This window comes from Benincasa hispida, chromosome 6 (genome assembly GCF_009727055.1).
Source record: "Benincasa hispida cultivar B227 chromosome 6, ASM972705v1, whole genome shotgun sequence".
In the NCBI taxonomy this organism is placed as follows: Eukaryota; Viridiplantae; Streptophyta; class Magnoliopsida; order Cucurbitales; family Cucurbitaceae; genus Benincasa; species Benincasa hispida.
Window position 1 is genome coordinate 2,313,023 of NC_052354.1, and position 64,929 is coordinate 2,377,951.

Consider the following 64,929-nt stretch of genomic DNA (forward strand, 5'->3'; position numbering starts at 1 on the left):
AACTTTCTTTACAATGCATTCTATGACCATCGCATGACTTATTTTAATCTTGTGGCATTGAGGACATTGCCGCATTTTAAATTTGGGGGTGAAGTATTTATTTTTGACCTTGCTATCTTCTTAAAAAAACATTTTTGAGAATAACAACTCCACTGTCAATGCAATGGGAAACCCATGTTGATAAGAGTTTAGTTGTGAAAGGCACTTATCCGTAGTTGGATGTCCGCATGACATACGTGGGGGCAAGCCAAAACGAAAGTAAGTCGCGAGGATCAACGCATAAATCAATGACCACAACTCCACTACCAAATTGGTATGAGTTTAGTCTGAGAAAGAGTGCATTGCTTGTAGTTGGATGTCCACATGACACATGTAGGGGCAAGCCAAAACGAAGGCAAGACACTCAGATCAGCGCAAGGTCAGAAAAAAAATAGCAATGAAGAAAATTTTTGTGCAAGGATAAAATCATTTGACACCCCGGAAGAAAATTTTCTTTTAAAATAAATCATGCGATGTTCCGGAATTTAGTAAAGTCCTTTTGAAAGTTAAGCTTGTAATCCCTAAGTCTTAGAAATATTTTAGGAAGAGACTTGAATAAGACTTAAGGAAATTCTGGCATATAGGATTTGAACGGAGTATCCTTAAGAAATCTAGGGAAAGAACTTTGTGGTTAACTTGCTAAAGAAATCTTTAGCTTATGTTTGAGGACAAGCATTGTTTAAATTTGGGGGTGTGATAACGGGCAGAAATGCACGTTATCATAGCACTAAGTTCTTAAACAATGTTGGATTATATTGATGAAATATGTTAAACTGCATCCATTAAGCATAAATTCTATAATATTGCGGTCGCATGCGTCCAACGCATTAGAGCAATTGATCTTTATATTTTTGTGCAGAATATGTGTTAATGCAATGCAGAGAGTGCGATCATAGGAATACATTGGTCGAGCGCAACTTCACCGCAAGACTTTGCGTTGATCGTGCTCGCAAACAATTGCCCAAGAAGAATCACCGCAACTTGGTCAGCGCAACATGGTGGGCGCATCCGGATGAAAGGATAATTAAGAGCAATGGGACAGAAAGCTGGTGACAGTCGGATCCAAATTAAGTTGACAGTCGATAATGGTCACGAAGTACATTCAGCTTTATCGGTGATAATTATTCGACGCCCAGTGAGTGACTAATCTTTGAAACATAACCCATACTTTATACATAACCCATACTTAGACTTTCTAACAATTTGGTCTTGAGTGGCAGAGCAACAGCAGAGTCATCTTCTGGGGAGTGACCGTTACCTGTGGAGAAAACATTTAAACAAGGTGAGCTAGAAGCCCAGTGAGTGACTAATCTTTGAAACATAAAAGACATACATATCAATCATGCTTAACAAAGAAATCATTAACTGAAAATCGTAGTTGAAAACTGAGAATTTAGTCAAGCAAGTATTTACATAAACTTCTCTACACGTAACTAAACATAACACAGGCATCATAGACATCAGCTCTGGGGGCCCTTAAGTCTCAGCATCTACATTAAACATCTTTACAAGAGAGCGACTCCTCTGGTCCGCTTTTGAGCATAACCTTACTGAACTAAAACTTGGTTGGGAGAGGGACCCTCCGACCCAACTTTCACTATAACTTTAGTCAAGGTGTGTCATTTCTAACCATTACTTATGTCTTTACCTGTAACTCGTCGAACAACTTCCATAAAACTTGAAGCATAAAATATAATGACATTCTGTGAATACTTCCTAAAACTTAGTTGAGAACGAGCATTCATGACTCAAGCTTCCAACATCTGTATCAGGCCGAGAGACCCATACTTTGGCCTCAGGATACTGAAATATGGCCTAGGAGACCTATACTTCGGCCTCTCATTTAGAACTTTCTACGTGCACGTGGAGTTACTAAGAACCATCAACACCTTAGGTACTTCCTGGATACCTTCCATTCTTTCAGTATCCAGCTTACTAAAACATATCATGCTTTAAAATCATAAATATTATGAAACTTTCAGAACATAGCTTTTAGCTTAGCATTTGTAGAAACTTAGCTATAGTCTTTAGAACGCATGCTTCAACGTACAATACTTAATTTGAAATAATACTAGCATATCACCTTGGCATGCGATAAAAACAAGTACATACTGTTGGGGTTAATGCCCTAAAGTCTCGTGTCCTGTAGTTTGTAAACAGTTTGTACGAACGCTTGTGTTGTTAATATATGAAATTTACTTCATCTTGTATTTTTGCTCGGTTACTTGTTTTATTTGCTTTACCACAAACCAATAAACATAAAATCTCTGGTTATCTGGTTATCTCTGGTAACGCTATGGATGTGACCCGTTTTGTGGAATGGTCACAAATGTTGTGACTTATCACAGATGGTTTGATCCTAATCATTTATGTTGGGGACATTCGAGCGGGAGCGTTCTATATAAAGAGTTTGTATAAGACCTGACCACGAAGTGTAAGCGTCTCATTATATGACCTCAATCCTGAGTGAGTTGGGAACTCTTGCCATTGAGGGTGGTCCTTTGATTTGTATAGGTGCGAATGGCCAAGTCGCCGATTCAAACCTACCATTTTGGGGATTCGTCTGATTTTGGAGCTAGGAACTCAGCTACACAAGATGGAATTTACTTCTTCCCCGAGGTAGAGGTAAGTAGGTAGATTAGCTCCCTTAAGGGCTGATTCCAGGGCTTGAACGATGTGGCGCCACACACCTTCTCTTGGCTCGAGAGGTATTCACACATAGCTGGACTATGTTGTATTGTTCATTAGAGGAATCGGTGGTACTTAAGGAGTGAGATGTAACTATAAGGGCAAAACGATAATTTGGCCCAGCTGTACTTACGTGTGAAAGGTCATCGTACTCATGATTGGTTATATCCGATGGATACAAAAATATATCTGTGGTAAGAAAAGTTCAGCTGTTGGTCTTTAGTGGAATGTCTGATAGTTAACGGATGGTGGATCTCGTGCTAAAGAGTTTAGTCAGCTTATTCACGCAACCGTTGGAGGCTTCGAGCCACAGGTCCATTAGGTCCCGCTGGGTAACTTTGGAAAAGTTGAAAAACCAGTATTTGGGGTTAATTTGAAATGTTCAATTGACAAGAGGAAGTTCATTATATTATGATAAATGGACTGTGTTAATTATATATGATATTTTGGCTGAATGTATGAGATTACATTATATTTAAGAGGAAATTAGTATAAATATGATTTATATCAAGTTAGAGGAAGACAAATACTATAGTTAGATATTGCTGATATCAAATATAGGATAAAAATTATTAATATGATATATAATTAATTAATTAATTGTAATTATATTGAAATTAAGCCAAAATTCACGTTCGGACGTTTGGTTAGTGGCGCGGCGATCGGTTATTGTAAACCGATAGTTAAACATGAAAATTTGTTTTCATTTGCACTAATCATCCGTCAAATGCCCAAGAAGAATATTCGGAAGCGCGCATTGGTAGAAAGCCCAAAGACAACCATCTAAGTGTTTTCGAGAGACCATACGATATCTCTTCTCCGCCTAAACCGCATCGTCCACCCGCGATTAGTTAAAACGATCGTAACACTATCCCTAACTCAATCAGATAGCTTCTAAACGATCGTATAGGTGCCATTTTACTAAACGATCGTGTACCTTTTCCTAAATGGACTCTTCAGTAAATCCTACGACGTACTCCTCCAAACGAAAGCTTCTACTATGCGGATAGCGTTTTCTTTCCTCCCACTTGCTTATTGCCTACACGATTCGTGTGTTCCATCCTTCCTCTACCCAAATTCACCAAAGGCACCACCACTTTTGGTGTTTTCACTCTGAGAATACCCGGGGCTTCTTTAGTTGGTGGTGTCCTCCCCGTTGCGGTTGTTCATGTTGCTGCAAGTTGACGTTTCCATTGGCTGTTGTAGATCGCCTTGGAGCGGTTCCATGCTTGGATCGATATATCATTGCTAAGAAACATTCTTCAACTGGTATGGCACTTCTTTTCCCTTGTTTGTTTTTGTTGTTCAATTGCATTGCCGTAATTAGAGCTTTGATTGGCATAAGTACCTGTTGAATGTATAATGTTGTATTTCGCGTCACCGGTGAGAGTTGGAGCGATCCAAACACACTCATGGAACTCTTTAGAATTATGAATCTTCACATACTCGAGGAAAATGCTAAGGCATGTTGGCTTTTATGGCCCTTTAATCTCAAATTTAACTAAATCTCTTTAATTAATTAACTTAATCAATGTTTTATTGATAACAAACTCAATTTTAATTACATAAAAATCTTAGTAATGTTTTAATATACTATAACGTAGAGCTCGGGAACAACGCATTCCAAAACCTCTTGAATCACTCAAATCGGAGCTAAAACGAAGACCGATATGACGAAACAAAGTCTATAAGATAAAATACCTGTGTTGGATAACGTTGGGCATAACCAGCGACCATTAGCATGTAGGACAATTGTGGCAGCAATATTGTTGAATGGTGGATTCCATTAAAGATTAACCATTTGAGGGACTTTGATTTTTGGATTGATTTAAATAAAAAAATTGAAATTTTAAAAGAAATTTAAAAGAAAAATAAATTTAATATTATTTTATGTTTGTGTCTACGGCTAGTTTTTACTATATTAGGTATTGTTTTTTATTTTTGGAATTGACTTTAAAGAGAATGAATTTATAAAAAAAAATGATTTAAAAGGAAAATGAATTTTAATATTAGTTTATGTTTGGTGTCTAACGACTAGGTTTTTGGACACATGGTATGTTTTTTTTATTTTTTGGATTAATTTTAAAAAAAAAAAAATATATATATATTTTGTTTTATCTAACAGACTCAGTTTAGTTTAAATTCTCTACCATTGATTTTTCTTTTTCCAAAATTCCAATGGTTCCAAATAATTGTGGTTTCTAAAATTTTCATCCCTAATATAAACCCATCTTCCTCTTCCAAAATTTTAAACTAAACAAATTTTGCATTTCATAATCCTCCAAAAACTCAAAAAGTTCCATTGTTTTCTTTCCAAATTACTTAGGTTTTGATTCTAAAACATAAGGATGATGCCTTTGAAAAAGCTTTTCTAGTTGTTCAAAAAAGAGTTCAAAATGAAAAAGGTTTTTTTATTTTTCTAAAATTAGGCAGTGATCATGGAGGAGAATTTGATAGCAATACTTTTTGAAACTTTTTGTGAAGAAAATTGGTTTTCTCAAATTTTCTCCGCTTCCAAGAACTCCTCAACAAAATGTGTAGTTTGGAAGAAAAAATCATACTTTGCAAGAATTGTTGTAGATCAATGTTGCATATGCAGTATGGTTAACCTACCATACTTTGGGCGGAGAAGCCGTTAAACACCGCTGTTATGTTTAAATAGAGTTTTAATTAGGACCTTTCTTTGGATAAAAACTCCTTATGAACTTTGGCATAACAAATTCCAAATATTGGGTATTTTCCAAGTTTTTTTGTTTGCAAATGTTTTATTTGAATAACAAAGAAAAACTTGGGAAAATTTGACTAAGATGGATGTTGGTATTTCCTTGGCTATTCATCTACTAGTAAAGCTTATAGGAGTTTTCAATAAAATAACTCTAGTAATTGAGGAATCTATGCATGTAGTATATTGATGAATCTTGCAATGTTATTTCTAACGAGCTATTTATAGTGATGTCTTAGAAGGAAAATTTTGGAGATTTACTTGTTAGTGACAAAGGCAAAAAAGAAATTGTTTCAAGTAAGCAAGAGGTGAGCTTTAATCGAAAAGAACAATTGGTTCTTCATCCATGTCTAAAGAGTGGAGGTATGCTCCTTCCCATCCCAAAGAATTAATTCTTGGTGATCCCGAACAAGGTTTGAAAACTCGTTCCTCTCTTAATATGTTTAATAATCTTGCTTTTGTTTCTCAATTTGAACCAAAAAAGTTTTTAAAGATGTCGGAAAATGATGACTTTTGGATTTTAGTTATGCAAGAATTAATTAAATCAATTTGAAAGGAAATAAGTTTGGGAGTTAGTTCCCTAGGCCCCTCTCATGCTTCTATAATTGGAACTAAATGGGTCTTTAGAAATAAAATGGATGATGAAAATGAAAATATTCATTAGAAATAAAGTTAGACTTGTAGCTCAAGGTTATTGTCAAGAGGAAGGAATAGATTATGAAGAAAATTTTGCACCCTGTTGCTAGATTAGAAAGCTATTAGAATGTTGCTTGTTTTTGCTTCTTATAAGAATTTCATTTTGTATCAAATGGATGGAAAAGTGCATTTTTAAATGGTTATATCATGGAGGAAGTTTATGTAGAACAACCTCCGGGGTTTTGGAAAGTTTTTGATTTTCCTAATCATGTCTATAAGTTAAAAAAGGCTTTTTATGGCTTAAACAAGCTCTAAGAGCTTGGTATGATAGACTAGTAATTTTTCTTGCTTGAGAAGGATTTAAAATGGGTAAAATTGATACTACTCTTTTTATTAAGACTAAAATAAAATGATATGCTTTTTAGTACAAATATATGTGGATGATATTATTTTGGTTCTACTAATCCATCTTTGTGTGAAGAATTTTCTAAGTGTATGCATAGTGAATTGAGATGAGTATGATTGGAAAACTTAGCTTCTTTCTTGGACTCCAAATCACAAAAACTCAAAGATGGTATTTTCATAAGTCAGAAAAATACACAAGGGATTTGCTCAAAAGAAGTTCAAATTCAATGAAGGTAAAATTGCAAAAACTCCTATGAACACAATCTACTAAGCTTGACAAGGATGAAAAAGGTAAGTGTGTGGATATAAAAACCTATTAGAGGTATGATTGGATCTTTACTTTATTTAACGCTAGTAGAACCGAATATTATGTTAGTGTATGTCTTTGTGCTAGATTTCAATTTTGTCCTAAGGAATCAAATTTACATGCTGTTAAAGAATTTTTAAATAATTTGCTTGTACTATTGATTTAGGCTTATGATATCCTTAGAAATGTTGAATTTAATTTGGTAGGTATATTCCGATGCGAATTTTGCAGATAGTTTACTTGACCGTAAGATACTAGTGAGACTTGTCAATTTCTTGGTAGTTCCTTAGTTTCTTGGTTTAGTAAAAAGCAAAAATTTGGTTGCCTTATCCATTACCGAAGTGGATATATTGCAGTTGCTAGTTGTTGTGCTCAAATTCTTTGGATGAAACAAACTCTTTTGTGACTTTGGATTAAAGTTTGATAATGTGCATATATTTTGTTATAATACTAGTGCTATTAATTTGACTAAAAATCCTATACATCATTCTAGGACTAAGCATATGATATTTAGGCATCACTTTATTAGAGAGCATGTGCAAAATGATAATATTACTCTTGAATTTGTAGGCTCTAATAATCAATTAGCGGATATTTTTACCAAGCCTTTGAATGAAGAAAACTGTTGTAAAAATAAGCTTGAGCTCGTATTATTCGTTGTGATGCCTCTTGATTTTATAATTTTACTTGTTAAATCTTTTAGAAGGCATTTTGATAGGGGGAGATATGAAAACATGTGTTAATATTCTTAGGGGGAGTTGTGCTAAATTTATGTTCATGTTTTAAGGGAAACATTTAAGTAGTTCTAAATTTATCTTAATTATTCTTTTTTGATTATTCCAAAGGGGAGAGGTTTAAGAAAAATATGCTATAAATCTGTTTTGATTGTATTAATTAGGGGGAGAATTTTTTTTTTTTTTTTGAGTGAATTTCAAGAATGATCTTTATGGTGATATGTTGAATTTTATTATGTGCTACATATGGTTTACGTGTATTTCAAGCTATTTTTCTTGAATGGTTTGTCATCATCAAAAAGGGGGAGATGTGTTGGTGGCACTTAATTTCAAATTAATTAATTTAATTAATTAATTAATCAATATTTTGATGATAACAAACTCAATTTTTAATTACTGAAAATCTTAATGTTTTAATATGTCCATAGTGTAGAGCTCGGAACAACGATTCCAACACCTCTTGAATCACTCAAATCGGAGCTAAAACGAAGACGATGGACTTTTGATTTTTGGATTGATTTAAAATTAAAAAAAAATGAAATTTAAAAGAAATTTAAAAGGAAATAAATTTAATATTATTTATGTTTGTGTCTAATGGTTAGTTTTTTAACATATGACATGTTTTTTATTTTTGGATTGACTTTAAGAGAATGAATTTAAAAAGAAAATGAATTAAAATGAAAATGAATTTAATATTAGTTTATGTTTGTGTCTAACCGCTAGTTTTTTAACATGGTATGTTTTTTTTTATTTTTTGGATTAATTTTAAAAAGAAAATGAATTTCAAAGAAAAAGAAATTTAAATATTATATTTTGTTTGTATCTAACAACTAGTTTAGTTTAAAAATCTCCACCATTGATTTTTCTTTCCAAAATCCAATGGTCCAAATTAATTGTGGTTTCTAAAAATTTTTCATCCTTATATAAACCATCTTCCTCTCCAAATTTTAAACTAACAAATTTTACATTTTCATAATCCTCCAAAACTCAAAAGTTCCATTGTTTGCTCTCTCTAAGTTCCCAATTTTTTTTTTCTTTTCATCTTATTCTTGAGAGAGTGTTATTGTATTGTGAGGATAAAACTTGTTGAGTGCTTAAACTTGTAAATCCACTCTAGTGAGAGTTGTATTGTGTTCTTCAATCAACATTTGTAACGGTTTGATCCTAAATCGTGAAAAGGATCAAGTTTGCTCTTGAACCTGTAAAAGGAGTGTGTGTGTAACGGTTGGGCTCTAATCCGTGGAAAGAGTCGCGAAAGATTTTATTCAAATTCCCAAGAGGCGCTTGGGAGTGGAGTAGGTCGAGTTTGACCGAACCATTATAAAAAATTACGGTGTCTTCTTCTCTAACTCTTTCCTTTTTATTTTTGCAATTAATTTAAGCAATTTATTGTATGTTTTAGTTTATTCTTATTTATATTCTAAAATTTGATAGAAGTAAATTATCTACATTTTTGTCATCTTATTTGTTGCATTAATTGAATTTTTCTTATTATTTTATAAAAAGTGTATTAATTAGTTTAATTGGGTTAATTTAGAAAAAAAGTTTAATTAAACCCTATTCCTCCCCCCCCCCCCCCCCCCCCCCAGGGTTGCCATATCGATCCAACAAAGCAATCTCATGAAACTTAGTTTTCTTAAAAACATATAAGCCTATCATCAATTAGCATTGGAATTGCATGGTTTATCATTCTTCAAAGTTCTTGCTAATGCGAAACCAACTCAAATGTATAGCATTCTTCATTAACAAGTTTTTACTGAAACTTGAGTTCTTCTCCTGGGTTGTGGCTCTTTCTGTCCATCACCTTTTTAGTCCCACTGGCCCTACGTGTACGTAGCTAGGATCCTATCATCAACCGTCTCTAAGCTCGGTTACCACTTCGAGGTATTCAGCTAAGCATACTTTACTAGGAGTCCTTCACATAAACACACACTTAGCTTTGTCTTATAGACTTAGCTTTCCCTATTAGCATACACTAACCATTCAGGCTTTGTCTAGGGCAACATACTGAAGGAAATCAAACACAAGGATTTCCATGAGTAGCGGAAGGATCTTTCCAAATTTCAATCGTATATGAACTTTACAATTACAATCACAAAGCGGAAACATGCGATTATGCATAAAATAGAAATTACAACATGCTTTATTACAGATCAAGGGAAGAATCAACAAACCTTTGTAGACTCATCTTTAAGTTCCTTGATCACGAACGCTCGATCACAGCAACACAGAACCACACGAACGCTAGTCCAACACGACCGCTACACTGCACGATCACCGCGCACTCGAACAAAGCGATCGCCAAGGTCACGAACACCCTAAAATCCACGAACGGCCTCCAACAAACCTCGATAGTGTCGAGTTGAATATGATACCACCAAAAAGGTTACCTTGGTATTCTCGGTGTGAGAATCCAGAGGATGGGCTTATTGGGGTTGATACCCTAAAGTCTCGTGTCCTGTAGTTTGTAAACAGTTTGTACGAATGCTTGTGTTGTATAATATATGATATTTACTTCACATCTTGATTTTGCTCAGTTGTATGTTTTATTTGCTTTACCACAAACCAATAAACATAAAATCCCTATATTTTCTGTATGTAACTTAAGCATGTATGTGGTGACATATAAGTGGATCATGTCTTAAAGTGATAACCAAAATGGTATGTAGAATATGGATATAGGAGAAAACCTTAATCCTGGTAATGCTACAATGCGACCCTCTTTGTGGAATGGTCACAAGTGTTGTGACTTGTCACAAATGGTCTGATCCTGATCATTCATATAGGGGACATGCGAACGGGGCGTCCTATACAAAGAGTTTGTATAAGACCTGACCACGAAGTGTTAACGTCTCGTTATATAACACCGTTCATGACAGAGACTTCACTTTATTAGGATGACCAAAGGTAACATGACCTAATCCTGAGTGAGTTAGGAACTCCTGCCATTAAGGGTGGTCCTTTGATTTGTATGGGTGCAAGTGGCCAGATCGCCGATTCAAAAACTACCATTTTGGGGGTTCTTCTGATTTGGGAGCTGGGAACTCGCTACACAAGATGAAATTCACTCCTTCCCCGAAGTAGGGGCATGTAGATAGATAGCTCCTTAAGGCCTAATTCCAGGGCTTGAACGATGTGGCGCCACACACCTTCTCTTGACCCAGAGGTGTTCACACATAGTTGGACTATGTTGTATTGTTCATTAGAGAATCAGTGGTACTTAAGGAGTGAGATGCAACTACACGGGCAAAATGGTAAATTGGCCCAATTTATACTTACGAGCATCTGTGAAGGGTCATTGTACTCATGATTGGTTATATCTGTTGGACACAGAAATATATTTGTGGTAAGAAGAGTTCAACTGTTGGTCTTTAGTGGAATGCCTGACAGTTAACGGATGGTGGATCTCGTGGCTAAAGAGTTTAGTCAGCTATTCATGTACTGTTGGAGCTTTAAGCCACAGGTCCATAAGGTCCCCTAGGTAGCTTGGATAAATTCGAGAATCAGTTTTTTGGTTAGTTTGAAATGTTCAAATTGATAAGAGGGAGTTCGATTATATATGGTATAATTGAACTGGTTAATTATATATGATATAATTGACTAAATGTCTGAGATACATTATTTTGGAGGAAATTAGATACAAATATGATTTATATCAAGTGGAGGAGAACTTACTATAGTAGATATATGATATCAAACTATAGGGTAAGAACATAATATGATTATATTTATTTATTAATTAAATTGGTTAATTATGTGATAATTGGCCGAAATCTTCTCCTCGATCGTGCGTTAGTGGAAAATTCAGTATTCGGTTATTGTAACTAAAGAATAAAATGAAAATTTGTTTCATTTTGCAAGAGTTCGAAAAAATCGCAATCGATGTGAAAACGTCTTAATCGCTTAGTGATGACATGCAGAAATGCATGTCATCTTAGGCCTTTTACTTAGAATTATGAAGGTTGTTAAGTAGAATATGCAGAAAAATACTAGGAATTCATAAGAAAGTAAGCTTGCATCGTTCAGCATGATGAATCTCGGCTAAACCGTTATTATGCGTTTAATGTTCTATTTTTGTAGCTAATGCAGGAAGTGGACGCAAACGTGGAAATCGGACCACCGCATGCGGAGAAACTCTCCATCACAAAGACGAATGCATTCGATCAACGCATGGATGTTGTGGTAATCAGCCGCATGCGTCCATCGCAATGGGAGTTTCGCTCGTCATGCGATTGTGGTCATCGTGTAGAGTTGCGGTATTAAGTAAATGCGGTCACTGCATGATTGTGGCTACACGATAACACATACTAATGGGATCAACGCAAGGTTGCTGGAACGAACGCATCAACGCATCTACCTCGAGAAAATCAAAAGATGTTGTTGACATTTTACCTACCACGCCGTTAGCAGCAGAAGTTCAGAAAGAACTAAACGCACCGAATGTCAAAATCAGAGCAGTCCACTAATGTTGTTGGCGATCCAGGCTCTATATAAAGAAGCCGATGAGCAAAAATTCCAACTTGTTTGGGGATTACCCCTGCAACCCAAGGTTTTCCCTGCGAATCAGACAAATGCGTAAGAAGACGCTTGAGAGTTCTTCACCTTCTTCATCCATTCCGAATGATAATCGGAGCCTTTAACCGGAGCTAGATCTCGAGAGAGTCAGCTCCACCGCCCATTAATGGCACCACTAACAGCCTTGACGTACATTCATTGGAAGCAAGTCTTTGCTTTCAGCCGGTCATTCCATTTTCCCTTCTTTTCCTTATCTTGTATTGTACTACATTTTGGAATTAAGGAATTAATACATTTTATGTTCAATACATTTCTATATTTCCTTCGATTCCATCTTCATCTTCTTTACTTAGCATCTTTACCTTTATTGCATCACTTAGTGAGATTGCTTGAGTATCGCATACTTAGTCATGTGGATTAGGGATATGAAGCATGTAGCAAACCACCGAGAGGTGTGCGTTGTGCGAGTATGTGAGAAAACCTTATTTGCTTAGTGTGATGTTGTGGCAATGCCTGTCTATAGGCTAACGCATTACTTTTCTACGAGTAAAGTCAGCAACAACCAACTGCCTGGGAAGGTACGTGGTTGATCGCATTAAGCAATGTAAGTCATTGTTCACTAGAGATAGGAACAATCTTAGGTCAACAAAGTTCATGCGGTTACCTTGTCCTATGAGCGCTTCATTCATCATTTAGGCATACTTGGGAGAGTAGTCTAAAACCTAAATCTAAGACTCGAGAGAGCAGATTGGAACACATAGGCAAGAATGGAGAACTTAGAGATAAGCTTCGTTTACTGTCACATAGCATATGCACCCTACGGATAGGATATTGCATGCATCCAAGAAGTAGGATATGGTGGTTGTATGCGGTCATCTCGACACTTATACATACCCACCGCATACGTCCTAGATTTAAGCTTTTAATGTGTATAGCATGATTGCATGGCTTGCATTGACTAAGGTTGCCCTTGCGATCACTCTTAAGGGTTGCAATGAAATCATCTCCACGTTTTATCTATTTTTCCCATTCATTTATTTCATGTCAAGAGTTGTCGTGTCTCTACCTCTCATTCATATTCATATTGCGTTGTCTATTAGTTAGGAATAGGAGTAGCATTAGCTTAGCAACCCCTCCATCATTCTTTTATTTAACCGCCGCATGCACATTACCGCATACGTCTAGCTACAAGTCCCTGAGTTCAACCTCGGATCACCTGAGAAACTTGTGTTCATGTTATACTTGGCGTGAGCGTAAGAAAACTTATGACAGGACGCATGATCATCGCATACATTTGTAAGGCATAGCCACTCCAATGCATGACCACGACGTAAGATAATCAACGCATATTTTAAGAATATGCATCGCATATTGTGTCCAAGGGATTTTAGTTGTCGAGTAATTGACACCTAATTTCCAGTCATCACTTAGCTGAGAGCCTATACGATAGAGCTTCATCTCTTAAACAATCGCACACCCGCGTCTAAACAATCGCACATTTTTCTTTAAACGATCGCTTAGCTTCACTAAACGATCGCCTAGCGTGCCGTGTTTTCTAAATGATCGTTTATCTATTGTTAGATGATTGCTTAGTAAAACCTACACGATCGTGTAGCTTTATCTAAACGATAAGAAACCCCGTTATATGATAGCTTTCTCTCCCAATTTCTTGTCGTTTACACAATCAGCCTGTTCCTTCGACCTCTACCAAATTCAACAAAGATCACTCTTTGGATTCTCACTCCGAGAATACTAAGGGCTTTAAGTGGTAGTGTTGTCCTCGCTCTTGCTTGCTCGTGCTTGTTCGTGTTGTTGCCGTTCGTGTAGACGATCGTGCTTCCATAGGCTACTGTTTTGCTGGGCGATAGAGAACATAGAGGTTCTTCCGCTATGTTGAGTTCGAAAGTGAAGAGAGTCTTCAACTGGTATGAGAACTCAATCCCTTGTTTTTTTATTTATCAAAGCATGTCGTTAATTAATGTAAATTGCATAATTATTTGTTAGAATGTGTATGTGGTATTTGGGTCACAATGAAATCGGAAAGATCCAAACGCGCTCATGGATGCTCTTCATTAAAAATTCCTTCAATTGGTATCAGAGTCAGGTTTTGATATTCCAATTTCATTGTTGCAACGAATTGCATACATATTAATGGTGGGTGCATATTTGCTCTATTTAATTGTTAAATTGCTGTGGATGTGCGGATTAATGGAGTTTTCTGGGATGTTAACCTTGATTTGATTTAATTCTTTTACATTTTCGATTGATTGTAAAGGCCCCAATGGTTTTGGGCATTATTAATCGTTATCGAGTCTGTAATTCAAAGTCAGTTTGAGTCTTGAGTCATTCATGAAGAACATCAGAGTAAGAGTTGTTATTCTTCGAGGAAGAAGACGATCAAGGGTTGATCGGGTCGTGTAGATGATGGGGTAAGCGATCACTGAGTATCGTATCATGTAGACGAGAAAATGCTCACATATCATTTAACGCGCGCGTGCAGTAGAGGATCGTTTAGCTCAGCAAGCTTCATCACTTAGTTACTGACTAAACGATCGCTTAGCAATGCACGGTAAATCGTTTACCTTTTGCCTCATTAAGCGCTCGCCTAGACAATCATGTTGGGATTGGTGTCCTAATTCTCCCGAAGTCTCGTTGTTTTGTAAAGATATACATTGTTTAATGAATAAAATAAGTGTTATTTAATTCTGGCATTTACTCATATCCAATAAACAAAGCTTCTTGGTTATCTTATGTGAACTTAAGTATGTATATGTGATATACAAGTGGATCATGCCTTAAGTGATAACCTAAATAGGTCTGTAATATAAGGATTAAGGTGGGATACCTGATCCTGGTGACACTTCTTGGTTACTACAGATGGTTGATCTTGACCATTCATGTAGAGACGTGTGAGCGGAGGTGTCCTATACAAAGAGTTTATATAAGACTTGGACCACGAGGTGACTAGACTCTATATATAAAGTCGTTGATACTAGAGACTTACATCTCACCTAAACGATCATAGGTGACACGACCTCAATCCTGAGTGTTTTGGGAACTCCTGCCTTTGAGGGCGATCAAAATTAGTATGGGTGAGAGTGGCCAGATTGCCAACTCAACATGCCTACCTTTTTGGGGACTTGTCTGATTTGGGAGCTGGAAACTCAATTACACAAGATAAAATTCACTCCTTCCTCAAAGCAGGGGTAAGTAGATAGATTTCTCCCTTAAGGGCTAATTATGGGGCTTGAAAATAGTGGCCACAACTTCTCTTTGGAAGTGAGGACTCAGTCATAGTAGGTACTTACGTTCCCAAAGCAGTGATTTGGGACTTGTCTTATGTTCATTAGAAGAATCAGTGGTACTTAAGAAGACAGATATAACTATAAGGGTATAATGATTATTGGCCCAACTGTACTTACGAGCGATCTGTGAAGGGTTGTCGCACTACTGAGTGGTTAAGATGGACACATAATATATCTGTTGTAAGGAGAGTTCAACTGTCGATCTTTAGTGGAGTGCATGGCAGTTAATGAATAGTGGATCTTGTAGCTAAAGAGTTTAGTCAATTATTCACGTACCGTTGGAGCTTCGAGCTACAGGTCCATAAAATCCTCTTGGTAGCTCAATGGATTCAGTTGAGGATCAGTTCTTTGTGTTGATTTGAAGTGTTCAAATTGACAAGAGGTATTTTGATTATATATGATATAATCGGTATGAAGTATGAGATACACCTAGTGGAGGATTGATGTACATGAGATTTACATTAAGTAACATGAAATATTAAAACTATAGGTTATAAATATAGTATGATAAGTTGGTTATCATTTATATTTATAATAATATTAATTATTGGATAATTAATTCTTTTTCTTTAATAACCAATTGAGTGGGTGGTTATTGGATTTTCATGGTAACCGTGAGATAAAAGGAAAATGATTTTCCTAATTTTAGTAAGTTTTACAAAAGGTTGAAAATTGGTTTTTTCTCTCGACAAAAGGATCTCACGGAGTTGTCAAGTAAATATAGATTTACTAAACGACAGCTAGGGCGAGCTAAACGATCGTGCAGTGGTGAGTTAAGCGATCGTACAGTATTTACTAAACGATCGCTTGCCCAAAGTAAATGATTGTGTAGTGTCTGTAGGCGACAGGCCGAGCTAAACAATCGCATAGCTTTTTCTAGACGATTGCATAGTTTTAGCTAAACAATTGGGCATTGACCTATACAATAAGTCTCTGCCATCTCCCACTTGCCCAGTTGTGTACACGATCGGTGTTTCCTCCTTCGTCTGCCTCATTCCAAGTCCAAATAGAGCCCACCCTCTGGATTCTCACACCGAGAATACTAAGGTAGCCTTGTTGGTGGCGTCATACTCAACTCGACACCGTCGAGGTTCTGTGGAGGCTATTTGTGTTGTTGAGGAATTTGTGACCGAGGCAATCGCTGAAGATGAGTGTGAAGAGTTCGTGTTGTGTTGCGGTAGTGTAGATCAAGCGTTCGAGGTTGCTATTGTTCGAGCGGTCATGCGCAAACGAGCATAGAGACGCATCTTTAAATGTTCGTAGAGTTTTCTCTTTGTTCATTTGAGTTTTCATGCTATAATTTATGTATTAATTGTATAACCGCTTGTTTCTATACAACTATAATTTATATTGGTCATTCATGATTGTAATTTGGAATGTTCTTATTTCCTCTGCTTATGGAAATCTCGAGTTCGATTTCCTTCCGATCAGGCTTTGCAGCCTCGTTGTCGTCTAAGCGATCGTTTAGCTATTGCGCCTATCGTCTAGTGTGCGTTGGGTGATCGTTTACCTTCGGCGTTTACTAAACGTTGGAGTTCTCTTGGCGGTTCAAGACCCGGTTCTCCTGTGAACCAGTTTTCTCGATGGAAAATGTAATAGATAGAGTTATTTCATTTCGGTTTTTTGTAAAGGCTCATCCCGATCCATTAATCCTTGGTTTATTACATGCGATGTATGGTTTTTATATGTCATATGGTAGGCACATATAGTAAATCCCACCTTAGGTTATGCATTGGTCATGCATCATCTCTTTATTGTAAATATTATAATTTAGAGAAGCAAGATTTAATTATGTAAGAGCATGCTCATGCATCATATAATATAAAAGTAATATTTATGCATGCGTAAAAAGCATTGACATACATCATCTTTATATTATAATTATTATAGTATAAGGGTGAATGGAAAGCATGTTTGCTTGGTTATTACGCATATATAAAAGTTATGTATAGTAATGACCGGACATTGCATAAAGCATGACACATAGGTTTCTTTATAAGCGTTATAAACACCTGGTTGTGCGTAATGTATTTTAGTTGTTTCTTTTTAAAAGTTAAAGAGAAATTAGAACTAAAAGCAATAAGAAAGACATGCATTCTCACTTAGGTTTAATTCATGGTTTTAAAATGTTTAAAACTTGAATCACATAGACCTAAGATCATGGTTCTAATATGATTAGCAACCCTAAGGCTTTAATCTTTTAATCAGTTTAATAGGATTAAATTGACTAATAAAAGGTTAAAGTGTAGCAAATCTATCTATAAGGGACCTTTTGTCTAAGGCGGGTTCTGTTTAGGCTGAGGTTTTTAAGTTGATGGAAACGTAACACCCCTACCTGGAAACTTACCTGGTAAGGTGAATTAGATAGATTTAATGCATGCATGCAAGTTAAGGACAGTCCATTAAAGTGTTTAAATGTGACTACTTGAACTTGTTCATATTTCATAGACAAAAGTTGTTTATGAACGGGACTTAAAAAGACGACTTAGACTAAAATCAGTAGCCAGATTGTCTAGGTTAATGAATCCCTAGGTAGAACATTTAGCGGGAGGTACTTGGGATATAAGATGCTTCACTTAAACCTTTCACATTTCTTCTAAATAGTCCACACCGTGAGATCTACCCTCAGCCTCGAGGCACCTTTGGCGTGTCCCCCCAACGGATGGTGTTTGGGTAGGTCAATATCAAGGTAAATGGAGAGAGTGTTCATAGTAAGTAGGAGTGGGAAGTGCGACAGCATATCCCTCGGTCTCCCTCGTTTAATTGAATAAAGTTACTGCACATCGTCTCGAGGTACCCTGGAAGTGTCCCCCTAAAGGATGGCAGTTTTGCACGTTTCTTTGTTTCATCTTCTGTAAGAGGATAAGGTTAATTCCCTATGGTGAGCTCATTAGGGCGGGACTTTGGCACCGAAAGTGAGGGGTCACACTTACGCGGAATTGTTAAAGGTTAACAGTTTTTGACCGAATAAATGGTGGTTGTTAGGATCAGTTCCAAGAGTTGGTTCTGCCTAATGGTTGAGAATGTCTCATCCCAGCAAAGGGGCATCTGATCACCGGAGAAACCACAATCATGTAAACAGTTGAGCAAGTGGGAGATAGAAAAATCTATCATATAGGTCGATGCCCAATAGTTTAGAAAAGCTATGCGATCGTTTTGCTCATCGTCTAGCTGAGTGTCTATCGTGTAAGAACATTCCACGATCGTTTAGCTAACTCCAAGTTGTCGCTTAGTAAATCTAATTTACTTGACAACTTCTCCATGAGAAATTTCCAAGAGTGGAAAACTTAAAATCACAATTTTCCAAATCTTATTTCTTTTCTTACTAAAATTAGGAAACATTTTTCCTTTTATTTCACAGTTAAGATGAAACCACCAATAACCTCCCACTCAATTGGTTATTAGAGAAAAATAGATTAATTATTTATTCTAAATATAAATGATAACTAACTTACCATAATATATTTATAACCTATAGTTTTAATATTTCATCTCATGAAACATATAAACCATAACTCTTTTTCTATTCCATGGTACTTAATGTAAATCTCATTTACATTAACCCCCTATTAGATGTATCTCATACATCATAACGATCATATCATATATGATCGAATTACCTCTTGTCAATTTGAACATTTCAAATCAACACCAAGAACTAATCCTCAACTTGAATCCATTGAGCTACCAAGGGGACCTTATGGACTGTAGCTCGAAGCTCCAACGGTACATGAATAACTGACTAAACTCTTTAGTCATGGGATCCATCATCCGTTAACTACCAGGCACTCCACTAAAAACCGACAGTTGAACTTTCCTTACCATAGATATATTATGTGTCCATCTTAACCAATCAACAGTGCGACAACCCTTCATAGATCCCTCATAAGTACAGCTCGGCCAATAACCGTTACGCCCCTGTAGTTACATCTAACTCCTTAAGTACCATTGAATCCTCTAATGAACATAAGTCATAGTCCTACTATGACTGAGTCCTCACTTCCAAAGAGAAGCTGTGGCCACTATTTTCAAGCCCCAAAATTAGCCCTTAAAGAAGCAATCTATCTACTTACCCCTGCTTCGAGGAAGGAGTGAATTCCATCTTGTGTAAATGAGTTTCCAACTCCCAAATCAGATAAGTTCTCAAAAAGGTAGGCATGTTGAGTTGTCAATCTGGCCACTCTCACCCATATTAATCAAAAGACCACCTTCAAAGGCAAAATTTTCCAAAACACTCAGGATTGAAGTCATGTCACCTATGGTAATTTAGGTAAGATGTAAGTCTCTAGTATCAACGGCGTTATATATAGTCTAATCATCTCGTGGTCCGGTCTTATACAAACTCTTTGTATAGGACACCCCCGTTCGCATTTCTCTACATGAATGGTCAGGATCTACCATCTGTAATAGTTTACAACACTTGCAAACCTCTACAAAGCGGGTCGTATCCATAGTATCACCAGGATCAAGTATCCCACCTTAATCCTTATACTACAAACATATTTAGGTTATCACTTAAGGCATGATCCACTTGTATATCTCATATACATGCTTAAGTTTACATAAGATAACCATGGAGCTTTGTTTATTGGATATGAGTAAATACCAGAATGAAATAACAATTATTTTATTCATCAAACGATGTGTATCATTATAAACAATGAGACTCGGGGAGAATTAGGATACCAATCCCAACAATCTCCCACTTGTCCTAATGACTCGAGAGACAAATGTACAATACAATATAAAATATATACAATATATAATAAATTAGGGCATACCCCAGTATCATCTCCCCCTTGCCCTAGACAAGATGCAACATGTCCTACAGACCCAGACTCTCCAAGTGACCCTCGAACACTTTAGCCGTGAGGGCCTTTGTAAAGGGATCAGCAACGTTGTGCTCCGATGCAATCTTCATGACTATCACATCACAGCGATGCATAATCTCCCTGATCAAATGGTATTTTTGCTCTATATGCTTACCCTGACGATGACTCTGAGGCTTCTTTAAACTTACCATAGCCCTGTTGCTATCACAATACAGAGTGATTGGCAAATCCATATGTGGAACAACTTCCAAATCTGAAAGAAATTTCCCCAGCTAAACAGTCTTCTTAGCTGCTTCACAAGCGGCTACGTATTCGGCTTCCATAGCAGACTCCGCAATGCATCCTTGCTTGATGCTTCGCCACACTACAGCCCCTCCATTTAGAGTGAACACTGACCCCGATGTCGATTTGCAAGAATCTCTATCAATCTGAAAGTCAGAGTCTGTGTATCCTGTAAGGATCAAATCCTTATCTCCAAACATGAGCATGTAGTCCCTCATTCTCCAAAGATACTTGAGGATCGTCTTGACCACCGTCCAGTGATCAAATCCTGGATTGGACTACTACCGATTGACAATCCCTACTGCATAGCAAATGTCAGGCCTAGTACACAACATTGCATACATTAAGCTTCCTACAGCTGAAGCACAGGGAATCCGTATCATGTCCTCAACCTCTTGAGATGTCTTAGGACATTGATCCTTAAACAAAACGATTCCATGCCTGAAGGGTAACAAACCCCTCTTGGAATCCTGCATTTTGTACCTGATCAACATTTAATCGACGTACGATGCTAAGACGGGGCTAACCTTTTGTTTTTACGATCCCGAAAGATCTGGATCCCTAGAACGTACTGTGCCTCACCAAAATATTTCATTTGGAACTGGGCAGCTAGCCATTTCTTGATGTCAATCAGATACCCTACATCATTCCCAATAAGTAGGATATCATCCACATACAGTACCAGGAAAGCTACTGAATTGTTGGTGATCTTCTTGTAGACACAAGGCTCATCAATGTTCTGATCAAAACCAAACGACTTGACCGCAGTGTCAAATCTAATGTTTCATGATCGAGATGCTTGTTTCAACCCATAAATGGACCTATTAAGCTTGCAAACTTTTTACTCTTGATCTGGAATTGTAAACCCCTCTGGTTGAGTCATATAGATGGTCTCCTCAAGATTACATTAAGAAAGGCAGTCTTGACGTCCATTTGCCATATTTCTTAATCATAAAATGTGGCTATAGACAGGAGTATCCGGATAGACTTGAGCATGACAACAGGTGAGAAAGTTTCCTCATAGTCAACTCCCTCAACTTGGGTATAACCCTTTGCCACGAGTCGAGCTTTAAAGGTTTGCACCTTTCCATCTACACCTCTCTTTTGCTTATAGATCCACTTACACCCAATAGGTCTTACCCTATCATGTGGATCAACAAGCTCCCAAACATTATTGAAGTACATAGACTCCATTTCCTGGTTCATGGTTTTAACTCATTCATCCTTGTCAACATCCTCCATTGTTTTCTTAAAGGACAACAGATCCTCGACCCCATCATTAGAAATGACGTTTTGGGCTTCAATCAAACCCATGTAGCGATCCGGTGGGTTCATATCCCTCCCACTACGTCGATGCAGTCTCAACTCTTGAGCTGGTTGACTAGATGTTCCGACCTCAACAACCTTGTTGATCTGTCAGTCTGTTTTATTGAACCCTCAACAGTCTCAGTCTCACTAGAAATCTCACGCAAAACGAGCTTACTGAAGGAAATCGATCACAAGGATTTCCATGAGCAGTAGAAAGATCATTCTAAATTACAATCATATATGAACTTTACAATTACAGTCATAAACAGAAACATACGGTTATGCATTCATTACAAAAACTACAGCATGATAATACAAAAATTCAAGGAGAAATGCTACACACATTTGAAGACTCATCTCCACATTCCTTAATCATGAACGCTCGAACACAGCAACCTCAAACGCTCGTCTAACACGACCGCTATACTGCACGAACACCGCGCACCTGCACTCAGTAATCGCCGCAGTCACGAACACCCCAACAGCACGAACGGCCTCCACAGAACCTCGACGGCGTCAAGGTGTATGAAACCACCAAGAAGGCTACCTTGTTATTCTCAGGGTGAGAATCCAAACGGTGGGCTCTGTGTCGACTTAGATTGAGGTAGAAGACGAAGGAAACAACAATCGTGTAAACGATAGAGCAAGTGGGAGAAGACTAAACCTATCGTATAGGTCGATGCCCGATCGTTTAGCAAAAGCTAAGCGATCGTCTAACAAAAGCTAAGGGACCGTTTAGCTCATTGCTTAGCTAAGTGTCTGTCACCTACAAAACACTACACGATCGTTTAGTTAATCCAAATTGTCACTTAGTAAATCCTATTTACTTGACAACTTCCGTGAGATTCCGAGAGAGAAAAATCTCAAGCTTACAAACTTAACATTACTAAAATTAGGAAAACAATTTTTTTTTATCTCACGGTTACCATAAAACCACCAATAACCTCCCACTCAATTGGTTATTAAAGAAAAAGAATTAATTATTCAATAATTAATATTATTATAAATATAAATGATAACCAACTTATCATACTATATTTATAACCTATAGTTTTAATATTTTATCTTATGAAACATATAAACCATAGCTTTTTTTCCTATTCCATGGCACTTAATGTAAATCTCATTTACATCAATCCTCCATTAGATGTATCTCATACATCATACCGATCATATCATATATAATTGAATTATCTCTTGTCAATTTGAACACTTCAAATCAACACCAATAACTGATCCTCAATTGAATCCATTGAGCTACCAAGAGAACCTTATAGACCTGTAGCTCGAAGCTTCAATGGTATGTGAATAACTGACTAAACTCTTTACTCACGGGATCCACCATCAATTAACTGTTAGGCACTCCACTAAAGATCGACAGTTAAACTCTCCTTACCATATATATATTATGTGTCCATCTTAACCAATCAGAAGTGCGACAACCCTTCACAGATCGCTCGTAAGTACAGCTCGGCCAATAACCATTATGCCCCTGTAGTTACATCTAACTCCTTAAGTACCATTGATCCCTCTAATGAACATAAGTCATAGTCCTACTATGACTGAGTTCTCTCTTCCAAAAAGAAGCTGTGGCCACTATGTTCAAGTCCCGGAATCAGCCCTTAAAGGAGCAATCTCTCTACTTATCCCTGCTTCGAGAAAAGAGTGAATTCCATCTTGTGGATTGAGTTTCCAGATCCCAAATCAGACAAGTCTCCAAAAAGGTAGGCATGTTGAGTTGGCAATCTGGCCACTCTCACCCATACTAATCAAAGGACCGCCCTCAAAGGCAGGAGTTCTCAAAACACTCAGGATTTAGGTCGTGTCACATATGGTCGTTTAGGTGAGATGTAAGTCTCTAGTATCAACGGCGTTATATACAGAGTCTAGTCATCTCGTGGTCCGGTCTTATATAAACTCTTTGTATAGGACACCTCCACTCGCACGTCTCCACATGAATGGTCGAACATAGAACCAATCTTGTAGCCACTCATGGATATGCTCCAATAGCTTCGTGATTGATAGTTCTCTTGAATCTTTTAACACTCCATTAGGGCATTCTAGTGTATTTTTCGTCACCTTATCAAACCTATAATGGACTTGATAAACCCTTGCCCACCGTTGTAATCCAACCTCCTTAAGATAGTCCGTCACCCCGGGATATTGATGAAGCTTAACCCAAGACATATGAAACTCAAACATTCTATAAGCTTTCGCCACTAGATAGAAATGTTGGAATATGTTATATACATAGGGCATGAAATGCATCAGGGAATATACTTAAGATAAACTTTGCAATTGAGATGTGACAATCCAATATAATCATTAAATTCGGTACGTTTCCTACCGAAGCCTTCAAATGAGTCATGAACCAAGTCCATGATGCATCGTCTCACCATCTACAATACTAACGGAACATAAGTAATTTGTAATACGTAATGGTATTACATACCATCAAATGTATATATAGTTAATAACCACTTGTATTATCCGTGGAAAATTAAACTTTGTTCTATGTTATCACACACATTCCCTTTCAATTCTATTTGAAGATTTTTTCTGTCTAAAATAAAAAGTCTTTTATTCGATCGATTACCAATATATTCCTTTGTTCTATACTTTTTTTTTTTTTTTTTGCCAATTGAATTGAATCTATTACATTTTTGTTCATATTGAAATGAATCGGAATTGATAAGGAGTTGGTCAATCATGCTCGAACTATTATAAGTGCCTATTTATTTTCTATTGGTATCTATGGATTGATCACAAGCCGAAATATGGTTCTAATGAATCGATAGTCAAAGTCATTCCATTCTGGAGACCTTCCTCAATCAAAAGATTGTATTTCTAAATTTTCATAAGGTCCCCCTGGAATTCCTTCCAAAGCTTGTTAAATAATTTTCACGGATTTTGTCATCTCAGCAAGTTTGACTAAATAACGAGCTAATGAATCTCCTTCTTTTTGCTATTGAACTTTCCAATCAAATTCATCATAACACTTATAACGATCAACTTTACGAAGATCCCATGGTATTCCAAAAGCTCGTAGCATTGGTTCTGAGAACCCTCAATTTATGACCTCTTCTCCAGAAATAATGCCTACTCCATCAACTCGTTCTAAAAAAAGAGGATTTTGTGTAAGTTTTTGATATACAGCAACCGCTGTAAAAAAATAATCGTAGAAATTTAAACATTTATCTATCCATCCATGAGGTAGATCAACCGCAGGTACCATTCCGCCCCTATGAAATAACACATTTTTTCGCACGTGGATCTACCTCTCGTCTGAGATCTATGATATTTATTGCTTTAACACGTCTCGTCCTCTTGCTAAAGAAATACGACCGATGATACAGATGGATATGTGAGATGATTGATAGAGGTTCCCTATATTGGAGAGTGGAAGGGGAAATCTCTATTTACATAACATAAAGGATGAGAATGAAGAACGGGCACCCAACCCATGCATTCTAAGCAGAGAGCTAACCTGGAATGGGATGCATTTGAGTAAAAGAAAGAACTCAACCGAAGAACTACAATTGAAACAAAACCAAGGAATTCAAACTAGTATCCACCTAGATACACAGATGAAAGAGTGACGCTTGAAGTTCAATCTCCCCACATTCTATCTCCATCTGAGCTATTGACGGCTACCAACCCCCGCTCTATCTCTTCTAAGTCATTGATAAGATATATGCTGTTATTCCCATCAATACACATTGTTATTAAAAACATACCTTTGTATTTCTCGTGAAAATCGGTCTATTAACAACGATTACTGGGTGGATGCAGTTAAAAAAATCCCTAATACACAGACCAAATGCCATGAAGACATACTTGTCCGACCTCTACTTCAATCTCAAATATCGTACTCGGACTTGCAAGCTTAAGTGCCTCGCCATATACTTTAACAATAGCTATGATCCTTCCGTCAATCCTTGTGCGAATATCAATCCATACTCTCTAGCGCGATAAGCCCATTTGTAACTTATATTCACTCCGTAATCTCATCGAACATTCTTAATTATATCCCTTGGGTGATTTGTTTGACCAACTTGTTCATATTTGGACTTGATTAAATGTCCAAACCCAACTTTTTGCTTGTCGATGATTAACCATTCTCATTTCAAGAGAACATATATGTTCGCTTGGATATTTCGTCACTTTGAAGGAATCACTTTCTTTCATTTTTTTTTCACAGATCTTCCACTTGCATTCCTCCACTAAACACCATACAGTTAGCAAGCTCTTTGTTGACTTCTTTACACGGTAGCCGAAGTTCTTTGTTATTGTAAGTATTGACAATTTAACTGACAAGTCATATTTTGAAAAGAAAATCTGACCAACTTTTATATCCTCGTCATTCAGACATTTATGAGGTATTGTGATGATATCATCATACGATGAGCCTTCTGATGGTCTGGGTATATCTATAACTGGTTGGGTTGGAACAGTGGAATGCATTTTATCCGAAGGCATCACCACTGGTGGGACAGGAGCATGTGGGGTTGGAACATAAATGTAAGGTGTTGGACTTGTTTGTAGTCCTGAAGTTTGTCCATATTCATGGTTAGTATCGAACTATGGAGTACATCTGGATTCATTTTTGTGATCAAACCAAGATTCACTTCGGTTATCCCTCAAGTTACATGGCTTAATGTGATCATCTAGTGAAAACTAGTGGGAATATTACGTGTTGGAATAGCAGCAAACCTAAAGTTTTGACTGGTTGGAATGGATTGGTTTGTTGGATTGCACTACTGGTACATATTGTCTGTGTGTACTCCATGACTTTCGTGAGGTGTAACTAATACAAATAACGACATACCGGATGCATCACTGCCTTCTAAAAAAAGCTAAGGTGTTCATCATTGATTATGTCAATCAGGGGAGTTGGGACCAATAGATTATAACAACATTTGATGTGTATATCAAACATATCCAAATCGATATTCAGTCATTGGTGCATAATGCTCACTAATTCACTGACCGTTATATCATTTCTAACCTTCAGACCTTTCATATGACCTCCAATATAATTTCTTTAGGATTGGTCCCATTTGTTGCATTTAGTGTCATAAATCTCGTATATCTTGTAGTTTGTATTTTGAAAGAACAAATTATTTACTTAATGAAATAAGAAGTATTTTATTTGACATACAGACTGCATTAATTCAATCCAACAAACTAAGATCCAAGGTTATGTGATGTCATTTGAACAGTATGTAGTAGACATACAAGTGGTTCATGTTCAAATTATAACCTAAAAGGTCTGCAGTAAATGGATAAGGTTGGTTGCATTATCTTGGTAACACTGCGGATACAACCCACTTTGTAATTGTTACATGAGTTCTAAATGTTACAGACAATATGAGACATATTGTTCATGTGGAGACATGTGAGAAAGGATATCTTATATAAAGAGTTTATACAAGATCGGACCATGAAATAATCGGTTTCTTTTTATAACACCATTACTTGAAGAAACCAATACTTCACTAGGATGACCATAGGTGACTTGGCCTTAATCCTGAGTGAGTTGTGAACTCTTGTCTATGAAGGCAATCCTTTTATCTGTATAGGTGAGAGTGGCCATGTTAGCCGACTCAACAAGCCTACCTTGGGGATTTGTCCGAGAAGGGAGCTAGAAACACATCTACATAAGAAGGAATTCACTTCTTCCCGATCATAAGAAAAGTAGAAAATGGCTCCCTCAGTTGATTCCAGGTCTTAAAGAATGAGGTCTCAACTTTTTCCTGGCCCGAGAGATGTTGGTTTATAGTTGGACTATAAACTACTTGTTCATTAGAGGAATCAGTGGTACTAAAGGAGTTAGATGTAACTATAGGAGTAAAACGATATTTTGACCTAGCTATAGTTATGAGCAATTTGTGAAGGGTTGATTTGATGTTGATTGGTTATATCCATGGACACAAAAAGACATTTATAGTGCGAAGAGTGAAGCCATCGACCTTTAGTGGAGTGTCGAGTAGTTAATGAATATTGATTGATTTAATTAAAAGATTTTAATTAAATAAACCTCATATCATTGGAGTTTTTAATCTGTAGGTCCATAAGATTTCCTTGTTAGCTCGCTATGGATAGTAAAAAGGAATGATTTGAACTGTTCAAATTAATTAAAGAAATTTTATATTAATATGATTAATATAAAGTATAATGAATTCTGATAGATATGATCTATAATTCAAACTATATTATAATAGAGATGTATTTGAATCAGATTCAAATATTAGATTTATAAATTGAATTCATAAAGAGATATATGCATATAAATATGTGATATTTGTATGTTAATTAAATCATTAACTTTATATTAAATTTGATTTAATATATAGTTATTTAATTTGTATGCTTATTAATTAAATAATAGTTAATTAATTAATTAACTAACTAAAAGGAGAAAAGTGGAAAAGCTTGGAGAAGGGGTTACCCTCTTTCCCTATAAATATACCATTATAACCCTTCTGGGGTAAGGGTTTGTTTTTGTGAAAAATAACCTAGCATCCACCCTTCCTCTCTAATCTCTCTTTTCCAAAGAGAATTTCTCTCAAAAATTCCTCCATCAAAAGATCTTGTAGCCCACACTTCCAATCCTTTTTTATTCCAAGAGAATAACAAGATAGTCTTAGAGGTGGTGTTCTTGTTCATTGAGAAGCTCGAGATTGTTCGTGACCTTTGAAGGGAAAAACGTGAATAAGAAAAAGATCTACGAGGGTGATTTCATTTATTCCCTTCTTCTTATTTAGGAGCATGCTTAGATCCTTTTTGTATGTTTATCCTATTGAATATTTTCATGAGTTCACTGATTTTTGTTTCTCACAAAATCGTTTTTCAAAATTGTAAGGCGATCTCACGCTTCTGCGAGAATTCATTTTCCTTCACCATTCCCCACAAAATCGTACAAAGATGTGAAGTAGTATCATTAATCTGCAATCAAATTAGCAAATTTTAAGCAATATCCCATAAAATTTTAAGAAATCGCTAGTAATTGATAAGCGATCACCCAGCTATTTATAAGTGTTCGCTTAATATTGTATACGGGATCGTGTATATATTACTAAATAATCGTTTATATAAAACTAAATGATCATTTATATATTATATCAACGATCGTTTATATAATACTAAATGGTCGTTTATGTAATACTAAACGAGTGTTTATATTGTAATAAACGATCATGTTTACAATATGATTGATGATTTAATACTAAACGACACTTATTATGAAAGCGATATGGGACAAGAAATACTGTAAAATATCACTTACATTCTCTCCGTTTCTAGATCTGACGAACAAATCTTGCTCTATATCCAAAGACACGATGAAATGAACAAAGATGAAAGTGATCGACAATGAGGATGTTAGGCTGAAACTCTAAAAGAACAATGGGAGAACTTCGTGGGGAGTTCGAGAGAAAGTGAATAACTGAGAGTGACCTTCCATTCTTAATATCAATGTTATTCAATGCTACTGGTAGAATATTAGTTGGGAATAAACACTTTGGTGGAATGCTAGTGTTGCATTGAATACATATTGAATGAATCCTTGAAGAAATCATTGAAGGAAGAGGACGAATGGCGCGGTCCGAAGAGTTTTTAAAATTAAGGGTAAAATTGGTATTTCACATGGGTAAAAGGTCAGTCATAAATAAGTTTTTAGGAAGAGGTCACTCATAACTCATAGAAAAATTTTTGGTTTTTGAGTCATTTTGTGAAATTTCCCTAGTTTGTTGTTAAATAGCATGCTCGAGGCTCTTTATAGCTTCTTATGGTTTTGGGTTTGACTCTCGTGTAAGACAAATATATTTTGTTTTGTTTTTCTTTTCAATTTTTACCTTTCTTTCTTTTATTTTTATATAATTTATATGTTAATTTAATTTTAAATTTTAAACTTTCCAATATTTAGTTTTTTTATTAAAAAATATTATTTTGATTTTTAAATTTCTAATTTTCAATAGGTATATTTAAGTATTTTTTTTTAACTAAATTTTAAATTTTAGAATATGCATGTTTATATATTATTCTAAATGTATTTTTTTCCAACATTGTTTAGAATTTTATTAATATATAAAATTTATTTACTAAGACATTTATTTAGGTTCAATTTAATATTTTGCAACCACAACATTGACATTTACATAATAATATAATTGAGTTGGATTTGAGTCGATATCATTCAAGACAAATGACTTGAGTGAGAAATAATACTGCAAATCAAATTGTAGCAACATATAAATAATAGAAGCAATCGTTTTATCATTATTAATTTTGCAGCGAGATTTATATATATTTGATAATGTAAATGTTAAATAATTATTTTTTTATATTTTAATGCATGCCAAATATTTTTAATTTTACATAATGAAATTATATTTAAACTATGAAATAGAAGAAATATAAATTATGAAATAGGATAAAATGTAAGGGGAAAATAATTTTAAAAAAAAAACGAGGAACATGAATTGATTATCAAACAATTTTCTTTTTTGTTTCTTTTTTCAAGAAACAAGAAATAGAAATAGTTACCAAACATATTTCTGTTTTTAGTTCTTAAAAAGTAGGAAATATGAAGCAAGAAACGAAAAATGAAAAACGGGAATGTTATTAAACGGGCCCTAAAGGTTGAAATAGTGTGTTACCATCTTCTGATCGATGTTAAGTCCAAAATGGAACCTTTGGTTTGAGATTACTACGGAGACATGTACTACAACTATTTATTTATTAATAATGCGATTGTTTAAGTTCAATGAGCAAGGCAGAAGAATTCAAACCTCTAATTTCTTGGTTGAAAGCATATGCTTTAACCATTTTTTTTTAGAAGAGCATATATTTTAACCAATTAAATTATACTTAGTTTGATATATTTATTATTATTGGTCAGAAAAAGTTGATAGAATCCCTTTTTTATATTCTCTGTCTCTCTAGACTGGGGGCATAGGGGTGAGATAAAAGGAATGAGAGAAATGAATGGTCTATTTAATAGAGAATCTGAAAAAGGAAATTTGAAAACAATGGATTAAATGAAAATATAATTGTATTTCATGTTTTCAGATATGTGTTTGGTAGCAGAATTCAGAAATTGGATTCTAATTTAAATTATTGTAAACTAGTCGTAGTTACCCACTAAATATTTGTTGATAATAAATTATTATTAATTTATTTATGAACATATTTTTATGTTAAAAAAATGTATAATTATTATTTTTAATATTATATAATTTATAGGAAAAAAATGAAATTTTTGTCCATATGGTTTATAGGGAGTTAAAAGTTAGATCTTAGGTTTATAATTAGAATTTATTCATATAGTTTGATAAAAGCTTCATAATAAATAGTCACTATGGACTATTTAAGAGAATTTAACAAAATATAAGGACTATATGTGAAGTTATATAAATAATAGGAACTAAATTCTAAATTTTAAAATGATTAACTTTATCCAAACCATAGGGACCAAATGTTGAACTTAGCCTAATTTAATTTATAATACATTACATAATACATATTTTAATTTAAAAAAATTAATTAGGTTTATAACATGACATACTATATTTTTAAATTTTTTATCTTTATTTAATATAATTCTATATTTGAAATTTTGGATTAAAAAAAAATTAAAATATTGTTTTCAGATTTCGCATTAGAGAATTCAATAACAGTTTTCAGAAATAGAATTCGGATTATCGGTCAAAAATATATTTTTAATTAATCTAAAAATATAAAATAAAATTTAGATTGTGAACCAAACATACCTCGCTTTTGGCATTGCGACCTTCAGCACGTGGACTCATAAAGCAAGCTATTTATTTCCTTGCAAAACGCACTCCTAAAAATTGCATTATTGTGTTTGAGATGTAGTTCAATATGAAGAACACTAATTTAAAGCCTTGAGTTGTGCTCAATAAACCCTACAAATATGTAAAAAATCGACAAATAAAGATGAGCATAAAAAACATGAATCGACATAACAATTTACGTGGTTCACTAATAGCGTATTAACTACGTCACAACTAGAGGGAATGAGTTATTTATTTTTAAAGGAAATAATTTAAATTACATAAGACACTTTAGGGTTAGAGAGTTTATATAGCATAAATCTCTAAACTTTAAGGTTAAAACCATAAATAATATAAATATGACCCCATACTTCATCATTCGAAGCTTCAGATATCAGATTCAAGGCATTCTAACAAAAGATGTGAAGGCAATCCACATTACAACATAAGCAAGTATAATCGGATGTTTTGAAATATTCTAAAATCTATCCAGTAAATGAATCACACATAATTGAGCAAACAACCAACAATAGCTGGAAAGATTATAGTGGTTCAACACTACCGCCTACCTCGGCCAAAAGGAACAACTTTTATTCAAGTATTTATAAAAGAATATAAGCAAACACTCTTAGAAAGTCTCTCTTTTCTTTCTGGCTATCTGTTCTCTCACACAAACCCTTTTCATAGGACCTTCGAAATACATAGGATAGGTAATAAACTGAGTTAAACTTTCTCAACAAAATGGTTCAACCATTTCACCACAATAGTAAGAATAGGACCATCATCCAAATCAAGAAGCAAATTCTGACAAATTAAATGCTCAAAACTCCCAAGTTTTAAGCAAATCTAACAACATGGAGGCCTTGGAAACGGTTTAAATCACTGTTCCTGCGAATCGACGAAAGCTCTGTACAAGAACTTCTGAACAATTGATACAAACTCATCTACCTTTTCTTCATGAGGTAGGTGACCACATTGCTTGATCACCTCCAAGTGAGATCCTGGTATGGCTTGAGAAAGTTTCACAGCATTCCAAGATGGCACGAGTCTGTCACTATCACCGGTTATAATAAGAACTGAAACCGGTTACCAAAACAACTTCATTAGTTTTTTATTTTTTTAGAAACAACTACTATCATTGAAAAAAAATGAAAGAATATTAGAGCAACAAAAAAACAAGCCCACAAAATTCGTCTAAAGAACTGGCTTCCAACTAAGTAAGATGCTACCTAGAGGATAATTACAAAAAGCGAAACTGAAGTCCAAAGAGAAACATGAAACCTCACCACCGATCAAACATCACCATGGTCTCTCTCCACACCCTTAAACACTCTGTTCCCCCCCTCCTCAAATATCCCACAAAATAGCACACATCCCAACTAAGCATACAAATTGGTTAAGTATAAAAAATCCCACAGCAGCTTCATTAGTATGAGATGCCTTCTTAGTTAAAGAAGAGTTTATAGTTAGAAATGTATAGACCAGTACAGGTTAAGCTCGTGAATTTCAAGTTTCACTTTCAACCGTTGAACTGATGAGGAAAAGGAAGAGGAAAAATCTTCTAACAACTTATGACTAATTTTCATCTGAGTACATACTTCTCAATAATTTCATATATCTTCAATGGGATTTTATATATCCTAGTAGGTATGAGGTAGCTCAAATATTTCAACAAGCCGGATTTTGTTTGATGTTTTTCATATTCATTTAGTTTAATAAATGTGTTTCGAAAACAATTTGAATTCTGTTTCTGAAAATTGTTTTCAGATTCTATAAACATATTTTGAAAACAACATTTTTACGTTTTCAATGTATTTAAACTTTAAATTTTAAAACCTAAAATACAAAATTATATTAAATAAAGATAAAAATGTTTTAAAATATTGCATGTATATAAGCTCAATTCTTTTTTTTAATTAAAATATGTAGCATGTAATGTATTAAAAATTAGAGAATTTATTTTAAATGGCAAAACCGTTGGAAATATTTTCAAATATAACAAAAAAAAACATAAAGCTTTTTCAATGGGTTAAGAAAACATTTTGTCAGTTTGCTACATTTGTAAATAAATTGGCCATTTTGCTATATATGAAAACAACCCCAAAAATTATATAATATTACAAAATAATAATTGCACAATTTTTTTAACAAAAAACATGTTTATAAATTAATTAATAACAACTTATAATCAACCTAATCTTCAGTGCACGATTGCAACCAATTTTATATATATATATATTTTCTTTTTGCTATCCATGAGTGTCCACGCCAACTTACTTGCATCTCGACTAATCTCACAGACAACCCGTTTGACCCTACAACATTTGGGTGTCAAATACATTTAAAACAATTATTTAAATTAGGTTCCAATTTCTGAATCTGCTACCAAACACATCTAAAAACATGAAATACAACTCTATTTTTATTGAATCCCTTATTTCAAATTTCTATTTTCAGATTATTTACCAAACAGATCTTTTCAATATGTCCCCAAGGCTCGTCGCTTAAGGATTTGTTGGAGATGTGTAGGCATCTTTCATTCATTAGTCATTGAAAATGTGCAATTAAACATAAATTTCTCACTTTCTCAATAAGTTTATAGCCACTAGCTAGGATGTTAAGCATCTTGAAAGTCTTCAATACCAGATATTAATAGATTGCTAATAGACCAAGGAATTGTATTGTTAGATTAAATGAGACACGTCATCTAGACACCACTGTTATAATTAAATATATACATGTTGAAAAAAGAGGAAGAAAGGAACACAAGATTTAAGTGGAAAACCTTAAAACAGGGAGAAAAAACTACGATAGAGACTGTTTTTTATTATTAATTCTGATACACAAAGTACAAGAGAATAGGCCAAATAAATAGACTAGTGGGAAGTCCTAGGGTACATACAATTACTAAAATACCTCTAGGGTTACAAGCTGTTTTCGACACTCCCCCTCAATTTGGGGAGTAAATATCAATAAGGCCTAACTTGCTAACACAGTAATCAAAGTTTAGTCTCAGTAACCCTTTTGTGAGCACATCTGCAATTTGCTGATTTGAGGGAACATAAGGAATGTATATACTTCCGCTGTCAAGTCTTTCCTTGATGAAGTGTCAGTCAATCTCAACGTGTTTTGTTCTTTCATGCTGAACATGATTATTTGCAATACTTATTGCTGCCTTATTGTCACAAAACAGTTTCATTGGGAGCTTATTGTCTTGATGAAGATCTGACAATACTTTCATCAATCAGATTTCTTCACATATCCCTAAACTCATGGCCCAATACTCAACTTCTACACTACTTCTGGTCACAACTCCCTCTTTCTTGCTCCTCCAGGTCACTAGATTACCCAAACAAATGTGCAATACCCTGATGTTAATTTACTATCAACAACAGACCCTGCCCAATCAGAATCAGTGTAGGCTTCAATACAGTGTTTATCAGATTTCTTGAACAATAACCCCTTACCTAGTGTACCTTTCAGATACCGTAGGATGCTTCAACTGCTGTCATGTGTTCCTCATAAAGAGCCTGCATAAACTGACTAACAACACTCATTACATATGAAATATCAGATCTCGTATGAGATAAGTATATCAATTTCCCAACTAACCGCTGATATCTTTCTTTATTGACCAGGACACTGTTACTGGTATTGCTGAGCTTTGAATTATATTCAACTGGGGTGCCAGCAAGTTTGCACCCAGTCATTCATGTTTCCGTTAGAAGATCAATCGTGTATTTCTGTTGGGAACTGAGATTTTATCCCTTGACCAGGCTACTTCCATTCCGAGAAAGTCTCTTAACTTCCCAAGGTCTTTAATTTCAAACTCTTTGGCCATTTTTGCTTTGAGTTTCACAATTTCATCATCGTCATCATCGGAGAGCACAATATCGTCAACATACACAATGAGAACGGCAACCTTCCAGTTGACTTCTTTGTAAATAGTGTGTGATCTGAATGCCCTTGAGTATACCCTTGTCCTTTGACAAAGGTGGCAAATCTGTCAAATCAGGCTCTCGGAGACTGTTTCAACCCATATAGCGACTTTCTCAGCCGGTAGACTCGCTGTTTGAACTGATCTTCAAATCCGGGAGAGGATTCATGTAGACTTCCTCCTCAAGTTCTCCATTGAGAAAGGCATTCTTTACATCCAGTTGATACAGAGGTCAATCTCTGTTAACTGCAACTGATAGCAAAACTCAAATAGTATTGAGTTTAGCCACGGGAGAGAATGCCTCAGAGTAATCTACCCCAAAGGTTTGGGTAAACTCTTTGGCAACTAGCCTGGCCTTGTACCGATCAATAGTCCCGTCCGACCTGTATTTTATAGTGAAAACCCATTTGTATCCAATTGGCTTGTGCCCTTTGGGTAGGATCACCTGGTCCCATGTTCCATTTTTCTCAAGAGCCCTCATCTCCTCCATAACAGCAGCCTTCCAAACTTCAGTTCCCATTGCTTCCTGTATGTTACTCGGTATCACCCCTGTATCTAAACTGGTGGTAAACGCCCTAAATTCAGATGACAGGTTACTGTAGGTCATGTAACTATGCATATGGTACCTCATACATGACCGAATACCTTTCCTCAGGGCTATTGGAAGATCAAGAGAAGCATCATGCTCCTTCAGTCTGTCAGAATTTCCACTGTGATCCCTAGTCTCCCCTGCCTGGGTTTCATCTTCAGACATCACCTTTTCACCATTATCTCTAGTATCACTCACATTTTCTAAAGCTGTGTCCGAATTATTATTTTTCATAGTCTTCCCATCTGCTATAGTGGTGCTGTTCGCACCTTTTCCCCATTTTTCCTCTCTGCATTTGTTAGTCTCAGTACAAGTATCAATCTCATTAATTTCAGGAATACACATACCTGATGTTGGGTTTGACTCATGGACTGGAGCCGGAGATGCAACAGGTGACGCTGCTTCCTTTCTGAGATTCTTCCTATAGTATGTTATCCATGGGACTTGATTGGTAGGGAGGATAGGACCGACATGTTCGGGAATGGGAAATGACTCTAAAGGAACTGTATAAGTGGACCAGTTAGTCTCTTCACTAGATGTCTCCCCCTAAAGATGGCTAACAGGGAAGAAGTGTTGATCCTGAAGGAAGGTGATATCCATGGAAACAAAATATTTGCGAGATGATGAGTGGTAACATTTATACCCATGCTGATAAAGTGGATACCCAACAAAGATGCATTTTTTAGCACGGGAGGGTGAATTTCGTGCGGTTTGGACCATGGGAGTGAACAAAAGCAATACGGCCAAAAACCCGAAGTGGTACATCAGAGACTAAACGAGTAGTGGGGTAGGACTCTTTCAAACAGTCTAATGGATTTTGAAAGTTGAGGACTCGATAAGGCATTCGGTTGATTAAGTGAGCAGCAGTAAGGATGGCATCACCCCATAAGTAAGACGGGAGTGATGTGGATAGCATTAAGAACCTGGCAATTTCCACTAAATGACGATTTTTTCTTTCGGCTACCCCGTTTTGCTGGGGAGTGTAGGCACACGAACTTTGGTGGACAATCCCTTTGGATGCAAGGAACTCTTGGAAGGAAGTGTTAAAGAATTCCCGCCCATTGTCACTTCTCAAAATACCAATCCTGGCACTAAACTGGGTTTCCACAGTGGCATAGAATTGATGGAATACAGATAACACTTCGGACTTATCAGTTAGAAGAAATACCCAAGTAAGCCGAGTGTGGTCATCTATAAAGGTGATAAACCAACGTTTCCCTGCGGAGGTAATAGTTGGTGAGGGACCCCAAACATCACTGTGGACTAAGGTGAAGGGTTTGGATAGTTTATAGGGTTGGGAATGGAAGGAGACACAACTTTGTTTGACACGAATACACACATCACAATTTAAAGAAGACATTAATATTGCAAAATAAATGCGGAAATAAGAATTTCATGTATTGAAAGTTTGGATGTCCTAAGCGGTAATGCCATAACAAAAAAACATTCTCAGAATTAGAAAAATTTAAAGAGACAAGGCTAGTCCTATAATCATTCCTAGAGGAAGTATCATCCGTTAGGAAGTAGAGCCCCCTATCGTGCCGGACAGTGCCAATCATCGTCCCCGAGCTCAGATCCTGAAATAAAATAGAGTCGGGTGAAAAAACTGCCTGACACTTCAGATCTCTTGTAATCTTAATGATGGATAACAAATTATATGAAATTTTAAGAACATGCAAAACATCTCGCAAAACCAAACCCTCAAACAGAGATAAATGCCCTTTTCCAGCAACAGGTGCGAATGACCCATCTGCAATCCTAATTCGTTCGTTACCAGCACTTGGACAATATGAGAGGAACTGATCAGAGGTACCAGCAAGATGATCTGTCGCCCTGAGTCAAACAATCCAAGGTTTTTCCCATTAATACTATAAAGACCAAAAGACTGGATATTACCTGACTGGGCGATGGCACTGACTCCAATCGTACTCAGGCTGGTCAAACTATCTGCTGAAGGTTGCTGAGGATTCTCATTTACCAAGTCACTCACAAGGGCACGTCCAGATGTTGATTTGTCATGTGATTGGCGACGTTTACTGTTTGGGGTCGTCCATGTAGCTTCCAACACCGGTCCTTTGTATGCCACGACTTTTTACAATGCTCATAGATAGGAGTGGGCCTTTTATCGCCCTCAATAATTGAGGACTTAGTGGCAAAAGTCGCAGCATCAATAGAGGTAATGATAAGGTTATTCATTGCAGTTGATCTATCTTCCTCTAGACGTATTTCTGAGCATACTTCCATGAGAGAGGGAGTAGGGCGTTGCCTCAGAATCCGACTCTGAACGACATCAAACTTTGAATTTAGACCGGCCAGGAAGTCATAGACACAATTTGCTTCTTCAATTTTTGCATATTGTGCTCCGTCATGAGTACATTTCCAGATTGTCTCCCTACAAAGATCCATCTCCTGCCACAAAAGAGTGATTTTATTAAAATAGGACATTACGTCCATAGTGCCTTGCTTACATTCATGTGTTTGTTTCTGTAACGTATAGAGTTGGGATGCATTTTGTCTCTGTGAATAAAGTTGTTGAACAACATCCCAAATATCCTTGGCAGTTGCAGCATAGAGTAACGGTCTGCCAATCTGGGATTACATACTATTAATCAGAACAGATCTCAACAGCGAGTCTTCTCCTTTCCAAATCCGCTCCTAAAGGTCTCCTTGAACGGGCTTAGGTATCTCTCCAGTCAAGTATCCAAACCTATGATGTCCTTCCAACACCATTCTGATGGATTGAGACCAGGAAAAGTAGTTCTGGCCATTCAATTTCTCTCCAATAATAAACCCTGCAGAATTTCCCATGGATCCAGATAGGATATTTGTAGTGGGTAAAATAGGGAAAGAATTTACCGGGTTTTCAGAGTATACTGGTATGTTGGCTAAGATATCTGGTTGAGAGTTAGTCCCAAGAATCGTCACGAAATCTGCAAGTTGCTGTTGTAGATGGGCAAAATGCCGTTGGAGATCACTTATAGACCCCAACAAGGCTGATGTGCAGATCCGACTACTAGAACCATCGGAGCAGGCCGCTGATGAGAAGTCGCACCGGCTATTGATTCTGCTCGACCAAAGCAGCCAGCTCGAAGAGGATGTGAAGTCGCAACTGGCAGGATCTGCTCCGACTGGTTTGTCGCACCAGCTGGGTTGATCAACGATGAGGTGTAGCTGGAGCCGTGTGATTGGAATCGCGGCGGTTGGGAGTGGTCGAGTAGCTAGAAAACATTGGGGTCACGTGGCTGGTACATCCGCGGCGATTGGGAATGGTCGAGCGACTGGAAAACGCCAGGTCACACGGTTGGATGATTTCCGGTTCGATTGCGACTGGGATCTGGTCGGCTGGAATTGGGCCAATTAGGGTTAGGGTTTGAAACGGATTAGATGATTTTTGGCAGCGCGGCTTAGAGGTATTATTCTACGGCATCCCGAACGGCTTTGGTGATATCGGCTTCTCGACTAGTTCCAATGGAGGTTGCTGATGGAGAATCTGGTCTATTTTCATCAATGATGGCTAAGGTTTTGTCGCCATGCTCTGATACCATGTTAAAAAAAAAAGGAAGAAAGGAACACAAGATTTACGTGGAAAACCCTAAAACAGGGAGAAAAAACCACGATAGAGACTATTTTTTATTATTAATTTTGATACACAAAGTACAAGAGAATAGGCCAAATAAATAGACGAGAGGGAAGCCCTAAGGTACATACAATTACTAAAATACCCCTAGGGTTACAAGCTGTTTTTCGACAATACATAAAATTTAATCAGAGTTTTTCCATTAAACCTCATTAAATTCTTCAAAATACATCCTAACACATTATATGATATCCATGCAATTCCTTATTTCATTTCCTCTTTGGTACGATCTTAATGGAAAGGAGGGAAAAAAGATACTTTATGGTAAAACTCTATTCTCTAGAAGGAGCTAAAAAAGACACTCCAGGTTGAAGGAATCAAAAGAATAGTAATTATTAGCATGTTTCAGAGTGATTTTGAAAATGTTAAAATCACTTTTTTAAATTCAAAATTACTCCTAAGTAGAGATGTCCAATTTCCCGGGATCCCGTCCCCGAACGGAACAGGGATTCTTTGATTAGGCGGAGAATGAGGGAAAGAGTGGGGAAAAAATTCCCAAATGAGTTAAACAGGGACGAGGAATGCATTCCCCGTCCCTGCCCCCACCTCGTTCCCCGTCCCGATTATGCTATTATTATTATATAAATATTATATTTAAATTTCAAATTTGATTATTTATTGGGAAAGCTAATAAATATGTATAAATTGAATATTTAAATTTAGATTATATATGTGAATAATTTGATTTATATTTATTGCTTTCTACTAAAAAAAATAATTAACTTTTTAAAGTCAAAATTTGAGTAATTTATTTTTAAATTCAAATTGTTATGTAAAACTAACCATAATAAACAATTTAGTGATAAAGTTAATTATTTAATTAAAATTTGCTCACATTAGTGATTTAAGTTAATTGGTTTTTAACAAAAAAAAAAGTAAAAGGAAAAAATTCCCTGAGAGGAACCCGATCCCGCGAATTCCCCGTGGAGAATCCCCGCCTCGATCCTCGTGGGGAATTTCACGGGATGAGGAATGAAATAGGGAGTGGGGATGGGGAATGGCATTCCCGGCCCCGCCCTGCCCCATGAACATCTCTACTCCTAAGTATGATTTTTATAATTCAAAATCAATCTCGATTGTATGAAAATTGCATTTGAAAGTGTAAAATGAAATACTAAACCAATTTGAATTGAGTAAAGACGTATTTTAAAATAATTTTAAATTTGACAAAAGTGATTTGAAACTATTTAAAAATCACTCACAAACATGCACATACAACAAGAAATCGACCATATCCACCCAAAACAAAATTATCCCATAACTTCCTGTAGTCCTTACATTTATGCTTTGAAATTTCTGCTATCCTTTTTCAACCAAATGTTCCAGGAGAACAGCTTTAAAAGCTTTGGGTTGGGTGAAACAACTTCAGGTTTCATTTTGTTCAGGTTTGAATTCTTTGTTCAGTTAACAAGTTTCAGTTATTTTTCTTTTATGTTTCTAGATTTTTAAACTCTCCACTTTAATCATCTACAATTAATATTGCATATATAGTTCTTCAGTTTTAAGATTATGGATCTTTCATTCCTATAAGCATGTGTTTTGATGGGAGTTTTGTATCATCAATTAAAAATTATTCTCCGCCTTTTGGATTCAACTCTAATATCTTTGTTCAACAAACAATAAGATCTGTACTATTCCTACGTCGATATCATTATCATCCACGTAGCATAAGTGCGAAAACGAGAATATAAAGATGATGTGAAGCATGTTTTAGATCGAAACCTTGCAAAATAATTTGAATCACAGATTTCTATGATGCAAAACAAGTTCAGGCAACGTACTGTCGGGAAAATAAAGAGTTCATACTATTATTTAAACTTACCAGGACAGGAAATTTCATGAAGTCTTTTTGAAAGTGGCGGGGAAGTTCTATCCGTAAGCATTGCTGCAACAAATTCCACAAGTGCCTTATCCCAGTTTTTTGTCCTCAATGGCTGCAATTTTACCATAAGATAGCCTTCTCAAATTAAAAACCGTTTGGTTTTTTATTTTTTAAAGTTAACCTGGTTTTCTTACGATTTGTTTTCATCCTTCTTAAAAAATTATTGAAATTCACAGCCAAATTTTAAAAACAAAAACAAGTTTTCAGAACCTATGTTTTTAGTTTCCAATGCTGGGTTTATATTTCAAAGAAATTTGTAGATAATAGTGTTTTTAAGTTTAATTTTCAAAATCAAATAGTATCAAACGAGACTGAAGAGAGATCTTGCCTAAAATACTTGCCTTTGTATAGCCATGTAGAACATGCTCATTTACTCGAGCAGAATCGTACCAAGCATTCTTGATAGCGACAATACCAGCTTTATCTATAATTATCCGTACCTGGACACACCAGAATGTTCATAAAATTAATATATTCAGATGCTAATAACGAAAAGGAATTGAACATAAAGAACCTTTAGCAAATAGAAAATGAAATATTTACCAACGTTAGAATCAAGGTTGAACGAAGAAAAGCTGACAGAAGTTTTATGTAGAAGAAGTCGACGATTCCGAGAATTCTTTTCATCATCTGCATTATCGACTGCACAATGTACTTGGCCACCGTTGACAGAATCTTGAACAGGTGAATTATCGGATTCCCTACAACATTTGAATCAGAGACGTTCTCTTGGACCGGGTTGTCCCGGGGCAATCTACCTCCTCCTAAAGGAGCCAGAATTGATGGGGCAACAAGAATTAAAGCAGCAACACTTTGTGGATCTTGGAAATATGAATTTACTGCCACAAGCGAACCTGCTGAATGCCTAGGAAGATAACAGTTTCCATTATTGGTTACAAAGATCTCAACATTCAGAAAAATATGGCATACTTCATGATTCATGAATATGTTTCTAAACCTCATTTCAGCTTGGTTTCGTTAAGAATTTTGTAACTGATATCAAAAGGACTCATATTAGCTCCCCACCGTTGCTCTGGCTCTTTTTTCAAGTGACTCTTGAGTTTAAGAAAACTAGAAGTTTAAGCCAATTTCAAACATGATGTTCATGACAGTATGAGCCAAGGTGAAAACACTTGTTTGGAGACATGATCTCACATCACTATTTTTCCTTTTTAGATGAGTAACATCTCACATCTTAAAGATCCTATGGTTAAGAGTCATAAATCTTAAAAAGATGAAAGTTTAAATGGATAGGCATCAAGTATATGATAGAATCCACTATCCATTATGTGTTATTAGAACTATGCCAAAATGGAGTATTGGAGATAGATTGATGAAATTCATGGGTTCCCACCAGAGACAACCCACAGAAGTAAAGATAAATATATGCATACCCAATTAATATTGCCTTTTCAGCTCCTAAGAAACCGATGAAATACAGAGTAGCAAGGACTGAAAACGCCATGCTGTATGGATTTAGAGGTTTTTTATCCTTGGTACCAGCTGAAGAATTCCCCAAATAATCTACCCTTGACGTCAATCCAAAGGCTGGTCGATCAAATGCCAGGACTTTGGAACCAGTGATATCAGCTAAAGGCTTCATCACCCAATTCCATGAGAAAACAGAAGCTCCAAAGCCATGCAAGAGAATCATAGGAAGACCAATCTTGTTAGTTCGATGAGGAATTGAAGTTAATGGCAGAGCTGGTGGATCAGGGGTCGGGGTTGGAGTTCGAGTCTGACATAAGGAGTCCCCTTGTAATTCCGGATCATAAACCTTGTAATGTACTTCCAAATCATTAAACTTACAGAAGCAGCTATCAGGATCAGCCAAACTTATAGGCTCCAACAATTCTTCTTGATCTATACCGGCTATTTTCCTCCTCTGTTTAGCTTTGGAATCATACACTGGCTCTGTATATCCAAAGAAATCACCCATAGAACATCTGTGTGAGCATCATTAGCAAAGCCCAAAATCCTACACTATCTACCAGCCATAAAAGAAAAGAAACATGGGATTTTCGACAGATGACCTTAGAGATATAAAACCTACAGAATTATACAAAAAAGATCGTAAAAGTTCGGTTTCATCAGTAGTAAACCTCGAAATTCTACAGAACTATGCAAACACGGTGATGCACCAGCAATGCAGAAAGCACACAGAGAGTAAGAAAACTGATTTAACGAGTGTACTTGTAGAATGCATATTTACAGATATCGAATGCAAGAAGAAAGGAAGAAGCCAAGTAAATTACCAGAGTATTCAGCGCCGGAACCACCGACGAAGGAGGAAGAAGAAGAAGAAGACGACGAAGCAGCAATGGAAACAGAAAGAGGAACGCGAGTGATTGAGGAGCTACGTCGCGCAAAACCATGGTTACTTTGAATCCTTGAACCGCCCTTGATGCCTGCACTTGAATGCAAGAAGAACAGAGCAGGTGAAAGGGAAGGAGAGAGCACGTGCCCAAACATCCAGCGGAAATGACTCGACCCGATCCAGCCGAAATACTTGAAAGACGTGCCGTATAAAGCGTTATCGTCTAATGGCACATTTTATCTCTCTGAAAAAAGACAAGCAATCTTCTTCTTCCACATGTACGAACCTAATTAGGGTTTCAGAACGAAATTGAGCTAACTAACGAAATGGAAGCACTGGTTTGCAGGAAGCTCGGAGATCCAACGACATCGGCGCCCAGCGATGAGAATTCTCCAGTAGTACTGAGTAAAAACCATCCGATTCCACCGTTGAATTCTCCGACGTCGGTCAGAGTTCAGATTAAAGCTACAAGTTTGAATTACGCTAATTACCTTCAGATTCTAGGAAAATACCAAGAGAAACTTCCTCTTCCTTTTATCCCTGGTTCTGATTACTCTGGAATCGTCGTTGCTGTTGGTTCCAAGGTTTCCAAGTTCAAAGTCGGAGATCGCGTTTGCTCCTTCGCTGGCGACGGTTCTTTTGCTCAATTCATCGTTGCCGATGAGTCGCGACTGTATGTTTCTTTCTCGCCACTGTTCTTCTATTCTTTCGTTTATTACGACAGCCATGAATTTGCGCTGAAGCATTTCTCTTCTCTGTTTAACCTATTTTCACAAACAAACTGAAGATTTCGAGTACCTGATGGATGCGATCTGGTGGCCGCCGGCGCACTTCCGGTTGCGTTCGGGACCTCGCATGTTGCTCTTGTACATAGAGCCAAGTTGGCTCCGGGGCAGGTATGTTTTCTTCTCTCTGGTTAGATGTGTAAATTTGTTGACATCTTACATGGATTCATCTCTAAAACAAAAGAATTAAATTGGGATTTGCATATTAGATTGATCGTAGCAATCTTAACAAAAACAAAAGAATCAAATATGAAATTGAAGAAAGCAATCTATTTGTAATGGAGTCCTCAAATTCTTGTAGGAAGAGAAAATTCCTAGTAGTGAACTAATTTTCTTTGCACCATTTTTCTGCATCTAAAGCAAACATTTTGAGGATTAAGGTAATACTGAACATCTTTTTAAGATTGAACCACAAAGTGTACATATGTCTCTTACCGTGCTGGATTCATTATTGTTCTTCCACCAAGTTAAATAGTGTTCACCATTGAAGTTTGCACATTTGTCAAGAAACTTCATTTTTCCTTCTTTTTCTTTTTTGCACATTTTTCGATAAACTCCATCTTCACAACTGACAACTCTACACCCTGAACACAGACATCCTAACTCCAACATATTAACTGAAGATTTCAAAACTCAACTCAGCTCCCCAAACATCCTCAAGAAGTGATCTTGTGTGCAATCTCTTCCAAATTCTTTATTGCATGTTTGCTCAAAATAATAATGGACAAAGATGAGTATTTTGATAGATTGAAAAGATGAAGAGTGAAAGAATATCTGTGCAAAAGTATAGAATGATAATGGTTTTTCTTTTGGAAAATAAAACGCCAGCTTCAGTATATCAGACATAACTCCATAAGTATGAGCATAGAAGATTGAAAGAGAAGTGATTAAACCTCATTATTAGTTGTATTTCACGTTAGAGGTACAATTTGCTGTTTTGGCTCAAGTTCAATAGCCATAGGCCAGCATTGTTCCCTCCCCTACTGCCTTTTATTCTATATTCTATTTACTTCCTTTCTCTTGACCATTTCATTCTCAGATTGTTGTGTTCTTAAATATCTGGACTTTTGGATAGTGTATCATCTGTAAACTTCAGTAACACAATAATTCATGATTTTAACAAGGAAATTTTAGGTACTGTTGATTCTTGGGGCAGCTGGAGGCGTCGGGCTATCTGCTGTTCAAATTGGGAAGATCTGTGGTGCAATTGTTATTGCTGTTGCTAGGTAATCGAGTATTTCATAAATCAACCATCAACTCTGGCCAAAAGTTTCTTTTCTTCCATTATGTCCTGGTCCTCCATTTTAGGGGAGAACACCAAAACCGACAAAACTGAAATTTTGGTTTTTACTGAAGCGACGGTTTGGTTTAAAATTATAAGGAAACCAAAATTCTTAGTTCGGTTTAATTTTAGATTTAAAAATTGAACCCAAAACTGTTTATAATATTATATATAAGATCGAAAACCGAACCGAACCATTTATATTATATATATTACATAAAACCAAAAATTGAACTGAACTGTTTATATATATATATATAACCAAAAACCAAATCAAACCAAACTGAATATTTGCTTGATTAGCCAAACCGAACTGTGAACACTCCTACTCCATTTTTCCTACTTAAACAAGATGGGGTACAGGTCAATGTCTATTACACTTGAGTTTTGAGTGCATATCCCTTCCATTGTCTTTCAGGGGAGCTAAAAAGGTCGAGTATCTCCAGTCCTTGGGAGTTGACCATGTAGTAGACTTGAACCATCAAAATGTCATTGAAAGTGTTAAGGCCTTCCTCAAGGAAAAAAAACTTAAAGGGGTTGATGTTTTGTATGATCCGGTTGGAGGAAAGTTGACAAAAGATTCAATAAAACTTCTAAATTGGAGTGCAAACATTCTTGTGATCGGGTTCGCCAGCGGGGAGATCCCTGTTATTCCCACGAATATTGCTCTTGTTAAGGTAACCTCTTTTGGTAATTACGCTTTTCGATTACTAGTTTTTCCTTCTATTACCATTTACTTTACCATGTTCAATCTTTTTACCTAATATGAACAGAACTGGACAGTTCATGGACTTTATTGGGGCAGCTATAGTATACATAGACCTCAAATTCTTGAAGAGTCTATGAATCAGCTATTATCCTGGTTATCAACCGGGTTGATCCGTGTTTATATTTCTCACATTTATAGCCCAGTAGAGGTAAGTAATCCTTGATCTTACTACAATTACTGAAAGATTCAAAAACAGTTGAGAGCTTGAGAAATTCATGTGGAATTGGGGTTTTTACTAATCAGTGAGCTTTTATCAATATCATCAAGTGAGCTTTTATCCTGTTGATGAGTTACTAGTGAATAAAATTTGCTGTGTTATCACTAGCACGAGTTGAGTCAATAGACTTAATACATGGTTGATGGTTGAAATCTTCTAGGTCTCGCTCATTGTTGAACTCAAAAATAGAGAATTTGTCATGCTGATTGTCAGCGTCCTCAAGTTGGTTGCATATCAACATAAATAGATGCGTCTCGTTCGAAAATTGAATTAGTGTAACTAACTGGAGTGTAATGTGTTGCCTTTCGTGTTCGGTGTCGGATTATCTTCAAGCTAAAATGCAGGGCATTTGAATTGAAATATTCATCTGATTTTTTTCGCAGGCCAACCTTGCCTTTTACGCCATAAAGAACAGAGAAGCTGTTGGAAAAGTGGTGCTGGTTTTTGAAGACAAGACTGTGAAATCGAAGCTGTAACTTAGCCGGGGATTCGATATGGATGTGGTGAAGAAATAATAGCTATACAGGAGTACCAAGATTTGAATTTTTTATTTTGAAGAAATAAATGAATGTCAATTTCCGGTTTGTTATGTTCATAATTCTATTACCACAAATTGGATATAATGTTCTATGATATATATGTGTTCTCTTTTGGCAGTTCCTCTTCCCATGGCCTTGGACAGGTTTTGTATCTTGTGAAAGAAAAATTACTAAGATATATTGATAATGATACTATGGCTATAATAAATTTGGTCGTTTGGTCGTGCAATATATTCATCATCGTATCTATTTTTTTAGTTCAATAATTACAAATGTGATAATTAAATCATTAACCTTTAAAATGCTAATTAATCTTACCCATATGCCATATGCTTGGATTGATAACATATTTGTTAATTCTGTTTATATTGATTATTATATCATATTTAGCCTTCATATTTTACCAGTATTTTTAAGCTTAAATTTTTTTTAGCAAACATAAGTATAAAATATGGACTAACGAATAAAGTAGTAATTTTTCTACATGAGTACACCCTCAATTAAGAGGTTGGAGCTTTGAATTTTCTAATATATGTATTCTTTAAATTAAAAAATTTTAATTTTAAATTAAAGATTGTTCAATAATTTGCCTATTTGCTTTGATCTCAACATGGTTTTTAACGCTAAGCTTTTAATTTAACTGAACATTTTGCTTACAAATTAAGAAAACGTCTTAAGAAATCACTCTTTTTCAGGAACGCTAAATGCCAAAAAATAAAAAGGATTAGTAAAACTTAAAAGAATCCAACGGTTCTAGGCCGGGGGAATTCTTCCAAAAAATCAAACACCAAATTCGAGATTTAATTTTGCTACCATCTACTATTTTTTAGAATTAATTTCAACTTTTCAAATTAATTTTTTCCATAAAATGAGAAAACAACATCAGTGGCACAAAACCTAGCAAAGAAATAGAAAATCATCAGCAACAATATGTTGAGGTTTTCATCTTACAAAATTAATACACTTTTTAAAAATTTGTTAAAACAATTTTTCAAGTAAAATCAACCACTAAGATTTAGTTAAAAATTCTTTATCAGTTTAAATTTTCTGAATAAACATTTCTAATTCTTTTTCTACTTGAATTCGCATATTAGAGCACAAGGTTTTAGGTCGTTTCTTTGGGAAATCATTTTTTGAAAAAATTATCAAAAATAGCACATTGAAATTTTCATCTTACAAAACTAACACTCTTTTTTAAAACTAATTCAAATAATTTTTCACCAAAATTTAGTTAAAAAATTAACTTTTTATACCTTATCGATTGTAATACTTGGTAAATATAATCAATTTTCGAGAAAATTTAAGATTTAGTATAAGATTTCAATAGATTACATGATATTTGAAAAAATTAGTACAATCTCAATGTTTAATCTACTAATGTTGCGAGAAAGACCCAACTAGGCTAAAACAATCGATAAATTAAAAAAATAATAATAATTTTTTAACTAAATCTTGATGGTCGATCTCGTCCGAAATAGATTGAGAAAAACTACTTAAATTAGTTTTTAAAAAAAATGCTAGTTTTGTAAGATGAAAACTTCAAAATCTTATTTCTGACTATTTTTCAAGGAAATGGCCCGAGACTTTTGCTCTAAAATACGAATTCAAGCAGAAAAAGTATTAGAAATGTTTGTTCACAAAATTCAAAATGACCAAGATTTTTCTACGTGTAAAAAAGAAAAATATATATATAAACAAATGAGAAGATTAAAAAAATGCAGTACCTCCAAATGATTATTTATATTGACAGATATCATCAAAGTGTTTGTATTCACAAGGGAAGAGAATAATCTATTGGGCATAATAAGCCTATAGATCAATTCTATCAGCTCCTATTTCCATTTTCAAGAAACGGATGCATTCCTGCTGCAACATTTGCCCTCCTCGCACTGGATCAAAACTACACTTGTAGAAACTGAAAAGAAAATTAAATAGAATTATTGATAATAAGAAGAATTAGTATCTTCATGAACCATTAGAATCTTAGACATCAGAATTATTTGATATAAATAATAAATTTTGTTTTCATATACATATACAATCAATTTGTATTCATTGTGAAATTTATAACGATTCAAATTTAGTCTATATACTTATATTCCATTTTGTATTTTAACATGAGGACGGATTCAACCTTTAACTTCAAGCTTTGATAGTACGCACACTATTGATGAGACAAATGCTATTATTACGTTTTAAATAGTAAAAGAATCTAGGTTAAATAACAAATTTAGTCCTTGTGATTTGGAGAAAGTTAGAGTGTAGTCCCTATGGTTTTAAAAGTAAGAATATAATCCATTTGGTTTGATAAAACCTCGTATCCCTATTGTTTGATAAAATATTCATAAATAGTATCTACTATAGAGACTATTTAGGAAGGTCTTATCAAATCATGAGGATTAAATGCTAATTATAAGCTATAAGGATTAAATTCCAAATTTTTCCAAATCATAGGAACCAATTTTGCAATTTAACCATGAATCTATAACAAAAAAAACTAAATTGATCATTTTTATGCAAAGTTCTGGACATGAGAATTTTTTTTACAATTGGGGATAGGGGGATTTGCACCACAGACCTCGTAGTCATCAACACAGCCGTATGTCAGTTGAACTATGTTCAACTTGACAAAGTTTAGGACGTGAGAATTGAAAAATAGAATAAACATGAAAGTTTATATATATACACTAATGGATTTAAACCTAACTAGTTTAAACAAACCTCTTTCTGAATAACGGTTTCTAAACAAATTATTAGTTCTGAACTGAAGAGGTTTCACGTATATATGGTATCCAACTAGCCATAAGTAGTTGTTAACTAACATGCATCTGGGAATCAAAGTGTCTATCATTTTACACTTTTGTATGCGGGGAAAAAAAAGGAAGTGAAACAGTCAAATATATTTTCATTTCAATCTTACCTCCCATCCATGCCAACGATAATGATAGTGTTTTGAGATCCGAATGCTGCAATAAACTGTGCCACCTCCGGCAAATGGAACTGAGCAAATGACCATTCTGAACTGAAGTATCTTGGTAGGACCCCTGAAAGTTGTGGTGAAAGATTAGTAAGCATTTCATGAGTTCAGAATACCTCCATCAAACACTAATATGAAAGAAATGTTGCCTCCTGTTTCCCTAAACTCAAACAAAGAAAGAGAATGTCTCTTCTTTCATCATTTTTTAGACGATTAGAATTATTTAAAAAAAAAAAATAAGAGGCAAAATTTTAACAAAAGAGTCCATGCTTGATACATAAACAAAATACGAAATGAAAACATAAACTAGAGGAAGAGCAAAATATGACAATCCAAAATTAGAGAAAGCTAAAACTAATCAAAGAAGATGAATGCACTCCAATTTAAACAAATATCTTGCACCGAAAAAACTTTAAAATAGCTTGGAAAGAGAACACTAGGTGGATGCATTGAGTCTTGCAACTTCATAGCGATCAATCCACAATAGGGATTAGAATTTTAATTATTTCAGTAGTGTCTCTAACCATCCCGACCTCACAAATTTAGAAGTTCCCCAACCTATTGTTCTGTTTGAAATATCGGATACGCAGGTAGACTATATGGAAACTACTCTTAACTATAATATTAAGCTTCAAACCATATCAGGGAGTTTAATCATAACCATTCAAAATCCTCAATACAACTGATAAATAAACTACCTTACCTCTCATGAATGACAATGATGAACTAGGGTTTGAACCGGTATTCAAAGGAACAAGAGTGTCAAGGGAATTAGAAGAATTTTGCTGGAATGGTGTTGGCCCCTGAATTACATTTGTATCAGAAGACGAATCTACGCCAGCCACTCTAACTCTAAGGCTGAAAACATGAACAGTGCCTTTATCACTTGCCGCTGCCAACCATTGGACATTTGGGGAGAGAGCAAGACTGAAGATTTCTGCTCTATCCACTCCTCTTCGTACCTAAACAGAAGCACGATGCAGTGAGAAACATGAAAAGGTGCACTAAAGCTCTTCATAACTATCAAAAAGAGAAAAAAAAAAAAAAAAAAAATAACAATAAAAGTGAAAATGAAGCCATTCCTCAATCCTAAAACTCCACACTATTGCAATGTGCATTGCATAGAAGAACAATATTTGTTTTTCTAGAAAAGGATAGGAAACTTTTCATTAAGAAAATGAAAAGAGACTAGTGCTCTGAGATATAAAAGGATACTACAAAAACAAAGCGTAAACAACAATCCACAAGGGACTAAGACAAAAGCCATAAGACTTAAGTAATAAAATAAAGCATAACAGAATGAGAACTTAAACATAGGACTTAAAAACAAGGTAGAAGAACGTTATTCTTAATCATCAAATTTTGTTTCATAATGGAAAGAAAAATCATGACCCGTAGTGACAGTTAGGCTCTAACTCTATTTTCATTGTGTAATTGAAAAAAGCAATAATCGTATGATTACATACACCAAGTTTTTACCTTTTCTCACTATCAAGAATATATCCATCATAAACAATTATGTATTGGTCTAGTAATCCTAGATGGCTAATTGTGAGCTCAATTTGAACCCATGGTTCAGACTATAGTGTTCACCTATTTAAAGTATTAGATTAAATATTCTACAAATTTTCTGGTGTCAGATACCAAATGATGATGTAATTGTGCAACCCATTGAGCTCAAGAGCCAGCCCCTATTAAAAAAAAAAAAAAAAAAAATTCTTCTTTTTTCATTTTTGAACGCATCCAATCCAAATGTGCTTAATGATAGAACTGGAAACCAAAGTCAGATCAGAATACTTAAATTTAAGGTCTAGCGGTACAATACCTCTTGCAAGAGCGTTCCATCCAATGTATTGAAAATTCTTATCAAAGTACCCTTAGTGCTAGCAGTTGCAAGAAGTAGACCATCCATTGTCAGCGTCATACATGCAATATGAGAATCATGTGCATTGAATAGCTTCGTCATATTTAGCCCAAAGTGTTCAATATGCACCTGCCCACGTTGAACACCAGGACAAGCCAGCACAAACGTATTTACATGGTGGGAAAGGCAACATAAGCCCCTTGGATTCGCAACAGTCTCAATTTGATGAAGAAGCTTGACATCCATCAACGTATAAACATAAATTTTATGCTCAAGTACAACAATAAAGTGTTCACGTTTCAGTTTTACAGCTCGAATCTCAGACCTAAATGAAAATTCACCAATGCATTGACTTTTATAATCATCCCATATCAAAACTTTGTTTGGTGGATATAGAGAATTAGTTCCAGTGCCCACAAGTGCTAAAATGTTGCACCGAAACAACATCTCAACAATTTTAAATCCACCAATTCCCATCTCACGTCTAAATGTTTCCTTGAAAGGATCACAATTGTAAATACGAAACCCACAGCTTGTACCCGCAGCAAAACAACTATAGTCTTGATTCCAGAACACTGAATGCAGTTCTAGCTCATCCTTTCCATTTTGTCCATTTTGTCCATCTTGTCCATCTTGTCCAACGGATATGGAACCTCCAACTTCTGAGGATTCCTCCTGAGCACCCGGCATTTCTCAGACCTCTCAAATTGGTCTTGTTGAATGTGTGGATGTGTTGAATTTTTCTTGTGAACTTAACAAAATTGATAAGGAATCCTATCAAATTGGTATCAATGGGGAAAATAGATCGAAATTTAGTGGAATGAGTGAAAATCTTCGAGGCTTACCTGGGTTAGAACAGACAGTGGAAGAGTTGAAAGGAGATATCACAAAAAGGCCGTAGAATCAGAGAAATCAAAGGTCGAAATTGCCTGTCTTGGATGATTCCGATCGGGAATGTTGGATTTTTCGAGCAGAACAATATTTCGAAATTCACCATCTACTGCCCTTAACGCGAAGGAGATGATGAGACACATGAACAGATTTTATGGATCAAACAAGAGAAAAATCATAGACGAATATTGTTCGCGATTTGAAGAATTGGCTGGAATCGGATGGTTACCTGATTTGATTTATCTTGAAGGTTTTACGCAAGCACCTTTATTAAGGGTCTAAACCCTAAATTACGTGTGGATACACTCTCATAAAACTCTCAAATCTAACTTTAATTTATAAATAAGTGAGTTTTGTTTTTTAAATAAGTCATTTAAAATTTTTTAAATTAGGAGTGGAAAAGTAATAGTTATTTTATTTTATATTGTTTAAAATATACTATAAAATATTAAACGTGTAAAATAATAAAACTAAAATATTTTTATTATTCTTTTTATTTTGATTGCGATAATATGATTATCTTTTCCATTTCAAACTTTAACCGTATTATCTTTCTAAAAAAATCATGCTGACTTGGTTTAAAAAACTTTTTTTTTTCATTTCCTATCATTGAACATGAATTATAATATGATAAAAATTAATTTTTTTTCTATAATTCCTCTTAAACTATATATATATCTACATGGATATATTTTTTTATTTCTATTATTTAACGTCGATTAGAATTAAATAAAATGATACTTTAGAAAATATATCATTTAATAAGAATTTGAATTAGATAAAAATAATTTTATTTTTTTTTTTGTAAATTTCAAATATAGTGTAAAATTATAGTAGATAATCCTACGACTATTAACTAAAGTGAAAATTAGATGTTTTTTTCCATAGTCCTAGATAGATATGATTTTTTTTAATTTATTATCATTTAGGGTGAATTAGAATTAGATAGAATGAGATTTTTTAATTTATTGTCTTATCATTTAATTTGATTTATATAAAATAATCTTTTAAGAAAAATTAATGTGAATTAGAATTAAAAATTTATCATAATTTTTTTAATTAAAAATATATGTCATTTGACAGGAATTAGAATTAGAAAAAATAATATTTGTTTTTTTATTTTAGATCTAATGTGAAATTAGATCATATAACATGATGAGTATCAACTAAAAGAGACCAAAGATGAAATAGGCCCTTTTAAATGATCGATACATATAGATAGATTTAAATATTTTTTCCCTTAATTTCTTATCATTCAACGACAGTCAAAATTAGAAAAAATGAGTTTTTTTATAAAAAAAAAATAAAATGTTATCTTATCATTTAACGTGGATTAGAATTATATATATATATATTAAAATTTTTATTATTTAACCTGAGTTAAAATTAGATAAAATAAGATTTTAAAAAATCATATTTAATGTGGAATTATATCATATAACTAACTATGACCATCATCTAAAAAGTGTAAAAGCAAAAATAAGATTTTTCCAGAATTTATCATTTAACGTGAATTAGAATTAGATAAAAGATTTTTTTAAAAAAATATTATCTTATCATTAAATATGAATTAGAATTAGATAAACGAATGGTTTAAAAAAATAAATTTAATGTGAAATTACATCATATAATCCTGTGACCATCAATTAAAATGGACAAAAAGGAAAATTAAAAGTTTCTTAGCATAGATACATTTATATATACTAGTCAAGTAATACGTACATTTCACATAAATCTTATAGCTTTGATTGAAAAAATTAAAATATATACGGTATTTTTATTACGTATTAAATGAATATTATATAATTTTTTTAATTATTATAAAACTTTTAAAAGTTATATAGTGTAATAATTTTTATTTTAATGTTTTTATATTATTGTCTTTTAATTTAAATATGTATGTCAATATATATTGTCAAGATAAAACCAAATTATTATTATTTTAAACGAATTTCCACTCATTTGTACTTCATTCCTTAATTTCCTCAAATTTCCTAACTATATCTATCATGTATCTATTTTTTAAACCATTTCTTCTTCATTCATGTTTTTCTCTACACTTCAAAATATAGATCTCAACTAACTACTCTTCATGCATATACTTAAATCCTAACAATTATTCTGTTGAAGAGAAATCCTAACAAAAGTCATTTAGAAAGCCAACACATAACACAATTTCTCAACGCAAGAATTATAAAAGGCACACTAAAGAATATGAGAAAATAAATAATTAGTTGTTTCCATTAACTATGGTATTGAGAACAAATACATGAGAACTTATAGCATATAATGAAAATGAAGGATAATGAATACAATAATTAAATCATGGAGTGATTTTAGAAATTAAATTAGGAAGATTATATTCTCACCCCCTAACTTCATATCTACTCTATTCCCTAATTTTCTCAAAAACGGATCCTCCCTATATCTCTTTTTTTCTTTTCTTTTTTTGTAAATTATGCGGTTCAATTTCAATCAACTACTTATCACGAATATACTTAAATCCCAACAACTTTTTTACAATTATTTTTTGTAGAAAAATCGTGACAAAAAATTATTTAGAAAGCCAGCAAAGAACACAAATTATGAATATAAAAAAGGGAAAAAACACATTAATCAACATAAGAAAATAAATAATCAATTGATTTCATTACCTATTAGGTTATCCTATGGTGGAACGGATGGAATTGAATACTGAACATTTTGTACTGAATCAAACATATAGTGATACCTTTAGGCGACATCGTTGAAAAACATCATAATTGTATGCTAACCAATAATGAAGATGAGAAGAAAAATAATACTAACAATGTCACTCTAAGAAAACAAAATAAAATAAAAAATGTCAATAATAATGACTTGTTGATTTTGCATCTTATATAAAAGTCCAATAAACGGATCCTTGGATATAGTTTGGATGTTGTAACTTTATGTAGTGACATAAACATGATCATATAACCATAAATGGTCTAATAAGTATATAGATGAAATTGGGTATCTTAACACTATTGGATGCAGCTCACCCTCTAGTTGTTACCAGAAGTTGTAAGGATGATGTGATCCACAAATAGTTCACCCTCTAGTTATTACCAGAAGTTGTAAAGTGCTACAAATGATGTGATCCACAAATAGTTCAGGTTGAGACATGAGAGTGGGGACATCCTATGCAGTGAGTTTGCATATAGACTGGACCACGAAAATAGTCACTTTACTGTTTACTATTAAAACTGACTATTTCATTTATTATATAACCTAGGTTAACTCGATCTTAATTCTAAGCTAACTATGAACTCTTGTTTGTTCGAGATTATCCTTTGATCTGCAAATGGTGAGAGTAGTCCAACAGCACTGCTCAATAAGCTTACCATTTTGGGATAAGACCGGATGTAGTCACTGGAGTAAAACGGTATTTTTGACCTAGATGTGATTACGACAACCTGTGAAGGATCGACTTACTGATTATGGTTATTAAGTGGACATAATATATCTATAGTGTGGGGTTCAACTATGGGCTATAGTGGAGTGTCCCATTAGTTAACGAATGGGGTTAGATCAGTCTAATGAGTTTAGCCAATTAATCTCAAATCGTTGGAGCCCATGATCTGTAGGTCCGCGAGGTTCCCCTACTAGCTCGTAAATGAATCAGCTTTAGGGTAGCTTGAGAAATTAATTTGAAACATTCAAATTAAACAGAACAAGAGAAAATATATTTGAATATGATTTAAATATATGAAGATGATTATTGTGCAAAAATTAATTTAATATTTGATATTAAATTAATTTATGAAATTAATTTAAGAAAATCATTTTTGTATTAAAATAATTTTAAAATCATTTTTTTGTTTTAAAAGAAAATGAAAAAACGGTTTTGCATGGTTGCACAAAATAGAGATTTAATTTTCTCCATTACCTTCATCTTCATGCTCACACAAAGGCCATTATCCTCTCCACATTGATTCTCCAAGCATGAGCTACAAGTCATGCACTCCATTTATTTGCATGTTCATCTACTATATAAAGAAGATTGGAGTCGTTGGAGAAAGGTTAATACAGAATTTTGAGAGAAAATGATTGATCTCCCTTTCATATTCATTCGACCTGAGGCAAAAGAGAAGTCATACAAAGAAAGGTTCGTGGAGAAAGAGAAGAACACCTTATTTAAAGATAAGGCCGAAGTAAAAAATCAATAGAAAAAATAGTGAATCATAGGTACTTACCCTCGTTACTAAGATGGATATTTTCTGTAAAGAAGAAACTGTCTTCTTCAATCGGCTGTTGTGGGTTTTTCTCGGTTGTTCACTTCTTCAAGCTATTCTTGAGTCCCACAACTCTGCCTAAAGCTCCAAGAGCATAGTAAGAAAGTCTTTGAGGTGGTTCACGGCGATATCAAGTGAAGACAACAGTTGTACAAACGTTTTATTGGATAGCTCATCAAATGTATGTTTTGAAAACCCACTTTTTAGAAGAGCATGCTTTAGATTTTGCCAAAATTAGTGAATTTGAATGCTTATGGATCCTTGATACTTCTTTTGCATGTTATTTAACTCTTTCATTTAGTGTGATATTGTCGAAAAACTCGTATTGAAATCACCCACATTGCACACCAAGCAATAATAAAAAAATATAATGACGTTACGGCTTCCTGCTTCAGCGCGCTCTGGCACCGACAGAAATGCTTGCCCCTGAATGTGGATCTATTGGATTTTTCTTTGCCTTTAACAGTTTCATAATTCTTTCCTATTAGCGAGCTAGTGAAGTACCTGACGCCCCAAAAATTGTAAGGTAAAATTTGTCTTATTCCTTTTTATTTTTGGGTTTGAAAATACGTGATAGGTGGTTAGGAGGTTTTGAAGGTTTTGAATATATATATATATATATATATATATGTATGTATGTATGTATGTATGTATGTATGTATGTATGTATGTATTTCTTCAAGGAAAAGGGAGGAGTTAGGGTTTAGTGGGGGTACAATTGGTTATAAATGTGAAATTAAGAGACATCGGTTTGCGTGTAGAGAAAAGAAAGAATTTTTTTTTTCCTTTTTCTTCCTCTTAACCCCCACGCGAGACCACCCTTTTTCCCTCAACTCGTTCCTCAGCGTAGCGGTACGTGGTTCGGCAGGTCGCTGGCCGTTTGAACGTCGACGCCTCCTCACGGTGGCCATCCGCGCCGCTCACGCCTCAGCCCAGCTACCCGCACCGCTCGCCGCTCAACCTCTGCTTTTTGCTAGCCACATAGCCTGCCGACTCTTTCTGCCAGCCGAGTTTCTTCAATTTTTCATTCCCATTCTTATCGTCCGCCAGTTGCCGACCTCTTCCGTTTTGCCAGGAACTTGGAATTTTTTGTGAGATTTAAGTTTTATTTGGTTTTTAGTTAATGGGTTTTGAATGCCTATCGAATTTGGTCTGATTTAAGTTATACTAAGGATGCATTGTTGCTCAATTCGAGGTTTCAAGACATTTTTGGTACTATCTAGCAGCATCAAAGATCGCTTTGGGCGCCTTTTGGTAAGCTATAATTGTTATTCTGGTTAATTCTTGTTTTCCCCAATTGGTTTGGTGAATATTTGTGTTAATTGGGATTTAGAATTGAGTTTTGAAACCCTTCAGTTTGCTTATGACTGGATTGGATTCGTACTTGAAGCTCAGTTGTAGTTTTGGTTAAGTCGACATTTTGGGTAAGTGGTATGGAGACTTTTGATTGTGCTTTTCGAGTGAGTTAGGTTATGTTTATAAGGATTGACATTAAATTGGTTTATTCTAGGGCGATTCAAGCATTTGACTCAAGTCAAAGAGGGATTTGATTGATAGTTGGAGTTTTGTTTGCTATTTGTTCAACATAAATTCGGGATAAATGATTTACTATCGGTTTGCCCTCAAACCCAAGCATGTATTACGTATTGGTCCCTACGTTAATATGAGATATCTTGATATGCCTATTGGACAGTTGAAAATTTTGGTAACTTACGCTTATGTCATGGAATGTTGATGTTATGTGTTGTAACAATGTTTGGCGTATGGATAAATTTTGAATTGTTATGTGATCTTAGCATGATTTAAGACCTCGATTGTATGCTTATGACTTTATGAGATTGCAGTGATTGTTGGCACTTCTATTGGGCTATGCATATCGTATGTTGTGAGCCTTCGGGCTCACACCTTATGCTTATGTAGGATGTCCCCTTGGGACCACCACTTATGTTTATGTTTGTGCTCTCCGGGGTCATTACTTATGAAAGCATGCCTTTAGGTTCGCCTTTTATGCCTATGTTTATGCCTACGCCTATGATGTCCTTGTGCATTTCTGTCCTAATGGAAAGGCTAACAGATCATTGAGTGGGCCCAGTAATGGGTCGCCTATTGAGTATACTTTTATACTCATCCTTTTCCTTTCATGTTTTTCAGGTAAGGGCAAAGATAGACCGGTGCATGACAAGAGAGATCCATGACCTGGCCATTTAGACAAATTATTAGTTCCGCACTTAGGTTTCATGGACTAGCGTCTAGTTTAGGAGTCAAACATTTTAAAATCTTATGAAATATTCCTTGATTTTAATTATTGATTTATTTAATTGTTATTTATTTTAAAGTTGGGTTAGAGGTACCCCGAACGGTGTTTTCATAATTTCTCTTTTGTATTTATTTGAGCTTTATTTAATGAAATAAAATTTTTATCTCTTTGATTTAATTATTCTTTGAGAAATGCATTGCCACGCCTATGCATGCATAGAGTAGTGTCATAGAACCATACTAGAAATTTGGGTCGTTACAGTTGGAATTAGAGCTTAAGTTTTAGTTTCTGTAGACTGAATTACATCGTGAGTCCAAACTATTCCATATGGACACAAATGGATCTCTCGTCATCACCAGGTATGTCGTTTAAAGTTCTTTAGGGAAATATGTATGAAATCTTACCTGTTGTGTAGTCGTTTAATGGTTTACCCTGCTAGCGTTTATTAAAGCGTTACGTGCGGTTATCAGGTATGGCACCACGAACTAGAGGAAGGGGCAGTCGAGATAAGAATAGTTGGGGAGCAGAACTGTGACATACAAGACTCTGAGGAGCAAATCAAAGAAGTGCGGGACCCACCACCTCAAGACCCAACTGGGTCAATCTAGCAAAGGGTTAGACCAAGAAGCGGGCCTCGAACTTCGATTGTGTCACACCCCGTCCCAAACTACTCTCTAAGCCTAGGAAAGGACATGACTACAGCAATTATCAACCCTTTTGTTGACACTTACTACCTAATAACTCTTGCGAAAATTACTTTGATACTAATGTACAAATTCATATACAGCGGATGCCTCTTAGGCCAAATTTATTAAGTTTAAAAAAACACAACATATTTAGAGTAATTACATTACTAGTTTCACAAGTCCTGATACCCAAAACCTTAGTCCCTATATGAATAACTGTAACATGTGTACAATATTTACAGTAACCACCAAACAGCCGATTACATTATCTTTGTCCTTTAGTGGCAGAGTAATGCAAAGCTATCTTCTGAGGATTTGACCGCTACTTGAAGGAAAGAAAAACATTTGAAAACGGGGTGAGCTTGTTAGCCCAGTGAGTGACTTAAAAAAGAAAACTGATTCTCATGCAATAGTCTCAATAAAGAGATTAAACTGAAATATAAACTTCTACAGTAACCTTGTACTGATGTATAGACATTTTCCAAGCATATAAAGCATATAAAGTTGTTTTTATTAGAAAACATTAAAACTGTTCCTTAGTTGAGAATAACCCTGTTGTGGTTAAATCCCAACATCAACTGCTAGTCAAGAGAGAACCCTTTTGCTCAATCTCTGACTTTAACTACCTACGTGCACGTGGTCATACTAAGTATCGTCATATCTTAGGTACTTCTGCTCAGATACCTTCTCTAAACTTGTCCTTTAGTATCGAGTTGCTCGGATACCTTCTCAACTGTCCTTCGGTATCGCATTTCAAGTAGAACTAGTCATAAATGACTTTTCTCTTTAAAGCATGTAAAGCATAACGCATAGAAAACATATCTTTAAAGATATTAACGCATGCTGGGTGTATTTAAACACACATAAATAGTTTTTCAATAAACTTTCATACATGCATCCGTTTAAAACATAACTCATGGTTTGCTTGGTAATTACTTTGTAAAACTAGCTGGCATGAGAATAATCTTTCTTTAAAACATGGTTTCCTTAAAACATTGTAAATATTTAGTCAAATATTTAGTCACTCACCTTGATTGTTTAGGAACCTTTCTCTTCAGAAGTTCTTTGTTTACCTCGGGCTCCCTTTTGAACCCCTAAAATCCATATTCAATTTTAAAGCTCAGATTACTCATAGTTTTAAGAATTATCTCGTGATACTTTCTTCTGTAAACATGCTCTACAATGTCTCAGGAAGCTTACCTTAAAATCTTAGCTCAGAACTTCTCGTGGTTTGGCCGGAATCACAAGATCTCCAAGACTGGCCCAAGCTTACCTGACAGTTTGACTCTTCTGTCTTTTTCTCAGTTTCTAGCCTGATCCCTTGGCTTCTTCTCCAACAGTCCTAGCTTGAAAACTAGACTCGCGGAGCTTTCAGGTGGCTTTGGAATCACTCCAAACGCACGAGTATGCTGCGAGAACTCCTAGTCCCAGTTTGATGTTATTTCCAGAATTCACTGTCTAACTGCGTCTCCTCTTGAAGTTTTATGACCGACGCATAGGTTTGCTATCAATGCATAGTTTAATCAGCTTTTATACTCTTCTTAATGTCCTTTGAACTATGATCTGAAGAGGAGTCCTTGGCTCTATTTATAGACATCCAAAATATCTCCAAAGCCGACACCTTCTACTTGGCCGCATGTCCAAGTGTCTTTTCCCCACACTATCAATGCAACCTTCAAATCACCGCAATCTAAGGTGTTTTTTTCTTCCTCAGCCAACACAAAATGCTTAAATTTGCATGTCTTCTTGTGCATCCACCTCATTTACTCAAGGCTTAAGATTTCTTCCCAACAAGCCACATGTCCGGATGACGACCTTGAATGCGTCCATCCAACCTTATATGCGTTCATCTAACACAAATGTGTTCATCCAAATGTCGCAACCTTCCTATGTTTGGACACCACCAATGGCGCATGCGTCCATTCAATCTTACCTTGTGCATCTAATTAACGCAACTTGGTCACATATACTAGATGCTCGTAAAGCTCATCTTTGGCTGCATATCTTTCTCTTTCGCATGGCTTACCTTTGCCCTATGCGCCCAACTAGGATAATGACCAATACTCTTTCAACGCATACTACTAGCTTATCCTATGCGCCCACATGCCTTCGAATGTCCAACGTATAGCACATCACCAACACATAGTATTAGCCTTGTGTACCGCAAGCCTTAGCAACGTAAAACGTTTCACCATGCGTCCACCATAGCTTGTTTCAACGCCTAGCTCATCCTTTAGCAAGGCCGCCGCATAGCACCATCGCATAGTGTTGTCGCATACCATCGCGTAGCATCGCCGCATCCATCGTGTAGCATTGCCACATGCCTCCATCACGTAGCACTGCCGCATGCCTCCATCGCGTAGCATGGCCGCATGCCTCCATCGCGTAGCACTGCTGCATGCCTTCATCGCGTAGTATGGCCGCATGCCTTCATCGTGTTAGCACTGTTGCATGTCCTCCATCGTGTAGCATGGCCACATGCCTAGGATAATGACCAATACTCTTTCAACGCATACTACAGCCTTGTCCTATGTGCCCACATGCCTTCGGATGTCCAACGCATAGCACATCACTAATGCATTGGTTTTAGCCTTGGTGTACCGCAAGCCTTAGCAACACAAAACGTTTCACCATGCGTCCACCATAGCTTGTTTCAAATGCCTAGCTCATCCTTTAGCAAGACCGCCACATAGCACCATCGCATAGTGTTGTTGCATACCATCGCGTAGCATCGTCGATATCCATCGTATCCATCGTGTAGCTCGCCGCATGCCTTCATCGCGCAGCATGACCGCATGCCTCCATCGCGTCGCACTCCCCCTTGATCAACCAGTGCGTGCAACTTGAGGCTACCGCATGCGTTGTTCTAACCTCTCAAGACATTGGTTGCCGCATGCGTTTTTCTTGGCCACATTTTGGCTTCCTTCAACGCCTCAGATAACCTCTAAATGAGCAAAGCCAATGCATGGACAACACTTAGTCAATTTTCTAGCTTCCAACGCATGGGTTATAATTAGCCAATTTTTCAAGTTTTCCCCAAGAGTCAAGCTTTCAAATTCATACTTTTCTTCTAATTTTTCACCCTAATTACTCATTAGTTTCCACATCAACTTACTTACCATACTGGTCTCAGTAGGGAACATACTTAAGTAGAGAAATTAGGGTTCAAGGTTCACAATGAATATTGATTAACTTGGGTTGAAGAGTTTAACCGATTAATCTCAAATCGTTGTAGCTCGTGATCTGTAAGTCCATAAGCCCTCTACTAGCTCGTAAAACATTACACCTTGGATTAGAAAATTGAGCGAATTTGAAGTGTTCAAATTCGAAATTAGAGTTTTGAATTTGAAATATTCAAATTCAAATTTTGGGTTTGGATAATTATATTTGGTATAATTAATATTTAAATTTACCAAAATTAAACATAATTGGGGAGTTTAAAATATTTAAATATTGATTTAAATATTGGCTACATGAATAGAGATTTATATTTAAATTAGGTGTTTTATTAATTTAATATTTGATATTAAATTACTAATTAATTAATTAATTAACTAAATTTATTTATTTAATTAATTAAAATAAAATAATTTTTTTCATTTTTTAAATTCAATTTATGGAAATTGAATTAAGTTTTGAATTATTCTTAATTTGAATTAATTTAAAATTGAAAAATGTAATTGCTAGTGGATTTGTCCCAATTTTGGGATTTTTAATGGATTTTTCCACAAATCAACACCTTGTCCACTCACTTAGTGCTAATTGAAATGTCAATTAGCTTAAAATCTAAGTGCTTGCATGCCCAGACTTGTTAAATATCCCAAATTTCAGGATTTTTCATTCATGCAATTGATTTTCTGAAAATTCTAAAAGCTCTCTCAAATACCTCTCCAAACCCATATCAATTCTCCTCAATTATGAGTTTCTACCACTCAATCAAAGGCTGAGAATAGTAGAGAAACTCCTCTTGGTAGTCTACTAAGGATTTGGAGATCCAATTCGTAGAATTCAACAAGGAAGTAAAAAGAATCAGCAAAGGTATACCTAAATGAAACCCTTTTTCTGTAAAACTGTTTTTTAGCATGCTTTGAACTTAAATTAAGTGTAATTAGAGTGCCTAATGATTTTGTTAGCTTCCGTTTTATGCATGTTTTTCCTATCAATTGGTATCAGAACATGATTTAAGCACTCAATAATGTTAATTTCAGTTTGGTGGGTGAAATTCTAGCAATGCAGGTTTGGGTGACTGATATGGTCTTAATTCAACTTTGGCATTAGTTTTCTCTTTGATTATGTTGTTAAATTTGTAATTGGCTCTTGGTTGATGAGCTTAAGTATGTGCTTGAGAGTTTATAATTTTATTGGAGTCAATAGAGTTGAAACTAGGTTGTAATTGAAGATTGTAGCAAGCAAACTCGACTATAAAATCTGGTGAAGAAGCTACTACAAAGCAACGTTGCGACGCTACCCATAC

General features: G+C 35.3%; 3 protein-coding genes and 1 long non-coding RNA gene across 5 annotated transcripts; 2 read left to right on the top strand and 2 right to left on the bottom strand.

Moving 5' to 3' along the window:
- Positions 1-32,081: 32,081 nt before the first annotated feature.
- LOC120079655 (2-hydroxy-6-oxo-6-phenylhexa-2,4-dienoate hydrolase) lies at positions 32,082-44,121 on the bottom strand. Its single transcript, XM_039033928.1, has 6 exons — positions 43,871-44,121; positions 43,010-43,529; positions 42,159-42,480; positions 41,957-42,055; positions 41,556-41,667; positions 32,082-32,646 (listed from the first exon to the last, which is right to left on the bottom strand). Exons 1-6 carry the CDS (start codon positions 44,085-44,087, stop codon positions 32,450-32,452), a joined length of 1,467 nt encoding a protein of 488 aa, XP_038889856.1. The 5' UTR covers positions 44,088-44,121; the 3' UTR covers positions 32,082-32,449.
- A 95-nt stretch (positions 44,122-44,216) lies between these two features.
- On the top strand, positions 44,217-47,753 carry LOC120079656 (quinone oxidoreductase-like protein 2 homolog). The gene is made up of 6 exons (XM_039033929.1): positions 44,217-44,605; positions 44,720-44,828; positions 45,852-45,943; positions 46,418-46,676; positions 46,773-46,916; positions 47,369-47,753. Exons 1-6 carry the CDS (start codon positions 44,259-44,261, stop codon positions 47,459-47,461), a joined length of 1,044 nt encoding a protein of 347 aa, XP_038889857.1. The 5' UTR covers positions 44,217-44,258; the 3' UTR covers positions 47,462-47,753.
- A 1,478-nt stretch (positions 47,754-49,231) lies between these two features.
- Positions 49,232-53,554, bottom strand: LOC120080584 (autophagy-related protein 18c-like). The gene is made up of 5 exons (XM_039035301.1): positions 53,211-53,554; positions 52,327-53,116; positions 51,205-51,463; positions 50,445-50,568; positions 49,232-49,439 (listed from the first exon to the last, which is right to left on the bottom strand). The coding sequence occupies exons 2-5, from the start codon at positions 53,053-53,055 to the stop codon at positions 49,334-49,336; spliced, it is 1,218 nt and encodes a 405-aa protein (XP_038891229.1). The 5' UTR covers positions 53,056-53,116; positions 53,211-53,554; the 3' UTR covers positions 49,232-49,333.
- Positions 53,555-58,267: 4,713 nt separating this feature from the next.
- On the top strand, positions 58,268-60,614 carry LOC120080439. Of its 2 annotated transcripts, none has more exons than XR_005482513.1 (3): positions 58,268-58,603; positions 58,708-58,766; positions 58,846-60,614. It is a non-coding gene; the product is annotated as an uncharacterized LOC120080439 (long non-coding RNA). The 2 variants fall into 2 exon arrangements; XR_005482512.1 differs by having other exon boundaries at positions 58,869-60,614.
- The last annotated feature ends 4,315 nt before the right edge of the window (positions 60,615-64,929 follow it).

What these genes read in the sequence shown, in the direction of transcription:
- LOC120079655 (XM_039033928.1), bottom strand. Translation starts at nt 44,087, where the DNA reads ATGTTTGGGCACGTGCTCTCTCCTTCCCTTTCACCTGCTCTGTTCTTC. An exon ending in GAAAAGGCAATATTAATTGG is followed by an intron (nt 42,481 to 43,009) that starts GTATGCATATAT and finishes TTATCTTCCTAG; the next exon opens with GCATTCAGCAGGTTCGCTTG. An exon ending in TCATGAAATTTCCTGTCCTG is followed by an intron (nt 32,647 to 41,555) that starts GTAAGTTTAAAT and finishes AACCGGTTTCAG; the next exon opens with TTCTTATTATAACCGGTGAT.
- LOC120079656 (XM_039033929.1), top strand. Translation starts at nt 44,259, where the DNA reads ATGGAAGCACTGGTTTGCAGGAAGCTCGGAGATCCAACGACATCGGCG. An exon ending in ATTGTTATTGCTGTTGCTAG is followed by an intron (nt 45,944 to 46,417) that starts GTAATCGAGTAT and finishes ATTGTCTTTCAG; the next exon opens with GGGAGCTAAAAAGGTCGAGT. An exon ending in ACATTTATAGCCCAGTAGAG is followed by an intron (nt 46,917 to 47,368) that starts GTAAGTAATCCT and finishes TTTTTTTCGCAG; the next exon opens with GCCAACCTTGCCTTTTACGC.
- LOC120080584 (XM_039035301.1), bottom strand. Translation starts at nt 53,055, where the DNA reads ATGCCGGGTGCTCAGGAGGAATCCTCAGAAGTTGGAGGTTCCATATCC. An exon ending in ATGGAACGCTCTTGCAAGAG is followed by an intron (nt 51,464 to 52,326) that starts GTATTGTACCGC and finishes GCTTCTGTTTAG; the next exon opens with GTACGAAGAGGAGTGGATAG. An exon ending in ATCATTGTCATTCATGAGAG is followed by an intron (nt 50,569 to 51,204) that starts GTAAGGTAGTTT and finishes CACAACTTTCAG; the next exon opens with GGGTCCTACCAAGATACTTC.